Source organism: Ambystoma mexicanum, chromosome 10, assembly GCF_040938575.1.
Source record: "Ambystoma mexicanum isolate Mex_15411 chromosome 10, UKY_AmexF1_1, whole genome shotgun sequence".
NCBI classification, from domain to species: Eukaryota; Metazoa; Chordata; class Amphibia; order Caudata; family Ambystomatidae; genus Ambystoma; species Ambystoma mexicanum.
This window is the reverse complement of record NC_090932.1, coordinates 1,327,763,608-1,327,835,696: the sequence shown is the minus strand read 5'-3', so window position 1 is coordinate 1,327,835,696 and position 72,089 is coordinate 1,327,763,608.

Below are 72,089 nucleotides of genomic sequence, written 5' to 3'. Positions count from 1 at the left end.
AGAGTTGCTGACCTCGCACTTTGCAATACCAGTGATCTTAATTAACCATCAAAAGTCGTCAAGAATGCATGCCATTGAAGCATACATCGATAGCAGAGCAGTTGGAAATTATATTGATCAAGAACTGGCAGCAGAGATGGAGCCACCTTTGTGTTCTAAGCCAACTATGGACAAGGCAACCACTGTGGATGGGACAGAAATCACTTCTGGACCAGTAACCCAGTGCACAGGCAGGGTTACCTTGCTGTGCCAGGACAGACAACGGGAGTCTATTTCATTCGATCTCATCAAGGCACCTCAGTTCAGGCTAATACTAGGGATGCCATGGTTGGTTGCTCACAACCCTTTGATAGACTGGCGGGCACGAAAATGAACCTTCCCCGGTGACTGCTCCCCTGCTTGCTATTACCAAGAGGAGAAACCCCACGTCTGTATCCCCATGACTCCCGGAGCGACAGTATCAACCCTGGGAGCAACTAATACCTTGCCAAGTGAATACCATGATTTCCAGGATGTTTTCCGAAAGGACCAAGCCAATACATTGCCGTCACACAGGCCCTATGACTGTCAGATCTACCTTGTTCCTGGTGCACAAATCCCTTGCGACAGGATCTATGCTCTCACAGAACCAGAAAACCTTCATTTGAAATCCTATCCAGACCAGTACCTTGCAAACGGATTTATCCGTCCTTCGAAGTCCCCCACAGCCAGTCCTTTGTTCTTCGTACCGAAAAAGGAAGGAGACTTGAGAACCTGTATTGACTACTGTGCATTGAACCAGATCACCGTGAAGAACTGCTACCCCTTGCCACTTATCCCTGAGATGCTAGACCAAGTAAAAGATGCCAAGATTTATACCAAATTGGACCTTCGAGGAGCGTACCACCTGGTCTGAGTCAGAAGAGGAGATGAATGGAAAACCGGCTTCCGTACTAAGTACGGCTTGTTTGAAAATCAAGTCATGCCCTTTGGGTTATGCAATGCTCCTGCGGCATTCCAGTGTTTCATGGCTGACGTCTTAAGTGAGTTAATTGATGTGTGTGTCTTAGTGTACATAGACGACATCTTAATATACTCAACCTCGGAACAAGATCATGTCAGACACGTTCGTTCAGTCCTCACCAAGCTCTGTCAACATCGCTTGTTTGCAAAGCTTGAAAAATGCTTTTTTCACGTCACCGAAGTAGAATTTCTTGGTTTTATCCTTACTCCAGGAGGCATTAGAATGGACGTGCACAAGGTAGATGCCATTCTGAAATGGCCTTCACCGACATCTCTGAAAGGGGTACAAAGCATGCTGGGCTTTGCGAACTTCTACCACCGGTTCATCCCAGACTTCTCTCAGGTTGTGCACCCAATCACAGTACTATTACGAAAAAACAATAAAAAGTTTGCTTGGACCGAAGAAGCAAAAGAAGCCTTTCAGGAACTTAAACAAAGGTTTACCTCTGCTCAAATCCTGCGACATCCTCGTCCAGACCTCCCTTATGTCGTTGAAAGTGATGCGTCCAGTCTCGCAATGGGGGCTGTCCTTTCACAGAGAGACCAGAAACCGGCCAGCTACATCCTGTGGCCTTCTGGTCAAAAACGTTCTCACCTCCAGAGATTAATTATGCCATCACGGACAAGGAACTCCTGGCTATCAAATCTGCCTTTAAAGCCTGGAGGCACTACCTTCTGGGGGCCAGACACACCATTACAGTCATCACAGACCTCCGAAACCTGCAATATCTCAAAACAGCCAAGGCCCAGTCCTCCCGCCAATTACGGTATGCCCTTTTCTTCACCGAATATGATTATGTAATCACATTTCGACCAGGAGTCAGAAACGGAAAGGCGGATGCCTTATCTCGCATGGGCATAGATGAAATAGTATATACAACTCCAGACCCAGTACCTATTATACCTGAAGACAAACTCTTGGGTATCATGACAGCCTTAACACAAGCAGAACTACAAAAAGAAATCCAACCGACAATGAATCCTGATGTCTACCTCGCATGGCAAATTCAAGGAGAACAATATACCATAAAGGACCATCTATCCTTTTTTAGGGATCGCCTATATGTACCCAAGAAGGAATTGCAACAGCATATTATTTCAAACTATCATGATTCATTGATCGAAGGGCATCCTGGGATCGCCAAAACCCTAGCTAAGGTGAAAGAGAACTTTTGGTGCCCTACCTGGCGTAAGGACATCATTCAGTATATTCAGTCCTGTGGTGTCTGCGCACAAAATAAATCACAGAAACAAAAACCATCTGGTCTCCTACAACCATTGGACATTCCTCCAGTTGCATGGCACACTCTTTCCCTTGACTTCATCACTGATCTACCTCAATGCCAAGGGTTCAACACCATCCTTGTAGTTGTGGACTTATTCTCTAAAATGGCCCATTTTATTCCTCTCAAATGCCTCCCAGATGCAGCCACTTTAGCAAAAGTGTTCCTGAAGGGCGTGGTTAAGCTACATGGCTTCCCTTCCGTTCTGGTCTCTGATCGAGGCAGCCAGTTTGTTTCCAACGTCTGGAAAAAATGTTGTGCAATGGCGCAGATCGACGTTCGGCTATCTACCAGTCACCATCCCCAAACGGACGGCCAAACCGAGAGAACCAATCAGACACTCGAGCAATATTTACGGTGCATGCTGCACCACAAACAAAGGAATTGGGAAGACCTACTATGGATAGCCGAATATGCATTTAACAATTCTTTGCATTCAAGCACGGGACAAACACCTTCTATACCCTTTGTGGCAGAAATCCATGCACCTCTGAATTAGACCTTCCAGCCAGCTTGGAAATGCCAGCGGTAAAGACGACACACAACCATTACTCAGGCTTTCAAAAGGCTTACAAAAGGGCAAATGAACACCTTATTCATGACAAAGAAAAACAAAAGAGATTCGCCGACTAACACCGGAAAAAAGCCCCTGATTATCAAGTAGGAGACAAAGTTTGGTTAGCCGCTAAATTCGTACCCATCAAGGGAACCCGGACCTTTCATCCCAGATTCTTAGGACCCTATACCATTAAGGCAATTATCAACCCAGCAGCTGTGAAACTGGATTTACCACCTAATCTACACATCCACCCGGTATTCCATGTGTCCCTCCTGAAACCAATGCAACCCGACACACAGATTGGGACACCACCTAAGCCCATACTTGTTGACAGAGAAGCAGAATTCGAAGTCAAAGATATCTTGGACTCTAAATACTCAAGGACCAAGCTATATTATCTCGTCGATTGGAAAGGATTTGGACCACAAGATAGATCCTGGGAGCCCAGTGAGAATATCCATGCACCACGTCTAATCAGGAAATTCCATCGGAACTTCCCAACCAAACCTGGGCCAGACAGAAGGAACACCATGGGAGGGGCCTTAGGGGGGAGTGCTGTCATGACCCTCGCCCAAAACCCCCTCTGGCAAACCCATTGGCCAGGTGGAGTCAGGACTCGGGCCTCTAGAGCCTGGCATCCTCTTCAAAAGCCCTCATGGGGCCAGTTCTGGCACCTATGGCACCAGGCTCCTACACCATGAAAAAGAATGTGTTTGGGTACTACTTATTTGTATTGTCACCCAATATGGAGGCATCCACATAGCTTGGTTCCTAAGAACCAAGCTATGCGGTCTAGTGTTTTGGGTGTGATAGCCTAGGGACTACTTTACCTGGACTATTTTGTTGGGGCTATTTAAACCACACACGAGCAAGACAACTCACTTTGCGTTACTTTGCAGCTTGCAATGTGACGCTCACTGTGTCCAGCTATTCCCTCGAACCTCGGAGAAGCTGAACCTGCAAGGAGACAAAAGGAACATCATTAGCAGCAGCATCTTACCTGCAGTCTTCATCTTGAAACACTTGCAGCTACTGAGAACAGCTTCCTCGAATCTGAACGCCTCCCGGACAGAACAACCTGAAAGAGGAAGATAGAGGCAACATTAAAGAAAGCAGTAGAGACATTTACAAATTACGAACTGCTCAAAAAGCTTACCTGGCTGGTCGCCTCTCGGCTGGCACCACTCCGAACATTCCACTCACGCTGAAGAACACCGCAACCTAGAAGGAAGGAAAACGCAGGTTAGCAAAGGCAATCGCTTACTTACCACATCATAGCGCTCTTTATGCGCCATCATTTACCAGCGGGGCTCAACCAAGCCAGTTTGCCGTGCTTAAGCTCTGCATACCCAAGGGAGAAAAAAGAGACATTTTAAACAAAGAAAGGCATGCAGGATAGCAACAAAACTAAAGAACAGCAATAAGACCTTCCTGAACAATATCAAACGGGCCGGCGTCAGTGAAGTAACTGGACCACACTCGCCCATGAAAGACAACACGCCCTGCAAAGAAGGCAGGATGGAGAGCACGCCTAATTCTACCACAAGGTGTGGAGAGGGCGTCAGAGGGACTGAAATCATACTGGGGTGGAGGGAGGACACTTACCCCAGTCGGTCAGTCTTCAACACAGTCCTCCTGTATTTTCAGGCAGAACCTTCCCCGCAGACCACATCAGGGCAAAGCTGAGAAGCATACCAGCGAGTAACCTGGCTGGGTGGCATCCCTGTGGATACCAGGTGAGCGTAACACCCCCTTCGATTTCGTCAACGGATAAATAGCTGTGTTACAATGCGAGTTAGATGGCACTATGATACATTGATGCAACAGGTCCATAATAGTGTCATAAATCCCTTCCTCTGCTGTCTTTGACAGGGGATATTGCTTCACTTGTGGCAACACAGTGCCAGGTTTAAAGGTGATACATATTGATGCAACACTCCGTAAGAGTCCTACATCATGCGGACAAGTCATCCAAAATATATTAGTTACCTGGGACAAGTCTTCTGAAGCAAAGGAGTGAGTGGTCCCTACCAACAACATGGCACAAGGCACATGTCTGTATATGTTTCTTAATCTCACAAGGGACACATACTTCCAATATTATTCCCCCTCATTTTCCTTATTCTTGATAAGATCCTCATCTGAAATAGTGTTCATTGATATTGTAGGATATATGCACAAAACTGTATGCCACTACCCTTTGTAATAATTAACTGCTATTAATACAATCCTGTCCTCTGATAATAGCACTCCCTATATATCAAATTCAATCATCGTTCCTGCAACTACTTCCTGGGGTTGGGCAGGCCTGAACAGGTCACTGGTACTCCTCCTGCTGCAGATTCAATGCCCAGCGCATGTAAGATCAAAATTGCCCTTATGGTGCACCTATCAGGTGTTGAACATAAAACACCTCTTTCAGTGAATGTGATGGTCATGTTAACGTTACTCAAAATGTCCCTCCCCAGTAATTTTATCGGGGTTGCAGTGGAGTAAAACAAGGGGGCCCACACCTCTCTAACCCCCAACTTAATGGGCAATTTCTTCATAAAGGGAACTGATTGAATTGCTCTACAGGAGCCCTGCATATCCATGACCTCGCCTGATAAAGGGATTTCTCCCTAACTAATGCATGATTCGGTTGCACCGGTGTCCACCATGAAAATAAATGTTTTATTTCCAATCTCCATGCCCACCAAGGGGCCCTCTGCTGTGTCAGCAGTCACCAATCGTACTCGGCACACTAAGGCTCTCTTTGGGCTGTACTAGTCTGGGTAAGTAAGTGTTTGTACCGTGGAAGACAAATGGGTTCCCTTCCACCACTGTGGCCCCATGATAATGTGTCACTGTGCCATTCGGCACAGCATTGTTGTTTAGCACTTGGGGACCCTGCTGTTGCCCTTGATGCACTACATATGGTGGAACATTGCTAGAGCCTGGTGCTGGCAACTGTGCGAAGGAAGGTGGGGGAGCAGATACGGCTAAGGTAATGATGCACCATAAGGAATTGCCAGGGGTGGCTGTCCATACGACTATGGGTATGAGGCCGGGCCTCCTGGGGGGTACAAATAAATCTGCTGTTGAGGGTAGGCAAAGGATTGCCTGCTTCTGCATTCCCTTGAAAAAAAACGCATTCGCCCATACATCCAACACTGACCCGCTCATCCTCCCAGAGGCCCAATTCCTTTAAACCCCCCTCGTCCCCCTCGGGGTCCCAAAAATAATTCTCTGCCCTGCTGCAATCCATCAGAAACCCCTGTTAGTATTGGGGTTGATACCCACCTGCTCATTCGTTTTCACCTAACTACACAGGTGCCACTTGCACATCTGCCTGAGTCGTCCTTAACTCTACCAACCCCTCGGTCTGCACTATTGCTGCAAACCACTCCAATGCAATCTTTACTAGTTTCTTCTGAACCGATTTTGCTTCTTCTTCTTGTGCTTGCTGTGTTACTTTGCTCCTCTTTACTTTCAATTGTTTACAATGATGAATAATAATAGAAGCCCACGCCTCAATCCCCACTGTCTTGTCAAGCCCCTCTGTACCTTCTTCGGGAGACCTCTTTTAACTAGGAAATAGAAAAGAATCTCCTGTTTCTGCCCTCCACATCACTTGTATAGTTAATATATATAGGGTGGGGTCCTCATTTTCTTGCATCGTCCTCTACATTATTGACTAAAGATCTGGCAAATTTGGAAATGTTTGCAGTAGTACCGCCCACACTGGTTGCCTAATTTCATTAAAATGTGCTCCATTGTGAATGTCATAACCCACTTCACACCCGGATACCCAGCTCTAACCCATAGCTCATCAGCCTGATCTCCCAGTATCGACATGAACAAGCTTGCAGAAGTAATAGCTCTTTGCTTCTCAAAGGCGTACATACACTTTTGCGCTCCAGCGGTGAGATGTGGGAGCGCCTTTATGAGATTATATTTATCCATATATGCCAAAAGTATATACTGCGCTCTCCCCAGGCCCTTTTGTAATAGAAGGAATTGTGTTCCTATCCCTTTCCCCACCTTCCTTCTACCTGTCATCGACCTTTGAGCTACTGCCATAGGCCCCTACTTGTTCCACAAACTAGGTCCCCAAAAACTTTCTACACATTGGGAAATCACAGGTGGTTGCTCCTCCTCTTCCAAATGATCTACAGTATCCCACTCCTCTTCTCTTCTGTGTGCATAGTCATATTCATCACACAACCATGCTGTACCATACTCCATACTCTCCTCTTGCCTCCTCCTTTCCTCTTTTTCATTTTCTATGTGCACATCCTTAATGGCTGTACTATCGATCCCAAACAAGATATCCTCCTTTCTCCACTCACCTGTCCCTGCAGAAGTCTGTTGTCTGTCCCTCCTTTCTATCTTTAATTGTGCCAATTCGTCTTCCACCTTTCTTAGAGCATCTACCAACTCCTTCTGTGGTTTTGTATCATCTCCCTCTGATGGCTTACCCCTTGCAGCAGCAGAAGATGTGGTGTTAGGGAGATTATGATATTAATCTGGCGTTGGTGGTGGGGGAGCTGTGGCAGGCAAGAGGAAATACGTAGAATTTGTATATTGCGTTGCAGCACGCATAGGGAAATACCCTAACAGGGGACAATGGGCTGTGTCGGTAGGGTCTACCAGGGCACTTGGAACAGTAAGCGCTGTAGTGTTTGGGATGCACAGGGTGGTGACAAGTTCACTCATCTGCTTCAAAGAATCTGTAGACCCATCTTCCAAATCTTCTACCATCTTCCATAATTATAATACTTCCTTTCTGTATTACAATCTTTTCCCTTTATACGTGGCTGCCAGAAATGTATACATGTGACTTAATATTTCTCTACTATTTTCCTCCTGTTCTGGTCATGGCTTAAATATCCCTCCCTTTGTTTCTGCTAGCCAATCTTTATGATACTTGAAAATTGTGTCTCGGTACAAAGGAAGAGCCTTACACATATATTGCAATGGGATTACCAACTCCATCATAGTCTCCCCTGTGTTGTTATTTTACAATGCACTCACCACCCTTGTCCCAATTCTCCAACCTGTACCCCTTTCTAGCACCCCTGTTGTATACCTCCTACACCATTGACACCCCCTCACACTCGCTCACTTCTCACAAACGTCCTATTGCACACCAGAATAGGCCGTCTCTCGGCCCCTACAAATCACCAAACAAATTACCAATGATAAAAATAACAATAAAAATCTGCTGTTCGTTCCAACACCCCTCATACATCGGGTGATGAGACCCCAGGCCACCAACTGCCTCTACCACAACTACTTCTCATTCTGACGGCCCCCTTAAACTTGGTGGAGAGATCCCACACCCACTATATATATGGGGTCTCTATCTGTGTCCTTTTTCCATCGTTGTACAGCACTGTCTTCTTCCCTGGTACCATAGGAAACGGTCCTTTTACACCAAAATCCTCTACATATAAAAAAAATGCTTAATGTTTGCACAACACCACATACATTTCCAATCTATCAAACTAATCCTCTCATACCACTTACTCAAACACATTCCCCATTGCTTACTCAAACACTCATACTCCCTTCCTAAACCCCACTTGTTTTTCTGTAAAGAAGTTGCACTTAGGTCTGCGTGCTCACCCGGAATCCTCCATCACAGGGTTCCATTAACGGCCTGCACAATCTAGGCACATCACCCATTCCAAAGAATAGACAGGAATTCTAATAACACAGCTCCGGTAAACCTCTCAATGGTTGTGCACAAAAAGGGACTGGTCCCTGCAGGTGTGTGTGGCCCCTCCTGATGTCTGGCTAGGAATCCTCCATCCTCGCTGGGGAGTATGGGATCACGTCAGGGTCACCAATAATGTAGGGCAACTCTCTGGCAACCAGACCAAGAAATTACAACCCACTAGGGATAAAGGCCAAGTGCACCCTTTCTCAAGAAGAACAAGAGCTTTATTGTGTATACACAAAGGAATGGGCGACAGGGCATTACAGTTCCACAGCCACAGAGATCTGATCTCATCCAAAATGTTAGCTATCTTATAAATGTACAACTCGTCACTCACGCACCTGATATAGAGTGTTTATCCACCACCCTCAGTGTCTGCCGCCTATATAAATGCAAATAGTTTCATATGGCCTATTGTCTAATTGGTAGTGTTGTCTTCCCTCTATCTTCATCCCACATGGGCAACAACCTCTTCCTTCTTGAAGCGCTACAAAGCAATTTGTTAGACTCAAATGGCACCACCCTACCTTTGCGCCTAACCATGTGATGTGCACCTGGTTTTCAACATGCACGCAGCAGATAACTTGGAGGCTAGCCTGTTGCTTGCAAACAAAACAACCCTTTTCACATCCCAGACACACCGGTGCCCCCATCATGCCTCCCCACTGTGTGGGTATCACTCTTGGCTATTCCTGGTACAAATCACAGATCATGTTCTTCTCTGCTCACCCCTGTATCAGTTCTCCTCCCAAGGGATACGCCTAGTGTACCGCTAATCAATCCAGTTTGCAAAGGATTTTAGACCTATTTTCCTGCACACCTGTTAGTTCAAATAGAATGACCATCATTCTTGTGGGTACTAGTGTCTTAAATCTTATTTCATGTTTTGGCAACCAAAGACCTCTACCTTCACTTCCAAGTAAATGACATTTGTGCTGGGCCGCAGTCCTTTGCTTATTCAGCTGCACACATTCCTGCCTAATTGTTCAAAGACCTATCTGAATACATGTATATATGGTGTGCACATATGTTCCTTGCCTCACCTGGGATTCGAAATGTTATAATCAGGCAAACGATGGGACCTCGTTGTTCTGTGTCTCCAACACAGCCTGTGAGGATTCAGGCCTACTCCTAAATGCAATTCTAGTTCATGTTGTACCAACCGTGCATGTGTAATATATTTCTATAAACCTCTATCGCAAAGCAGATTGTTAATTCCCCCCTATAAAACTTCCCACTCCCACCAGGTACTGCCATCCTTAAAGCGCCATCTCCTCCCTACACCGTCCTTTCCACATCATCCTTTCCTCAATCTAAATTGTCTAGGAAGGGCAGTAACCTGAACATGCATCCTAACATTGTATTTGACTTTATGTGGTTGTTTCTGGTCCTAGTCACATGACTTTAAACCTCCTCCCATGTTTACTTTATTTTGCATTTCCAAAGTATTTACTATACTTAATCACTAATGTACCTCCACTTTGAATGACTTCCCCCTCACCAGTTTCATATAAGACCCTGCTGCCTGGCACACTGTGTTATTAAATGGATATATTTGATGAGAATATCTGCCATGATTTGGTAATATTTGCACATTGTATCACTGTACCAAGACATTGTAACAATTTCTGACCCATAACGAGAGTACTTCCTCATGTAATATCAACAAACGAATGAACAAGGTCAGGTCGATCTCTGCTGAAGAGTAACCACTGCTACACCCTGAGTGGGTAACCCCTTCTGTGGGTGGTCACAGAATTCTCATGAAACTGTTCTTCTGCACAAAAGGGTTTTATTTTGAAGTGCAGTGGTGTAGTAATACACTGGTATTTTTCAAAAACATAGGACATTCACATTTGAGGACATACAAATTGTAGTACCTAAGTACGAACGAGTCAATGTTTGAGACATCTACTTGTACAGTTTGTTCATTCTCTATAGGTTCCATCAGAAGGAAGCTTAGAGAATTCATTCGAATCATAGACAGGTAGAGGGCCTGTCATTTATGATGCCATATAAATGGAAATAAGGCTTTATCTAGGCTTATGATTTCAGTACATTTCCATTTGATGCCACCCCAATTTGAAGTAATTTGTGAATTGAAGATTAGGTTCACCCGGAAAAGTCATCTTTGTTTTAGGAGCCATGTAGATTTAAGATTCAATAATGTACACATAGGGAACATATTAAGAATTAAGGGAAGACAAGGAAAAATAACACACAACATTTTTAAAGTTGATATTATTAAAGAATGGTATAGTCAAGTCTAGTCTGTAGAGTATGGTACAACCAATACTTCTAGGCCAGAGATTATGAAGTGCAAACGGAACGGATACATTAATTAACTTATCAGTTATGATATGATATTTGTAACGTGCAAATACACAAGTGTTTCAAGGTGCAAATGAAGCAAGGAACGGGGAACAGATGGAGGACAGGGACAACAATCTTACTAGGCCAACTGACATTGAGATCGCGCAAGTGCAGGGGAAGGACGAGGGGAAAAGTGCCAGGGGGAAGGAGAGGGGCATTGCTGTACGTGGGGTCAAAACAATAACTAGAAGTGCGGCCTGCATGCAGCAGGTGCAAGGGTAATTTCAGAAAACAGGTGTCCAAAAGTGCAGCTAGGGCGACTGCAGGGTTACAGATACCAAGGGTTGCCGGGAGGCAGTGCGGGTGTGCAACTGGGCTGGCAGGAACCTGGGCCCGAAATCAGAGGGTAGCCAGGTGAACAGTGCAGTATCAGACAGGAAATCATCAGGTGAGAGGAAGAGAGAATGCAGAAACAAAGAGTAAGTTCTTGGAGTGCTTCCTGAACAGGAGATGGTTCTCCCCAAGTTTCAGAGAGGCAGGGAGGATGTTGCAGAGGGAGGCCCCAGCCGAAGAAAGAGATCTGCCACGAACTTGTTGCTTGGAGAAGAGACTGACCCTGAGGGAGTTGGAGGTAGAGGAGCGAAGAGCTCGAGTAGCAATGTATTTACGAAGAGAGAGTTGGAGGTATTGAGGACCCAGGCCTTCAGTACATTCAACCCTCAGATGGATACTCTACAAGTTCATATGGATTGCCTAGCTGACCAAGTATTGAATCTCAGTCTTCTCAAAGGTTGCCAAGCATTCTTCTGCATACCAGAAAAAATGACCTCCAGTGAAGTGGCAGGCTCCTTAGAGTTACCCAAATGAAAGAACAGCAGCAATAGAGCCATCAATCAACGTACCATTCCATTGGATGTCTAGCACCATGTTTAACTTTAACAAGAGCAGCAAACTTTTACCCAAGTAATATCATGGTACATTACTTCACGGGGTGGGACATCACATGAAATGAAACCACATAGAGGTACCTGTGTGTTAGGAACTAGTTAGGTCTCATTCTTCTAATGATAATACACGTTTCACCATAACTAAAAAGTAATGTAAGGACGGTTTCAAATATACTAAAATGTGCCCAAAGCAATACCTGTGGTTGGAATTAAGGTGAGTCTGCATACTACAGAAGTGTATCAGACATGCACGAAAGACTTGTGGTTCTTAAACCAATGAATACAGTCCAGCCATAAATGTTAGGCCACATCCCCTTCCTGTGCACGGGAACACAAGTAACCCAGGGCATGTTTCTGGCTTGTTGAGTCTAATAAGTGAGGTGCTTAATTTCTTCAGCATAGCAAGCAAGCTCCATGGCCCTCATTAGGACCCAGGCGTTAAGGGGTTTACGGCGCCGTAAACGGCGCCGACCCTTAACGCCTGATTACAAGGTCCCTTTGCGGTATGGTGATTTTAACGCCTGCTTTTTGCAGGCGTTTAAAACCATGCCGCAAAGGGACCTTGGTGCTAAGTACGGTGCCGCAATTTGCGGCACCGTACTTAGCGCCTTCCCCATTCCCATTATGCCCTAGGGGGCAAAAATGGGAATGGGGAAGGGCCATGGCGGAAGGGGGAATTACCACTCCGCCAACCTCGGAATGGGGTGGCGGAATGGGGAATTAGCACCTTGGTCCATCCGCCAGGGTCGTAATGAGGCCCCATGTCTAAACATACACTCGCTCACTCAGTGAGGCATAATAAAAACACAAAGTTGCGGATGGAAATATTTCTTATGAATTATAACCACTGGCATTGCTCTGAGAAGTCTTTTATATTATATCATATGTAAAACACAGTTAGACTTGTCACCAATGTGAGCAATCCACCCACAACAGCTAGTAAACAAGTGCAAACATGCTTGGCGTTTCTTAGTTGCTCAAGAGTTTTTGACCATGCTGCTTCTTTTGGTTCAGGACCAAGACTACATTGGATTTGGCTAGTTTCCTTCCTTCATTCTGCAATACCACATGTGGGCTTGATAATGATGGTATGCAAGGTTGGACAAAGCAATGACAGTGGTTAAGCTTGATTAAAAGCCTGACATCCATCACGTTTTGGTTTTACTCTGATTTCTCCACCAGAATTACTTTTCCAATGCATCTACAATGTGTTCATCTCTCTTTAAGTGTGCAGACGAAGAGGAAAGCTAATTGAGATCAAATGGGCAGAGTACCTCGGTTGTTTGATGCACCGTCTAGGAATTGCAGGTACCCTGGCCCACACTGTGTTGATGCCAAAATGTGATCCAATGTCGACAGACGATTGATATTTTAAGGTTCAAAGTGCTTTTGTATTTAGCTCCCTGACGCTTTAAAAAAAAAAAAAGAACAAAGGAAATAACGCGCACACCACTCTCTTCAAGAAAGGTCTATTCACGTTTGTATTCCAGTCCTAGTTTAATCTTTATATAATATAAGAAGCTTATTTCTCACATGAGTTGCTGCGTTTGTACTGTAATGCGTATAATCCGAGCTATTTAAAAATGAAAAATAAAAAATTAAGAACGTTAACATAAAACAGTGCAACATCGGAGCCACAATGCCAGGACTACCTAAATATGTTTAACTTGACATCGGACACCTACAGAGGTTTTTAATCTATCGCTTGGTTTGTGCTCGTCATAATTATTTGTTCTTGTCATGCATCGTATTGTTATGCATGCTGTGAAAAGAAGTTGTATTTCCGCCCAAAAATCGAAACCGGTAATAAATTACGGAAGTTTTAAGGAAATGGGTTCTTAGCACCTGCACATTTATTGAACACAGCGTTAGAAAGACAAACAGTGCAGCTTGTTATTTCAGAAAAGAAAAAAAAAACACAGAAGTGTCTTGCACAGTTACACCTTTAATACACCGGAAAGAAACCACTTCAGCAAAACAGCAGGTTAAGGAGAACGCGACTTCCCTCACTTCGCAGTACTCTACTGGTTACACACTTAATTCCTCCTCCCTTTTTCTACTGGTTGTTCCTTGCCCTCCCTTTGCTCAGTCCCGCTTCCACTCATTTTCAGTTGTGGGTCTGAAAATGTTGCTCTACGTCTTCCCTTATGTTATGTTCCTCTGATTGCATACGTTTTGTCCTCTATCGAAATGTCACCTTTTTCTATTCCTTCACAAAATAAATGTATCCTTATGTTAATTGTCCTTTGTTCATCATGTTACATTGTGTTATTGTTTAATTTTAATGTACAATGTTTTGTTGAATGTGTTAATAAATCCAAATGAATACATAAATGGCCCTACTGTCCCACGTCCAATAATATGATCATTCCTGGCTAGGTTTGCTGCAGATTGAAATAGATCACTAAAATAAGGAAACAAATTATAGGAAAAAATACCCATCCACTGAGGGTGCAGACCCTGTCATGTCGTCAATGGCTCTGGGATAGCAGTCACGAATGGGTCATTGAACCCCTGCATTTTTCCAGCAGGCGATGGAATCCTCTCACCCACATCCACTCTGTGCCAGTCTGGCAACATGCCATGCGAGGACATTGTCCACAGATGCACACATATGTCTCTCATTCATATTCCTCAACACCAGCATTACCATCTGACTGCACATTCTGTGAAATGTTAGAAAAGCAACCAGAGAGCAGCTGACTTGCACATGGCACATCAGTAGCCGCCCAGAAACCAAGCTGCCACATCCAAGTGCCCCGTTGTCCAGCTTCCGTAGGGCCAGGTAGCACTGGTTGCAGTGATATTGTGCACAATGTCTCACAATCTTTGAGCGGACAAGTATCACCTTTCACAACAACGTGCTTTGGAAATTAAAGGCAATTACATTAGGAATGGGAGAGGCTTGAAATGGTAAGAAACTTTCATACCGGAATTCATGCTGCTCACACAGATATGAGTATTTGATTGCTTGGCTCAGATCAAATTCAGCTCGTTAGTAATGCTAGGATATTGGACTACTTTCCTAGAATCCCTAAAATTCAATACTGCTGGTGGCTAAGGGAATAACACATTAGGGACATAAAAATTGACACAAATGAAAAAAGAACATTCATTTGCGTTCATTGTAGAAATGCACGTCACGTTTTATTCACAACTAGATGGGTTACCTGGCATTGCCCGTGACCTAATCAAGTGGTGTCTCATGTGCCCTGGAGGATGTTGCTCTTGTCCTCTTTTCAGCAAGTCTTTCTTCAGTTTGCGCTGTTGTTTCATATGCCCTGGAGGAAGTTGCTCTTGTCCTCTGGTCAGAAAGTCCTGCTGCTGTTTCTTGTTGTGTTTCAGAAGCTCTTGATATTGATTGCGCTTTGCATCAGATGGAGATTTTCCAAGTGATGTTGCTTTTTTTGTGCAGCATCTTGCAGTCACTCAATGGCTTCAGCACATTTGAGAACATGTCCAAGAAGGACTGATTGATTGTGCTCTCTTCTCATGAATGAACTTAAGTAAACTGTAACCTTGCCATTTCCCATATTTGGAGTGATGTGATGAAAAATATATATTTTTTTAATTCCCTCTAAAAATATTTTAATAAACACTTTCGAACTGTATACACTAGCAATACATTTCAAAGGAATAACCAACACATCAAACGTTTTGCTTCAGGCACTTTTCCAAATGTTGCCTCCTTCTAGTACCTACTGTGATAAATCGGGTTGAGCATCAGTAAATGAGGGTGTCTACAGAGTTGATATTTTGCACCCAAACATAGACTACAATATTACCCCAGACAAATGAGGAATCCATGCAAAATTTGGTAGCAGTGGATTCAACAGTGTGGATTTGTATAGCTGGATAAACATATACCCACACACACATGCAAATGTTTTTGTGGTAAGATTTTTGCATCCAAACATAGTCTACGATCTTGCCCCAGACAAAAGAGGAATCCATGCAACATTTGGTAGACATGAGTTCAACTGTGTGTTTTTTTATACCTGGACATACAAAAACATGTACATACATTCAGCTTTATATATCAGAAGGTGACCTCTGAATTTCAAAGGGGATGAGCGGTAGAGATAATGTTGCACTGGCTAGCCCTCTTGCATACATTAGTTTCGGGAGCAGACTCCTGACACTAATGTATAAAAGGCTCCCAGCACCCAAATAGATGCTAGGAGCATATTTCAGAATTACTCTTTTGAGGGATATACATGCAAGGGAGATAGCATTTAATTTCCCCTTGCCCCTTTTACAAGTAGAGACAGGGGAATGTGACTATTTTCTGCACATTTCAGAGAGCACTCTGTTTGTGGATTCAGGATGTGCTTTGAAATGCACAAAATGACCTGCTAATTGCACAAATAATGTAAAAAAAAAAAAGCACCTGAATGTCTACATCTGTGATGCGCCATTTGATGCCATTTGAGAATTGGATGCAAGGTTTGTTTACCACAAATGATGCGCATTGGACAGTCCAGATGAAGTGCTGGGTTGTATAACACTCTGGATATGACAGGCTCCCCACATCCGCATGGGTGCTTGTAGCACATGTCACACATTATCAAAAGAGAAAAAAGCATCCTTGTTTGAGAGATAGAAATGCAAATGAGACAGCAGAGGGAACTGCTCCTTTTGTAAGTAAATAATTGAAAGGGTTGGAAGTTACTCTATCATGCACTGTATATCCCCTTGTGCCTGGTAATATCAGAATACCATATCAGAACACGACAATAAAAGCAGAACCCTATTCAAAGGGGTCAAGTAGTGAGTCAACCTGCTACCGAACCCTGCCATACCACACTCATTGGAAAATCCAGCACCATCAACACATGCTTCACTGAAAAAATCTGCAAGATTCCCCAGTATATAGATGCCAGCTCTGCATCCACAGACCCACCTCACGTCCCTCCTTGCAAAAGCTCCACACCCTGGACAACATTCAAGACACTCTCGACAGAAAACCTGGTAGAAACTCTGGCTTTCCTCAAAGCCACATTGTATACAGATGACATCCTCCCAGCATCCATCCTCAAGACCCTCCCCGCAGAATATCTCCTTCCCTACCTGGAGCTCACCAATATATCCCTAACTCAAGGCACCTTGCCAGCGATGCTACAAACAGGACAAATCCTCCCTCTACTAAACAAGCCCACTCTGAATCCCCAAGAACCTAGCTAATTATCACCCCCTTGAGCTTAGGGCCCTTGTTAGGAAGCGTATCATGCAGGTGGATGGGAAACAGAATAACACTTTACACTAATAATCAAACCAACTCAGGAAGATGGCAAAGTCCTTTTACTGTTTTATTATCAATTTTCTTAAACAGGGAGGTACAACGGACATCAACGGATGTTGCACATCGTTTTCTCAAAGCATTTCATAAAAAACAACATTTTATAGTAAAAATACATCATAGGTGACATCATAATATGTGGCAAATAAGAAAAATCTATGGGGGGTTGTGGTTGGCTCAAGGGGAACATCTAAATATACTTTCTATAAGGGGTTGGGTTGTGATTGGGTCTCTACAGTCAGGTGGACAACTCATGCCCACCCCTAGTGCAAGTCCTCTTCATCAGTTATTAGAAACATGGTACTGCATTGGCTCTCAAACTATAAGGCCCTTCATTATATGACCCTCTACAATTGGTTGGCACGCTTGTGACCTTCTGGAACATTTGGTTCACTTAGCAGCATGTGAACTCAGACCCAGGTGTCAGGAGGTGGACTTGACTTTACCCGCCCCCCACCCATGCAGACTGTCTTTGAACTTGGCCTTGCAATCTATGCTCATCTCTGGGAATATATGGGAGTGTGCGCACAAGCTTATCAAGGTTCTGGAACTGCATGCCCAACTCTGTTTTCACCCTTGGCTCATGTGACAGGAGAACGCAATTCAGGCCATTTTGCAGCATTTAATTGTCTTGAGTTAATAAACTTGGCACTCATGGTGTTCTTTCTTTGTACCTTAACAAGGAATGATTCCGATTCTTACGTTCTCTGCCTTCAAGAATAGATAACCGGTCTTGACTGCCTTCAATCTTGACACCAGGCCAGACAGCTCTTCTGGATTTTTCCATGCTCACAGCTAATTCTCTGTTGCGACACAGCTTTCAGTCCTTCTCTTCATGGGTTTGAACTTACTAAAATTGTGACACTGATGTCCAGCTTCTATGTATAATGGTGGCTTTGCCTGCAGTCTATTCACTACATATAGCCAGCTTCTAAGATCACTTGATCTACTTGTGTTGCTGCATTTGTACAGTTATCAAATAATTTGCATTTTCTACAGTGCTTTTCACACGTGCACACTTCGTTTTGCACATGAAAGTTTACTCGATTCTTTACTTTGACATCAGTTTCTATAAGGTCCATACATTCTCTTCTTTGGCCAGTCTTCTCTGTGCATCACGCTTGTTTCTTGGGACATCACCAACTTCTTTTTCTCTCTTTTTCATAATCCTTCGGGATCTCCTCCAAAGATTGTCATCTCTTCGGGAATACATCTCAAAGGGTTTTCTTAGTGCATACCTTTTCTTGAAGAGTCGACGCGGAATAGTCACAACTGCTGTTGTCAAGCATGGCACTATTTCAGGCTTCCAGCATACAGGTAGTAGGCGGGTGGGGCATCATGCAGGGGCAGTTGGCTGCTCCTCTACACCATCACCCATCTTCCCTTCCTAGGTAAGATCATTGAGAAAGCGGTAGCCACACAACTGCAGCAAAACATGGATACCAACTGTCTCCTGCAAACCTACTAATCCGGATTCAAACACCTCTGCAGCACAGAGACAGCAACCATACAGGTGGTCGGTGGCACCCTTAACATCGTTGATGGTGGCCTCCCCTGCCTCCTGCTTCTACTGTACTGTGGGATGTTTTTACCCATGCATCCGAGCCCTACCTCAAAAACTGTGCAGTACTGGCATTGAAAACATCATGATGGCCAGAGCTTCCCAGAAAATGCCCAGGGAAATGCATGAAGAATAGGCTGCCACCCATTTTTGCCGATGTTATGGGCACAGAAGGGCACTGCCTAAAACCCCATTGGACTACCCACACAGTAGCCTGAAACCATTGGGAATGGCAATGCTGATTGCCAAGAGCAACCTAGAATTGTGGGGAATTCATTTTCTTAAATCCCAAAAATGGGTGCATTACCAGTACTCACCACTATCAGAAAGCCGGCGTTTTAAAACAACACCAGACTTTTTTTTGTGTAAAACTGAATAAATGAACCCAAAGCAGGCCAAAGAAAGACTTACTGAGAGGTGGATCCAATGTAAAGTTATATTCTGAAGTGACTTGAAGGTTTATAACAAGACTGGCTGAGCTGTGGATTTCAGCAGTTTAAGTAAATTTGGACTGAAAGACACTAAAAATCTAAATGTTTAAAAGAAATGAGTGACCTACTTTTGAGTGTCACATAGGTTTCAATTGTTTAAATGTCATAGTTTTAAACTTAGAATCAGCATTCTAGCTGCATATGTACAAATGGTTAGTTTTATTTGAATGCAGAAAACTGGGTAACTAGAAGTGACATTAGCTGGGGCCTGGCTTAAGGAACTGAATTCTGCCCACCAGCTACCCCCGACAGGAGTTGAGACTTGCACAACAGCTGTGTTCCCAGGCCTAGCTGCCTTTTGCTGTTCCCACCAAAAGGGATATGACACTTCTCTGATTGAATTACCTGGGCTCTGCAGGAAATTGAACAAAGCCCTGTCCTGACTCAGGCAAATGTTTTATTGGTGGGAGTCGTAAATGTGGCTTCCTCCTGGAAGGAAAGGGGAGGAGCACTGCCTGTGAGAGCAAGCTGGCTTGGCAGAACTGGAAAAACCAGAAATTCAACCTTGTGCTGGGGGGAAACCACACCCCTTTGGGGCCAGAACATAACTCTAAAAAGATGGATCATTCATAGAGCAGACTTGTGAAAATTATTTAAATGATACCATAATTCTTGTGATTTTTCTGCCCACATTTTAAGAGGTTTTTACAACCAGTGGTATGATCTGGGGGCAAGCTAGCAGTTAAGAGGGTATTACTTAAAATGTATGCATGTTAAAAATCTGACACTTCATCAATTAATGTCCATACTCCTTGCGCACATGTGTGTAAATTTGGGTTAATGTCCGATATTGCAAAACCAGTTAAAAAGTGCTAATGTTGCCATTTCTCAATGCAAGCTCTCAGGAAGAGCAGATTTGGACAGGGTATACCTCCTGTGATATGTGATGGGTGCATGTAATTTTAAACAAATGTGTACCTGTGCAAATATGTCTTTTGGGTCAAACTATAGATTGTGTGTAATTTGACAGGGGTGGGTTCTCTGTATCATAAACAGACCTCATCATGATGACACTTCATTTCATTCCCCCAATCAAGGGGAAGAGGATGAAGTGGCCAATGACAAGTGGAGAGGGGTAGGGTCTAGAAAGCTAGCCTCTCCACCCACTTTCAAAACACAGAAAAGCAGACAGTCAGGACAGATAGGGACATTCAATTAAATTTGCTGCAACGCGCTCTGCCGGACCACACAACATCCAGAAGATACTAGATTCAACACTTAGACTTTAAAACTCCAAAGAACTTGATTCAGAACTCAAAGCAAGGGCCTAAACCCACACACTGAGAACTCTTCTCAGTGGGCCTCAGCATCCAGCAAACCTAACAGCGATAGCAGCATCCAGGAGCCATGCAGATCAGTGCTGGGTCCAGAGAAAGCTGTGCAGAAAGATCCAGAAGCAGTGCTGTACCCAGACAAAGCAGAGCAGTATCCAGAACCAGAGGCAGAGCAGAGCTGACCCAGACCGCTGTTCGCAGAACTAGAGAGCTGACCCAGACGCTGTGCGCAGAGACCGTCCGTGGCGAGTGAAGAAAACCTGACCAGATCCGTGGCGAGGCCCATTCTATTTCTAAATATATTGTGAGTACCTAGCAGAACTGTGCAGAACCAATCTCTTACTTAAAATAATATAATTCAATCTATTTTAATCTAACCAGAACTGTCTCCTAACTGTCACCTGTCATTTGCAAAGCTGTCACCTGTCATTTCTAGTTGCTAGCTGTAACTTGTCACTTTGAACTTTTAAAATTTCAAATCTGAAAAACGACCTTTACCATATCGCTCATATCTCCGTGACAGTTTGTCTTAGAGACTTGCAGTAACTTTCCTCTGAAAGCTGGGAATCTTGGCTTTTCGATGAACCTAGACCCGCATTCTTATTCCCTATACTTTTGCCGCAATCGTGAAAAACGCACTAGCGAATTTTACCGCGATTTGCAAATTTCTCCACGTGTGAAAACAGCAGCTTCCTTGCTTTCATTTGGCAAAAATTTTTTAACCTGCCAATCATTCCTAGAACATTGCTAAAGTAAACCTGAACTTATTTAAACCAACTAATCCTCAACCTGAACCTCCAGAGGGAATTAAAATCATTTTAGCACATTTTCCAATATATTGCTATCACATTTTAAAGCATTTTGAGCCTGTGTAAAACTCATATCTATTCTCCTCTAAGCTTGCTGGGAAACTGGAACTCTGTATTACATTGTGATTGTATACCTGAACTGTGTGCTCTTCCTTCCATCTCCTTACATTGTATAGGGGGGGTGAATTGCCACAAAGGGAAAGTGATTACCTTGTCTTTTGTGAAACCATATCAGTTTATTTTCTATACTGCATTTCATTCATTCAACCTTGCATTTCCTTGAACCCTATAAAGCATTCTCTACCACATTATTCTTCTGTCCCTATTTACCAGTGTGCTACCTTATCCATTTCATGTCAACTCCTTAGTGATTATAAAGAAGTGGGCTAGTGCCAGATTCTCCGTTGTTAATATTTATCATATCAGATTAAGTGTGATATTCAATTATTAATTTATTATAAAGTGTGATATATATATATATATTGTTTAAATTCTCAAATAAACCTTTTAACTTGCAAAACAGAAATACTTCTTGGCTCAGTGCAGTCAGGGGGATTCCAAGAGAGGGGTGTTATATAGGGGTAGTCATCCAGAACGCATGAACTGGACATAAAGATATATCAATAAGGGTTTCCATTCAGTATCCCAGACTAGGCATTGACTTAGCTGTAGTGTTGAATTGAATCCTCTTACAAATTGGGGGCTCGTCCGGGATTTCCGGATTAGATCTATCACTTGTGCAGATTAATACAGTGTGCCAGCTGACCAGATACACATATCCGGTCGGATCACCACGCTGTGTTACGCTGTAAAGCACTCCTCAAAGGAACGCTCTAAGGAAAAGGTCTGTTTTGCAAAAATAAAATACAAACTTCTGTAAGTCAGGAAGGAACTCAAATTCCAGAATGACGACCTTGGTAGATATGAAAATAGCCAGAGAGCACTTCTTACATAAGCTATTTGTGAGAGGTGAGTGGACTCATCAGGACCAGACGGTCTGGTTGCAAGCAATCGCACCCCAGATCACGGAAACAGGGTCAGATACATGGAGAGACCAGGGTCCCTTACATGTGGCCCTGAGTGAACTATATATGTCCTCTAAGGCCAAGGATGAGCACAACAAGATTGCCAGGGTAGCGGCATATTTATATTTACATATGGGAGCCATGCAGGACAAATGTGCTGAAGGCCAAGATCTGGCGAGTAGGCAACTGCTGGCATTACAGAAGGCCCAATCTGATCTGGACTCTTCTGAGCAGAGGCTGCAGAGGAGCCAGGAGTCAGAAAATGATAGTAGGCAGTATATCATTAAAATAAAAGAGGACATGGATATACTGCAACAGGAAAAGGCTGACCAGGATACTAGATTTCTGGCCCTGCAGAAGGAGCACCAAGACAGTTTGGACTCCTTACTTCAGATCCAGAAAAAGCTGGAGCAACAATTAGACTTTAACAGGGCATGCACGGAGCAGGTAGCCACCCTGCAAAGTCATCTAGATAGAGTGAAGGCAGAGAGCAACAAGCTGATTTTGAAAGACCTGGATACCCAGGCAGAGTTTGATGAAGAACGCCAGAAAGCTGGTGCCTTTCAAAGGCAGAGGGACGACCTGGCAGCACAAATGCAGGCTCTTAGTCAGGAAAGAGACGCCTTAGGCCAGGAAGTCTGCCATTTAAAAAGAAAAACAGAAGAAAATCACTTGGCCCTCCAGGGGCTGGGTGACCTCCAAAATGAACACCAGAACTTGTTAGAACACACCAGGAGGGTGGAGGATGCTCTGGCAAGAAAGGAGCAGGCCAATAGGCACACAGCTCAGGAGGTAACCCTCCTGCAGCAAAAAACTGGCCCAGTGCTCCAGGACCAATCAGGAGGCACAGAGATAGAATGAGGCTCTCTGCCAGCACAATGATAGACTCCAACAACAGGTAGCGATGCAGGAGAGACTGATAGAGTCTAGTAAGGCCTTAACTGAGGAACTGAAGGCGCAGGCTCTTGCATTGCATCAGGGAGCAGGGGCGGATAGAGATGAGGTTCGCTGGGAAAGAGAAACTCCTGAGCATAACCCCAGGAGCCCTAGTACCAGAGGCCTTTATCTCTCTCAGTCCCTGGACTCTGCCACCCCCATGTCCCCTGGCGCACATGAGCACAGGGCCACAGGGATGGCAGATTACTATCCAGCCAGAAGCATGGGGCTCATAGGCCAGTACCACCCAGGAATGGAGGGGCGGGCATCCGGGTATAGGCACCCAAGCACAGTGCAATTTAATGGGGAACCGAGGGAGTGTAGGCCCATTAAGGGCATCCTGAAAACCTCTGCCCAGTTAGGTCAGTGGGGGGGGGGTTACCCATCAAATCCTGGCAGCAAGGAGGGATCTGAAGACTCCTCTGAGCGGTACAGGACACAGGAGACCAGGTCCCCACATTCTGCCAGCCATTCCCAGGCTCGCAGAATCCGGGAAAACCTGGAAGAACAGACGGGAACTTCTGGGAGCAGTGCCTCTGAGTCAGAAGATGAATGGACCAGGGTTACCCGGACCAAAAGGGCCAATAAGACAAAAAGGGCCTTGCTTAAGGACCCCTTAAAGCAGATGAAGGCAATCAGGAGCGTCATCACGCCTTATCATAAGAACGCCAAGTATTCTGTTTGGGAGCACTTAGAGTTGTTTGAGCAAATGATGGAGACTTTCCATTTGAAGGACAGCCAAAGCTGTATTCAATATGTAAAGTGGACCTTCTCCCCGGAATACTCCAGTTTCTTTGCGGGGCTGGAGGACCAAAATCATTTAAGATGGTCCACCTATAAGGCGGCCATCTTGAAACATTTTTCTACTCATAGAAATCCTCAAGAGGCTCGCAAGGCAGCCTACAATTTACAATGTGGGGAGGATCAGGCCCCACAAGAATTTGTGCAGGAGTTAAAGCGTGCTTTTGCACAGACCACAAGAAGGGTGCGCACGGATAGCAGAAAATTTATTAATACATTTTTCCATGCCTTGCCCAAATACATAATGACCCAGCTCGTGAGGGATTTTCACGAGAAAAGATCTTTAGACTGGGTCATTGAACAGGCGACCCGGATCTATGAGGTGCAGAAGCCAATAGAAAATAAAAATAATGCGCCCAAAAACCCCAAAGCCAACAACACCCCTGCTGCTGCCAAGGTGGCAGAGGTAAAGGTCACCCCCATTTTAGATTTGGAGATGGGGGAGCCTAAAAACCTACCTGCACCTGATAATGCTAGGCCCAGAAGGTCCTCGGGCCAGTCACAGACGGGGAGCCAGGGAGGCAGCCCCACAAATGGGGTCCCTCGCTCTCCTGATTATGTAAGCCCCCGTTACAAGGGAAACAGACCCATCCTGGGTTATGTGTGGACTCCTCCAGCCCAAGGGGGGGGATCCAGCCAAGCACCTAACCTAGAGAACTTCCCTCCCAACTTCTCACAGGAGGGCAGAAACTCACCAAACCCTGGCCAGAACTTCTTCCCCAGGTATCCACCCAACTTCCAGCCCCAAAATCCTCCACCCTTCTTTCCCCAATTCCCTGAGCCCAGACAACCGAATCCGGGAGAGTGGAGGCCAAGGGTGGAGGGGTATCCAAATCTTCCCAACCAGGGGTACTACCAAAGAAGGGATAGCTACCCTTCCCGGGATCAGCCCAGGGGAGAAAACAGGGCCCTGTATCAGCCTGAGCGGGTTTCCCATTTAGAGCGCCAGGTTCAAAACATGGCGCGGGATCTGGGTCACATACTGAGGGCTCAGCAGAACCCTCAGATCGGCATGCCGGCGCAGAACGCACCCAACTCTGGACCTGGTGCTCCAGAACAAAGACGGGGGCAGCACCCCGATAACTCACCGGTTCCCAGGGAGGAGGCACAAAGGGAAGGGGGGTGTAAAGCCTTGGAGGAAGCTTCCTTATTCACTTGTAAACAGCCCCTGGAAACCCAGGAACCGGAAACAAAATCTCTTGCCCCTGAAAGTCTGCCTCCTAAGGAGCAGAGGGGGGTAGGAGAAACAAAAGACCCAAACAGAATCAGTTTGAGGAGGAGGTACAGATCTTCCAATTTGAGGGAGAGGGATCCTCAGAGGATCCTGGGAAAACGATGTTCTCCTTCAGAGAGGGTGGAACTCCTCCCAAAGAAAAATGGGTCCCTAGGGATGTAAATCCAGACTGGGGAGATGTGGTGACTGAGCTACCGCCGCCCACCATCTCATCCCAGAACCAACAGCAAGAAAATCCCCTGGTTCAAACCCATACTGGTGACTGCCTCCAAAAAGGGGGGGCGGCCCGGAACCGGAGCCAGGGGAACCCACAATGGCTCTGATCTCCAGTTGCCAATTTTTTCTTTCAGATTCCCAAGGTTCTCCACAGAATGCTGCCCAAATCTCTTTGCTAGCGATGTCCAAAACCAGAAAGTTAGCCCACCAGTTGTCCAGAAATGTGCATTATCTGTGCCCCCTTGAGGAGAAGGAGGGAAGATACTATGCCCCGGTACAAGTACAGGGGCAGGGTACAATTTTGGCACTGGTGGACACTGGATCTCAAGCTACCCTTCTGTCCAGAAGGGCCTTTGACGAACTGAATGCAGGAAGGGGAGAGAATTACCAAATTCCTCTCACCTCTCTTCCTGGACAACTGCAGAACTTTGATGGGAAGGAAATTCCTGTTGAGGGGACTGCAGACTTGGACATTAAGATCGGGCGACACAAGGTGAAACACCCGGTCATAGTAGTGACTCCAAAGGGCACCCCTTGTTTACTGGGGAATGACCCCCTGAGGTGGTTGTCACCCTTAATAGATTGCGTAAACAAGGTCCTCTGGACCCAGACTAGCCGACCAATAAAATTAAAACAGAGTGTCAACCATGTTAGTTTAAACGGCACCTGCCACATGGTTGAAAAAAAATATGACCAAGTAGAATTTCACTTTCAGAACAACCAAATTCCAGACGTGACAGTAATAGCAGTAGGACAACAGACTGGTGATGGGGGGTCCTCTCTATTTCTGAAAATCAACCTTCCTTCCAGTTTAAGGTGGTATTTCACACTGGAAGGAAACACCCTGAAATTCTTTACTAATCCACAATCAGAAACTCCCACTCCTATAGTCCAGAAAGATGTGAAATCAGCTCAGAGCCTGGCTGATATTCAGCAAATTGAAGAGCAGTTGTTCATCCCTGTTCAGTTAAATGATGGGAAGGACTCTGTTCTCGCTCGAGTGTGCGTGAACAATGGTAAGAGCTTCATCAGCGAAGCCATGTTTCGCCAACTCCCAAAAGATCCAGCCATTCCCACCTTCAAACTGATAGACAAATGGGAAATGGACCTGGAAGCACCTAATTCCAAACATCTCCTGCCAAGCAGGTGTATGCTCAAAATCTCCATTGGCAACAAGAGCATAGTCCACAATTGTTGGGTCGTGCGAGACGTCCCTGCCGCCTTTTACTTAGGCAGTGACATTCTCAATCGCTTTGCCATTAGTTTGGACCTAATAAACTTCAAAGCTTGGTCCCGATTAGCGGATAATCCCATGGGCTTTGATGATCCAGAAAAAGCATTTAGGTCAGCTCAATTGCTACCTTATGCAGTTGAAATTCTGATCAAAGAGGAAGTCACCATCCCAGAAAGGACCCGACAATTCTCCCTGGAAGTGAAAGCTAAAAGAGGACAATATTTGCAAAACCCTGATGCTTACATACATCTAAATGCTTCTCTCCAACAGCAAGGGTTAGGGGTAAACCCAACACCTGTAGTCAACATAGAACATGACACCATTCTAATAGAGGTGGATAACAGCGACTTAAAGAGTATTACTCTAGCCGCAGGCACCATTATTGGAATGGTGGTTGATGACCGACATTTTTACATTGATTTAGGTAATGAACTGTTAGGGCCAATCCCCAAGGACTGCGTTGACAGTGACAGTGAGGACAATACAACACCAGACAGGATTTTTACCCGGCATGGGGGGAACTTCCTGGTGTACACTTCCTGCCCCTATGGTAAGGAAGATGTGACTTGTGACTTCAGGAGGGATGAGGTGATTTTCCAGGTCCATGAGGGCTGCCTTTCCCACCTGAAGCCTCCGGTCCAAATCAGCACTCTGACCAGGGACTTCTCCACCCAGCTGGAGGAGGCCGCGGAGATAGCCAAACCAGAAGTCTTTCCAGGCTTCAGGCAGATGGTGGAAGAGAGAGTCAACCTAGCTGATGCCTGTGTGACTCTGGAACAAAAGCAAAAGTTGAAACAAGTTTTCTTGGATTTCCAAGATCTCTTTGCGGTAGACTCATATGACTGTGGTCGCACTGACATCCACACAACAACAATCCCCACGGACCCTGGCATGACTCCTGTGTTTGTGAAGCAATATTGCTTGCCTCTCGCATCAATGGAGTCCCTTACTGAAATAATTAAGAACCTTGAGTCCCGGGGAATAATCCGTCCAGTCCACAGCACCTTCAATAATCCGGTGCTGGGAATATTGAAGCCAAACGGCCAGTGGAGACTCTGCGCCGACCTCAGGGAGCTCAACAAACGGGTCCATACTTCCCGATGGCCTCTTCCCTACATTGACCAAGGGCTGGCCCAGATTCAGGGGTCACAGGTATTCACTGCAATAGACCTGACCAATGGATACTGGACCATGCTTGTCAGCAGGGAGGACCAATACAAACTGGCTTTTACCTTTGGGGGCCAGCAGTACACATGGACCCAGACTCCCTTCGGATACCTTAACTCCGGTAATGAGTTCAATATTTTCCTACATAAGGCCATGCCCGACCTGGGTGCGAGGGGTAACCTGGCTTATGTGGATGATGTCCTCATCAAAAGCTCAACTGTTGAGGAACACATAGCGGAGATCCGTTATGTTCTGACACAGTTGAGGGCCGCCGGAGCAAAACTTTCCTTTCAAAAAGCACAGTGGTGCAGAACCCGTGTTAATTTCTTGGGGCATGAGATTACTCCTCAGGGTCTCTGTCCCCAGGAAAAGAAAGTGGAAGCACTTCAGAAACTGAAAGACCCCACAACTCTGCGGGAACTAAGGAGCCTCCTTGGACTGACTAATTACAGCAGAAAGTTCATTGAGGGCTACGCAGAGATCACCAGACCCCTGATTCATCTCCTGAAGGGGGGGGTCAAGTGGGAATGGGGTCCAGAACAAGCCGAGGCAGTAAAACAACTCAAAAGAAGCCTCTCAAAAGCGCCTTGCCTAGCTTACCCTGTCAGAAACAAGGAGTTCTTCCTGGAGACGGGTTTCTCTAATACGTGCTTGACGGCAGTATTATACCAAAAGCATGACAAGGTCAATAAAGTAATCTCCTATGTGAGCAAAACTTTATCCTCTGTGGAGGAAAAATTCAACGATTGTGAGAAGGCACTCCTGGCAACGGTGTGGGCATTGAAGAATTACCGCCCGTTTATCCAGGGGGAACACATCATAGTGGAGACTCCACACCAGCCTCTGCAATATCTCCAAAGTGACAGAATCCGGGCCGGAAATGTGAGTAATTCCCGAATTACTTCCTGGATTCTGTCAATGCAAGGCTTTCCTGTGGAGGTCAGATATGGCCAAAACAAGAAGAGTCCCCTCGCGCAAGGTCTGGCTGACTTGCATGATTGTGCCAGAGAAAACTGTCTCGAGGACGAAAGTCTAAAAATAAAGGACAACATGGAGGCATACCTTAATTCCCCCCACAAAGTCTTTGAAGAAGACAAGTGTGAGGGAATGCCCACTGTATATGTGGATGGATGCTCTTACCATGTTGACAACGACGGGGAGAAAGAACTGGTGGCCGGCGTAGGGAATGCATGGGTGAATGAGTCCCCAGAACCCTCCGCTGGATACAAAATTGGTCCCCGAAGTAGTCAGGTGGAAGAATTGATGGCTGTGCATCAGGCCATCCTCACTGCTGTCCAGCATCAACTCCACAAACTGGTCATAATCACAGATTCGGATTATGTACGGAACGGGTTCGTGGAGCACCTGGTTAATTGGAAAACCAGAGGCATGTTATGTGCTAACAACAAACCCTTGAAACATGGGAAGTTGATCCAAAACATTGATGATCTGGTCACCTCGAATGAGATGACCATCTATTGGAAAAAGATCAAAGTCATTCCAAAGTAGAGGGACCAGACAAAACTGGAAATGACTTAGCTGATCAGCTGGCCAAAACTGGGGCCATCCAAGGGGATCTAATTGAGATTGAGTCCCTGTTGGGGGAAATCCAGGTCACTGCTATCACTAGGTCCCAGACAAATGCTCACAACGACCTTTCAATTGCACAATGGAGTAAGGAGACCCCTGATGCTGATTTGATTACAGCTCAGAAGGGGATCCAATTATTGGTAAGTTTTACCAACACCTTGAGGACCCTGAGAACTTTCCCCTGACGGATACTGATTTCATTGGGAAAGAGGACCTAAGAGTGTTGATGAAATGTCCAAAAATGTTCCGAATCCAAGACGGTTTGCTGGTAAGGAAATCCCAAGCTGGCCACGACAGTGGGTGGTTCCTACCTCATTCCGAAGCCTGATGTTAAATCACGCCCATGATGCGGCCACCGCCGGTCATAGGGGGTTTCACACAACACTGGAAATCTTAAGAGAGGTTGCATACTGGCAACACATGGGGCAGGACCTTGACCAATACTTGAAGGGGTGTCTTGTGTGTGCGCAATTTCAGCCGACGTCCCTCACACACCGCGCGCCTCTCCAAAAGCGGGGGATGACACTGCCATGGTCAGATTTGCAAATCGACTTTGTAGGCCCTGTGATTCGCTCGTCTAGAGGAAACAAGTACATGTTGACCGCTACATGCTTGTTTACCAAGTGGGTGGAATGTCTCCCAGCCCCAAATTTCAAGGCAGAAACTGCAGCTGCCCTGATGATTAACCACATCTTTTCCCGTTTCGGTCTACCTCAAAGGATTGAGTCAGACAGGGGTAGCCACTTCACCAGTGAAGTAATGACAAAGATGTGGGAGATACTGGGGGTCAAAAGGAAGTTGCATATTGCTTACCGGCCAGCTTCTTCTGGGGCAGTAGAGAGATATAACCGAACCATTGTGAGCATATTAAAGAAGTTTGTGGCAGATTCTGGGCCAAGTTGGGATATCCAATTACCTCTGGTCCTAATGGCCATCAGATCTACCCCTTCACCTGCAACCAAAATGTCACCATTTGAGTTGATGACTGGGCGCAAGATGGTGCTTCCTCAGCATTTGCTCTACAGGACCCAAGAGCAGACACTGATAAATGCCTCCACAACTCATGAGTATGTGGAGAATTTAAGGAAACACCTTCAACATGCTTATGCTCAGCGGAATCTAGAAAGATCAGCTGATAGCATGAAGACCCACTATGACCTGAAGACTTCCAGGAAGGAATATCAGGTGGAGGACCGGGTCTATCTATACAATTTCCAAAGGAACCAGGCCAAACAGCGGAAATTTTTGCCTACATGGAAGGGACCCTTTGAGATTATAGACAAGATCTCCCCTGTGGCCTACAAGATCCACAACCCCAAAGGCGGTTTGGCAGAGGGGGAAGACAAGTGGGTCCACATTAACCAGTTGAAGTGTTGCCATCCCAGGCACACTCTGCAACAACTGGAGGAATCCTCTGGAATCCTAGAGGGTACTGTCTCAGATTAATTCAGTTCTAACTTAAAATATCCTACATATCGCCTATCAAATTCTGAGTTTCTCAATGTGGGTGTTTTTGTTTTTGAATGCAAAAAGAAATGTGCATGTTCATATGTTTTGACTATAAATTTATATGCCACCCCACTATATCAATGGTGGGGGAGAAATGTCCATGAATAGGTATTGCCGCTCTTCCTTTGTCGTCCTAGGAGAAGGAAAACCTGCAGGCTGGCCAAGGAGGACGATCCAGAGACCGGGAGCAGAGACGCAAGGGGCCCAGTGTACCGCCCAATATTCCCATCAGGACCGGCGAGGAGAACCGAGCGATCAGTACCGGATGGAGGAAAAGATGCTGAACTGTGCCATCTATTGGAAGAAGATGAGGAAACATCCCAGGTCTTGCGAGTCTCATCAGTGAAACAGAATGGCCATCGCAAGAGGGGGGCTTGTGGGATGTTTTTACCCATGCATCCGAGCCCTACCTCAAAAACTGTGCAGTACTGGCATTGAAATCATCATGATGGCCAGAGCTTCCCAGAAAATGCCCAGGGAAATGCATGAAGAATAGGCTGCCACCCATTTTTGCCGATGTTATGGGCACAGAAGGGCACTGCCTAAAACCCCATTGGACTACCCACACAGCAGCCTGAAACCATTGGCAATGGCAATGCTGATTGCCAAGAGCAACCTAGAATTGTGGGGAATTCATTTTCTTAAATCCCAAAAATGGGTGCATTACCAGTAATCACCACTATCAGAAAGCCGGCGTTTTAAAACAACACCAGACTTTTTTTTTGCGTAAAACTGAATAAATGAACCCAAAGCAGGCCAAAGAAAGACTTACTGAGAGGTGGATCCAATGTAAAGTTATATTCTGAAGTGAGTTGAAGGTTTATAACAAGACTGGCTGAGCTGTGGATTTCAGCAGTTTAAGTAAATTTGGACTGAAAGACACTAAAAATCTAAATGTTTAAAAGAAATGGGTGACCTACTTTTGAGTGTCATATAGGTTTCAATTGTTTAAATGTCATAGTTTTAAACTTAGAATCAGCATTCTAGCTGCATATGTAAAAATGGTTAGTTTTATTTGAATGCAGAAAACTGGGTAACTAAAAGTGACATTAGCTGGGGCCTGGCTTAAGGAACTGAATTCTGCCCACCAGCTACCCCCGACAGGAGTTGAGACTTGCACAACAGCTGTGTTCCCAGGCCTAGCTGCCTTTTGCTGTTCCCACCAAAAGGGATATGACACTTCTCTGATTGAATTACCTGGGCTCTGCAGGAAATTGAACAAAGCCCTGTCCTGACTCAGGCAAATGTTTTATTGGTGGGAGTCGTAAATGTGGCTTGCTCCTGGAAGGAAAGGGGAGGAGCACTGCCTGTGAGAGCAAGCTGGCTTGGCAGAACTGGAAAAACCAGAAATTCAACCTTGTGCTGGGGGGAAACCACACCCCTTTGGGGCCAGAACATAACTCTAAAAAGATGGATCATTCATAGAGCGGACTTGTGAAAATTATTTAAATGATACCATAATTCTTGTGATTTTTCTGCCCACATTTTAAGAGGTTTTTACAACCGGTGGTATGATCTGGGGGCAAGCTAGCAGTTAAGAGGGTATTACTTAAAATGTATGCATGTTAAAAATCTGACACTTCATCAATTAATGTCCATACTCCTTGCGCACATGTGTGTAAATTTGGGTTAATGTCCGATATTGCAAAACCAGTTAAAAAGTGCAAATGTTGCCATTTCTTAATGCAAGCTCTCAGGAAGAGCAGATTTGGACAGGGTATACCTCCTGTGATATGTGATGGGTGCATGTAATTTTAAACAAATGTGTACCTGTGCAAATATGCCTTTTGGGTCAAAATATAGATTGTGTGTAATTTGACAGGGGTGGGTTCTCTGTATCATAAACAGACCTCATCATGATGACACTTCATTTCATTCCCCCAATCAAGGGGAAGAGGATGAAGTGGCCAATGACAAGTGGAGAGGGGTAGGGTCTAGAAAGCTAGCCTCTCCACCCACTTTCAAAACACATAAAAGCAGACAGTCAGGACAGATAGGGACATTCAATTCCATTTGCTGCAATGCGCTCTGCCGGACCACACAACATCCAGAAGATACTAGATTCAACACTTAGACTTTAAAACTCCAAAGAACTTGATTCAGAACTCAAAGCAAGGGCCTAAACCCACAAACTGAGAACTCTTCTCAGTGGGCCTCAGAATCCAGCAAACCTAACAGCGATAGCAGCATCCAGGAGCCGTGCAGATCAGCGCTGGGTCCAGAGAAAGCTGTGCAGAAAGATCCAGAAGCAGTGCTGTACCCAGAGAAAGCAGAGCAGTATCCAGAACCAGAGGCAGAGCAGAGCTGACCCAGACCGCTGTTCGCAGAACTAGAGAGCTGACCCAGACGCTGTGCGCAGAGACCGTCCGTGGCGAGTGAAGAAAACCTGACCAGATCCGTGGCGAGGCCCATTCTATTTCTAAATATATTGTGAGTACCTAGCAGAACTGTGCAGAACCAATCTCTTACTTAAAATAATATAATTCAATCTATTTTAATCTAACCAGAACTGTCTCCTAACTGTCACCTGTCATTTGCAAAGCTGTCACCTGTCATTTCTAGTTGCTAGCTGTAACTTGTCACTTTGAACTTTTAAAATTTCAAATCTGAAAAACGACCTTTACCATATCGCTCATATCTCCGTGACCGTTTGTCTTAGAGACTTGCAGTAACTTTCCTCTGAAAGCTGGGAATCTTGGCTTTTCGACGAACCTAGAATCGCATTCCTATTCCCTATACTTTTGCCACAATCGCGAAAAACGCACTCGCGAATTTTACCGCGATTTGCAAATTTCTCCACGTGTGAAAACAGCAGCTTCCTTGCTTTCATTTGCCAAAAATTCGTTTAACCTGCCAATCATTCCTAGAACATTGCTAAAGTAAGCCTGAACTTATTTAAACCAACTAATCCTCAACCTGAACCTCCAGAGGGAATTAAAATCATTTTAGCACATTTTCCAATATATTGCTATCACATTTTAAAGCATTTTGAGCCTGTGTAAAACTCATATCTATTCTCCTCTAAGCTTGCTGGGAAACTGGAACTCTGTATTACATTGTGATTGTATACCTGAACTGTGTGCTCTTCCTTCCATCTCCTTACATTGTATAGGGGGGGGGGTGAATTGCCACAAAGGGAAAGTGATTACCTTGTCTTTTGTGAAACCATATCAGTTTATTTTCTATACTGCATTTCATTCATTCAACCTTGCATTTCCTTGAACCCTATAAAGCATTCTCTACCACATTATTCTTCTGTCCCTATTTACCAGTGTGCTACCTTATCCATTTCATGTCAACTCCTTAGTGATTATAAAGAAGTGGGCTAGTGCCAGATTCTCCGTTGTTAATCTTTATCATATCAGATTAAGTGTTATATTCAATTATTAATTTATTATAAAGTGTGATATATATATATATATATTGTTTAAATTCTCAAATAAACCTTTTAACTTGCAAAACAGAACTACTTCTTGGCTCAGTGGAGTCAGGGGGATTCCACGAGAGGGGTGTTATATAGGGGTAGTCACCCAGAACGCATGAACTGGACATAAAGATATATCAATAAGGGTTTCCATTCAGTATCCCAGACTAGGCATTGACTTAGCTGTAGTGTTGAATTGAATCCTCTTACAGTACTTCTCGGCCGCTTTCGACACAGTAGACCACCAGGCACTTGCAGACATCCCACATCTGCACATGGGGATCAGAAACCTTGTCCTACGCTGGTTCAAGTCCTACTTTGCCAACTGTGAGCAGTTTGTTCAGATGGACTCCACTTGTTCACCAATGCTACCCATCACCTGTGGAGTACTGCAGGGATCCATCCTCTCCACAGTGATCTTCAATCTATACATGGAGCCACCGGGAGAACACCTAACCACACACAACATCCACATCCAACAATACACCATTGACTCACAGTTATACCTCAAGATCGACTTCTTCAAGGACATTCATAGGCTCAAAACCTGCCTCTCGCTGATCCAGTCTTAGATGTCCATTGCATACTTGGAAGTCAACAGCTCCAAGACCGAATTCCTACTCCTCAACAACAACACTGAACACCAAGATATATAGACCTGGCTATCAACCATGATCTCTGAGGGTTTCATACCCGAGCTCACCTCCTGCATCCAGTCCCTCAGGTTCCATATCAACAAACACCTCTCCTTCAAGACAAACATAGCTATGAAAACAGCTCTACATCAACTCTCCCTCCTGTGAAATGTCAAACCCTTCCTCCCTCCAGACAGCTTTTGATCCACCATTCAAGCACTGGTCCTATCCCACCTGGATGGGGGCAAAGTACTCCTCGAAGGCCTCCTGTCATCCTCCTTTGTACCCCTGAGAAGTGTCCTACAAGAGGCCATACGCCTCTTCAAGGGTTTATGCAGACAGAACCACATCACCCTGGCCCTCATCGACCTTCACTGGCTCCCACTGCATTCATGAATAGCTTTCAAATCTTCCTGCATCATCAGTATGGTAGTCACCCTCAAGTCACCCAGCTATCTCATTGAGAAACTCAGCATCTCCTGCAGACAGCACACCACAGGAAGCCAGGACACATGCAGAATTGAAATCCACTGCTGCAAAAAGGAAAGGATCAGAAAACAAGCCTTATCTACCTACGTCCCAGCACTTTGGAACCTCCTCCCTGTCAGCATCAAACTTGCACCCACACTCATACAATTCAGAAAATAACTGAAGACCCACCTCTTCAAGTAGACTCTCCTCCTCAACGCCCAGACCGTTACGTCGCCCCTCATGCCACGTAGCTAGCTAGACTCCACTCGCCCCTCTCATCCCCGCAACCCAGTGCAGCTGTACCCCTCCTCTGTGCCCCTCTGTATATCTGTACTGTTGTTACCACTGAAAAATGCTCCATTATGCATCTGTAATGTTGTACACCTCTGTAAAGCACTCTGTTATGTATCCGTATTGGTATACCTCTGTAAAGCTCTCCATTGCTTCTTGAAGCTAGGTCTGCGCTCAATAAATACCATAATAATTACAATAATAATAATAACATGCTCCCAAGATCCACATGGGTGCTTGGAGCACATGTCACACATTATTAAATGGTAAAAAGAAAAAAACAATTATATCCTTGTTTGAGGCAAAGCAATGCAAATGAGACAGCAGAGGTAAGTGCTTCATTTGTAAGTAAATACTTGACAGGGTCGGAAATTACTCTGCCATGCACTGCGCATCCCCTTTTGCCTGTTACAAAGAGAAGGAGGAGAATGTGACTATTTTATGCACATTCAAAGAGTATTCCTTTTATGCATTCTGTTTGCACTTTGTAATGGACAGAAATGCCTGATTATTTGCGGAAATGCTCAAAGAGGGTGAAACACAGAATCTGAATGTCAACATCTGTGATAAATGGCTTGAAGAACTTAGCTAAATAGTGGCTGTTGTTTTTCGGCTATTATGTGTTCATTGTCTGCTGTATTTCATTTCAGTGTGAATATTGATGAATCCCTGAACAGTGGTACATTACAATTATGATGCTGTACGCTTAACTCCAATGAAAAGAAAGTTTATTGAACTGTGATTGTCAAATTTAAAAATTGAGTTGTTTTATCAAAACAATCTCAGCTGTGCGATTTTGTTAATATCATAAGAACTGTAAAACATCAAATGTCACTCTTAGGGACTGTTTATTAGTTCATTGTCTAAGGTCTGTTCTGTGCCGACACGTGTGTTGACCACTTTGGTCCTTATCAAGGTGGGCTCTGTTTACACAAACTAATATTTCAATCCAGTAAAGGTTGATCGGTCAAGATTTCCATTGCTAAAACAAACATTGTTTGTTAGCTGAAGAGACGAGTGGTTCATGAAGTAATAGCAGAAGTATAAGTGCTGGGTGACAATGTCTAGAAACATATTTCCTTAGGACGGGAAACAGCGTACATCAGCTTTCAGTAGTTAATTGGGGCAAAATACCATAACGTGCAGTAAATCCTTGTGGGCATTCAAAGTGCAAGTGCATATTGTATATTAGAGATATGTCAATTAACAGTATTGGACGGTAACACATTGTTGTACAGTATCCTTTTTGTTGGTAGAACACACTAGTGCTGTAGCTGAGAATGTTGAGCCATGCACCGGCTCCTGGGGTTGTCAGCAGGAGAACAATTAGGGACTTATGCAAAACACATTATTTTGTGTTATGCCAATTATCCCCTATAGCTTGGAGTCAGTTAACAGACCAGAACGGATTACTTTTTTGAGAATGTTTGAAACTGAGTGTTTTGGCTCATTCAAAATCAGCCTCCATCAGTGACATATTTGCTGATAAATCAGTGTCTTTGTTGGTGTTGCATATGATTGGCAAGTCCATTGGAAGTGTCTTCAGAGCTCCATTAAAGAAAATGGGATAGTGTATGTGCCAGTGAAGAAAAGAAAGAAGTGCATTCAGTCACTTTCCCAATTTTGCTGATGATTTTTCCCTTCCTGTATTTAAGGCTGAATGCTTTGTTATTGTTTTATTTTTTTATTTATTTAGTGTGATTTAGTTTAACATAAACTTTTCACACAACTTTAGTTAAAAAAAAATGTTGTACATATGCATTTGTTTGTCCCTAGCAAGTAAACAAAAAAGTTATCTAATCTAAAGATCGCTTTGGATTAAGCCGCTATATAATGAACACATCATTATCATTATCATTAAAACATACTATTATACTAGACTATTTCATTTGTCCATAAATCTAAAATCAACTTTAAAACGTTCCTTTGTCCCATCATTAACATACTAATTGGTTTGCCTCTGGAATACATTTGACCATCCGATTTCTATGTACTTGAATCTAGACAAAAACAACTGGTACAAGGCTTTGTTAATGGGAATTGCAGTCTTTGTAGAGTGGTTCTTGTTTACTATGCTGGAAATGTTAGGCAGACAAACTTAGATTTCAGTTCTTTATTTAATTTGTAGAAGCCTTGTCGTTGACTCTTGCCCTTGCGGTTCAAAATGGGAAACATGATAGAGTTCATTCTTGCAAACCCCTGTGCAGACACACTTTACAGTTCCTGTTTACAGTGCTGGGATGTCATATGGAAGTGTGTGGTTTTCAGTCTGGTATAGGAGAAACCATTCCATGTGTCTTTGTTTATGGTACCTATATTGTAACAGGCTCTTTCTAAATCTGCCTGCTTCTACTCTCTGCCCCCTGTAACTTATCCAGAACAGGACTGCGAGACTTGTCCCTGGCCTCAAGCCCAGGGATCGTATCTCTCCAGGACTGAAATCTCTGCACTGGCTCCCGGTGGCTGCGAGGATTAAGTTCAAAATCCTCTGCATCGTTCACAAGGCCTTCTGGGGCCTGGGGCCTCAATACCTTCATCTCTCTCTTCCTAAATATCATCCTTCTCGAGCTCTTCGCTCATCCGCCTCCAGCTCCCTCAGCGTCAGTTGCTTCTCCAAGCAACAAGTTGGTGGTAGATCTCTCTCTTCGGCTGGTACTTCCCTCTGCAACAGCCTCCCTGCCTCCCTTAAACTTGATGAGAACCATCTCCAGTTCCAGAAGCACCTCAAAACCTTTCGCTTTGCTTCTGCCTTTTCTCCTCCTCTCCTCTGCTGACCTCCTGGCTGTAACTGGAACTGCAAAGGCTACCTGGACACTCTCTGATCTCGGGCCCAGGTCCTTCCCCCGCCAAGCATCACACACCTGCACTGCCCACCTGGCAACCCCCGCACTTGGGGACTATTTCTGTATCCCTACAGCCCCCCTACCAGCACTTGACACCTGATGCCTGCACGTACCCATGCACTTGCCACATTCTTGCCGTTTGTTTATTTACTTATTATTATCATCTTTCCCACGTGCTGCACTGTCTCTGCCCCCTTCCCACGCACTTGCGCAATCAGAATGACACTTGGCCTAGTAGGATCGTTGTCCGTCCTCCCTCTGTCCCCCCCTTGCCTCGTCACGCCTTGAAACACTTGTGTATAGACGCGTTATAAATGCCATATCATATCACAGCTATAGGTTCAAACTCCTGCACAACCATAAGGAAAGAGAAAGTTAATTTGTATTTTGCAACTAATCAACAGTGAGCTATGACCAAGAGAGGGTTATATGTGATGTAATAATTCCTAAATTATCAAAATCACAAAACAGTGGTGAAATAACAGGTATCATTTTCAGAGAGTCCCTATGTAAACAATGTGATAGGCAATTTCATTGTTGAAAAAATAAATACTGTAGAGAGCAAGGAAGGATCATAAATCATGCTAACCAATGCTAATGTATTTCACAGCACATAGCACAACCATTTGCAAGAGGCATCTAAAATTGAAATGAAATTAATAGTACCGTAATTTAAAGCTCAGTGAGAAAGGAATCATCAATTGGAATTGTATTTAAACTAATATGCCTAAAAATACCATTTTACATTGCAGAGTATTACGTTTATCATAAAAAATGTTAAAGCGTTTGTTATTAGTTCTTACCAAATTCAGCAACCACAGTTGTTAAGGAATATTGGAAAAATGTATTGAACTTACCACATTGTTCCGAGAATAATTATATCAATCCAAGCACCATATCCCGAGAAAAATGGATCCAATATCCAGTATAATTGGACTTCCAAGTATACCAAAGTAATCCAGTGATCCAAACACAGAATCCAGAGCAATCATTCCAAAATCTAAAGAATCCAGCCAATAAACCACACGAAAGTTCAAAAAAGCAATCCAGAAAAAATCCAGCAATCCAAACACAGTGTCCTGAAAAAATATTACTAAAAAACAAAGAATCGTGAAAATAAAGCCATCCAAAACAGTGAAAAATACAAGTTCCCACCAAGAAATGCAAGGCCTTGACGAACGCGGGAGCGTCTTCCCCTAAAGCCTTTGCCGGAAACATAGAAACATGAAAATGGCACGCACGGGTAACCAGAAACAAAAATAAAAGGAACTCATTTGAATACAATTGTGCAGCGGCCTGCGGTGGAGAAAAATGGGAACTACAGGACATGCATACGGTAATATAACAACATTATACATTAGAAGTGTTACATATTTTACATTGTACATTATACATATATGATAACATTGTTGATGAAAATGTTTTTAGATATTAATGAATATTCACCTCTGATTAATACATCTTTATTTTTTTCTGTCAATATTATCACTGGATACCCCCAGAGAGATGCAAGGATTTTTCTTAGCATGGAAAATGGAGTCTAAAACACTTCTGATATAAACTTATGATTAAAGAGTCAGTAATCTAACAACCAGTATGAATTCCAAGCCTTATGTCTTGGTATGTTGATAGGCTTCTGTATTGGTCTAATGTTAAAAGAAAGTGTAGTCTAAATTGTTAACTGCACCTAGGGTGGAATTGAAGATTGTTATGTTTTCTGACATTGGTATCAGGTCTTCTCATCATAGCTTACTCTATCCATTGGGCCTCATTATGACCCCCGCGGTAGCCATGCCGGTAAAAACGGCAGGTCTGCCGCCGGAGTCGTGTTTTTTTTCCAGCGCCTGACAATGCGGAATCACCTGGGCATTACAGCCCCGGTGGTCCCTGAAGTCAGGCGCTGGAAAAAGGAACTCCCCATTCCCATTCAAGTCCCATTGGACTCAATGGGAATGGGGAGGATGGTAGCACCGGCAACATTAATATTGGTGCCAGTGTTACCGTCAAAGTCTGTGAGCAAGTGCCGTTCCGCCTGCCAGGCCAGTCCTGCTGGGGGGAAAGGCACCCAGCACGTAAACTTGTACTCGCCGGTCTGGTAACAACAGTACCGGTAAGCCTACCAGCACCATTGTTACCGGACCAGCAGGGTTGTAATGAGGCCCATTGTGTTTTGGTTAAAGAAACACAAGCTTCCGGTCCATTTCCAAATGTAAGGAAATTAGCACTATTATAAGTGAGATTGTGTGTATATTGCACAACGTGTTTCTGAGTCTCTTCTTTGGGGTAGAAAAAAAGGTTTATGTTCTTTTTAGATACTGCATACGTGACAATTACTACTTTGGTGACAACTGGCATTGTCTAGAAAAGTGAGGAATGGCTTTTTGGTATGTTGGCATCAGCGCTTGCTATTGCAAAGCACATTGGTGTCAGGTCTTCTCATCTTAGCTTACTGTATCCATTGGGCCTCATTACGACCCCGGCAGTAGCCATGCCGGTAAAAACGGCACGGCTGTCGCCGGAGTCGTGTTTTTTTCTGGCACCTGCCAATGGGTAATCACCGGGGCATTACAGCCCCAGTGGTCCCTGAAGTCAGGCACCGGAAAAAGGAACTCCCAATTACCATTCAGGTCCCATTGGATTCAATGGGAATGGGGAGAACGGTAGCACCGCAACCATTCGCACCATTCATAATGGTGCCGGTACTACCGTCAAATTCTGCGAGCGAGTGCCGTTCTGCCCGCTAGGTCAAACCTGGCGGGGGGAAAGGCACCCGCCCCGCAAACATGTACTCTGCCGGTCGGGTAACAATGGTGCTGGTAAACCTAGCGGCACCGTTGTTACCGGACTGGCAGGGTTGTAATGAGTCCCATTGTGTTTTGGTTAAAGAAACACAAGCTTCCGGTCCATTTCCAAATGTAAGGAAATTAGCACTATTATATGTGAGATTGTGTGTATTTTGCTCAAAGTGTTACTGACTCTCATCTTTGGGGTAGAAAAAAATGTTCACGTTCGTTTTAGATACTGCATACATGACAATTATTACTTTGGTGACAACTGGCATAGTCTAGAAAAGCGAGCAATGAATTTTTGGTATGTTGGTATCATCACGTTCGCTATTGCAAAGCGCACGGCGTCGTGCAGCTACAGTTCATAAAGAATGTGCATTTTTTAGGGTTAACCCATTTTGTGAACGTTATCCAAGGCCAGGTACTGCAATCACCATTTATTCATTCATATTTAAAGTCAAAATATTCAGTTGTGGACTGTGACTTTAAATTGCTATTGATGTTTCCATACATTGCGGCAGAGTAATCAAAGAAACTGACAGCAGTGATCAATCTCTCGGGCTGCTTTCTAGAAAGAGAAAATCTTATCAATGGACTCTGCTTTGCTTAGTCTTAGAATCATATTTTAGAAAGCCTGGCATTGCATACTGCAGCCCGATTGAGTGCCTTACGTACACAGTACAATTAGGTTAAAACATAATGCTCCCTTCCACAAGAAAAAATGGCATTAAGATTTAAAAAAAAGACACGTTTGTGCCAAAATATATTTCAAGCGGGCAGCCCAGAACTGGGAACTGCTAAAGAGATTTGCACTATGAACGAATCAGCAATTTTGGAAGACTGTCACGCAGCATGAGTGTCATGCCACCATGCCAAGGAGACAAAGCAAATGTCAATTTCATCCGAAAAGAAGTCATGTTTAACGTGAATGACTCGCAGAACCGGCTACATTGAGAGGATGAAATACAAAAGGCAAATAATGCCTTATGATTATTACTGCCATGGCTCACTGTGACGAGGATCACCAAAAAAGGCATGCACTCAGAAAGATATGACTTACGTCAATGTGTTGTCGCAGTTTACTACTGGATCTGGTAATTGCCCAGAGCAACGCCGAGAACAGATGCAACTAATGGGAAACAACTGGTAAAAGACCACATGTGTGTAAGGGTGAAAATGTGAGCTTATATCTTCATATGGCGATGCAATTCAAACATCACAGAAAAAAAACACCGTTCCACAAATCATTTTGAAAGTACTAACTTTTGAAGTTGTTTTGGTTTCTGCAAACATCTTTACTGTGACTTTTGTTACTTGGTAGACAAACGGTCCCATTATTATCCAAACTACAGCACTCCACTAAGCATTTTCCTCACTAAAACGACGTCACTCACATTTAAGTGAAATGCGTAAACCTGTAGAAAAGACAGTTGGAATTATTGTTGAATAGCCATTATGTTTCGTCGCGATTCATTCATCAACATTTGTAGTGCCCTCTGCCAAGCACTTCGCTGCCCAGATGTGTTTCTATTTACCAGTGTGCAGGTGAAAACGCAAGTGCCTGCGACCTCTGTGTGTTCTGCAGGAACATGTTTTTAGTGAATTGTGAGCTATTTTTTAATTTGGTTGTCACTTAAAAAAGGCGTACGTTACAACTTGTCGCAAAAAAATCTTTGTGAAACACGTCCTGAAGCTTTTCCCCATATTGTGATGCTGTTTAAATTATTGCACTTGAATTCCAGTGCGGCAGCGCTAGCGATATAACATTTAGAAAGATATGAAATGTGTCTCACAGGGCTAAACACATCCTGTTAGTATTGGTAATGAGCAATGCTTTTTCCTAAGGGTATTTGTTTTCTAATGATAGTGACTTGGAGAGCAATATATAACATTTCAGATTAAAACTGAATGGCATTTAAGAAAAAGCTGTTTTGAGGTGACGTCTAGAATGGGCTTTCCCAAGAACATAAAAGGGTGCATTTTTTAAGCAATAAGCCCCGAGAAGGGTGGGGGGTGCATTACTGCGTCAGCTAATGCCCTGGAGACCATAGTACAGGCCAAAGTGAAGCAGGGGTCTTGCTAAAGACCCAGAGGCATTACCAGACGTGGTACTGCGCCCCCGGCAAAGGAGCTTATTGCTATTAGTACCCCACCATTGGACCTAGGTACTAATAGTGTGTTTATTTGGTTGCGAGACACTCTGGCGTTTTGCAACAGAAAAAAAAATTAAAATAATAGCCGCCATGGAACGTGTGGCTACATGTTGTCTATTATCCATTTTCATAGTGGCCACTCACGGTAAGGACGCAACGTCGAGCAGACCCTTGTCGGGTTTGTAAGGACACTTTGAGGGCCAATGAAATTGTTTGAACAATCTTATTGTCCCTCTCCGGGTACCAATATAGAATAGTAAGAGGAGAAGATGCTAACTGGGAATTACGCTACTGCGAAAAGTGGGCTGCAAAGTTTGGAGAGTAAATTCAGGAAAAGGGAGAGAAGGGCCTAAATAAGCCATAATTGTGCTTTATGCAGGCCATAATGGGTGGTACGAACTCCCCCCAGGTTAGTAGGCCCAAAAGAAGTGATGCAGGAGGAAGGGTTTTATAGTGCCTCCGAATGATCTATCTGGGTTAGCTTACTAAAGTGATCAGGGCTAGTATGTTGGGTACAATGATGACTCACTGCAAGAAAACCCTTAGTTTTACATACAAATAAAAAATACACCCAAGATGGCATCCATGAAAATGGAGGGGGGGGGCCCACTGGTCAGCCCTTCTTTCACTTCCATGCATTGACATGGCAGAGCAGGCATGTAGCAAAAATCCAGAGTGGAGCCACAACAATGCCGAACGTACTGTGGGGATCCATTTGGGAATGAAACAGGTGGAGCGTCGGGCAAGGGGTGAGGAAGGAGATAATGAGAACTGCAGGAGTTAGACACGTGGGAGAAAATGGACAAATGTGAGTAGCATGCAGCTTTCGCAGAACACAGGTTTTGATCATTATATACAGCATGAGTAGGACCAACCTTATTGGTTGCCTCACCCACCCTTGGTGGTAATTAAAAATATTCATATATTGTCAGGATTGCATCTTTCTTATATAATCAATACTACACAATGTGTGGGTTAAATTGCAGGCTTACAAAAATTGACAACTTTATTCATTTTCAACAGGCAAGGGTCAGGGTGCCACGATACTACCAGGTCACAATTATGTTGCCACGTTTCTTCTGCTTAAAAGGTCAAGGGAAATATATCAGTATAGGATGAGGATTATTTTTCACAGGGGGTTTGAGCTTTTTACAAAGATGATCTGTCTGGCCCCAAGCACTGAGGAATGTGGACTCACCCCACACAAGTTGCAAAACACATCACCTTTTCTTTTTCGTATACTAGGTAAAACTGCTAGTGTACAGCATTTGAAGGCAAAGGGTCAACTGTCATTGATGAACGGTCAGGAAAAGCTGTAAATGCTGCTGCATTTGAGAACGTTATCAATAACAAATGATGATACTTGGCAAATAGGGTGGCCTTGTTTAAAGTTTGCCTGTGAATGAGGAAACTTCACTTTGCTTTTCTCTGCCTTTAAATATAAGTAAAAGGTAGATTCCAGGAACGTTAACTTGTATAAAAAGTCATTCGAGTTTAATTAATAAACAAAAAGAAGATTTTGAAGGTTGAAATAAATTTGGTTTAACCTTCAAAATGGTATATCGGAGCGGGCACTGGACTGGCTGACCTCCTTCCTCACTGATCAGGTTATCCTGGGTACTTTCTCCTCACCCCCTCTATCTCCACCTGTGCCATTTCGCCCTGGTTCTTTAACATCTATCTCACTCTTCTTGCTCACGTTATATCCACTTTTTCACCACACTTCCAATGTTATGCAGATGACACCCAACTCTTCTTCAGACTACCCTCTGCATCTCCTTTAACCTCCTCTGTCAATCCAGATTGCCTGTCTGCTATCCAGTCTTGGTGTACCTCCAACAACCTCTGTCTCAATGCCAGAAAAACTGAGATTCTCTCTATCAGGACTCCTGTTCCCTCTTTTCTCCCTCACTCTGGCCACCCTCAATGCCCCCCCCTCCTTCCTCTGAGACTAGTAACCTGCGAGTTATCTTTGACTCAACTCCTCTCTCTCTTTCATTGCTCACATCTTTGACCTTGCCAAGAAGGCCAATTTCCAACTCTACTTCCTCAGGGGCCTCCTCCCTTTCCCCCAGAAGCTCAATGGGCCTCATTACGACCCCGGCGCTAAACCATGGTGCTATTAGCACCATGGTCGATGCCGGGGTCCACCATGGTGAATGGCGGAATTACCGCCCCATTCCAAGGTTGGCGGGGCGGTAATTCCCCATTCACCATGGGCCCTTCCCCATTCCCATTTTTGCCCCATAGGGCTCAATGGGAATGGGGAAGGTGCTGAGTACCGTGCTGCAAATTGCTGCACCGTACTTAGCACCAAGGTCCCTTTGCGGCACCCTACTTTAACGCCTGCTAAAAGCAGGCGTTAAGGTCGGGTCCCTCAAAGGGAACTCGTAATGAGGCGTTAAGGGTTTAACGGCGCCAACACCTTTTACGGCGCCGTTAAACCCTTAACGCCAGGGTCGTAATGAGGCCCAATGTCTCCAGAGCTCTGGCACTCTCTATGGAATACTGCAACAGAGACTTTCTTAATCCACTGTCTTCTTCTCTCTGCCCCCTTCAGCTAATCGAGAACACAGCTGGCAGACTTATCCTTGGCCTTAAACCCAGGTACCGTATCTCTCCAGCCCTATAATCTCTCCACTGGCTCTCAGTTTCTGCAAGGATCACATTTAAATCCCTTTGCATCATTGATAAGGCGGCCTGGGGCCATGGGACCACGTTATCTGCAACTTGCTCTCACCAAATGCTATTCTTCCAGATCACTTCGATCCTCCGGCTCCAACTCTCTCCTTGTCAAGCGCTTCTCTAAGCAGAGAGTTGGCAGCCGTTCCCTTTCCTCAGTTGGCTCCCTCCTCCGGAACAACCTCCCCCTTTCTCTCCATCTTGAGCCAGATCTCCTCAAGTTCCGCAAACACCTCAAGGCTTTCCTCTTCTCCTCCTCCTCCTTCCCTCTCTCCCTCCTGTGCTAAACCCCACAGCAGCAGTGATTGGGTGCCTGGGCCCTTATTTATCCTTCTGGGTCCTGGCCTTCTGTCTGATTGCCCGCAGCATCCACCCTCCCCGGCACTTGCCTTCGGGCACCACATGGCTTGTGATGCCTCACAGGCCTGCACTTATTGTGTGGGCGGCCAACCCTCTTCCTTCTAGTGGTCGCAGCCTGGCATGTAACTGTTGCCTTCACAACTGGCCCTTGCACTTACTTGTTGCTTTGCAACTGTCTCCCTGGCACTTCACCCTTCTGTGGATCGTCCAGCACTTAACCCCTTCCCCTGTCCCTCTTTGCACGTGCATGATCCAAATGTTCACAAGGCCTGGTAGGACCGCTTTTCTTTGTACTTTGCTTATTCCAATGTCTTGCTGTTTTCCCTTTTTCCCTTCCCTTTGCCCTGTGGGCACTTTGAAACATAATGTTATTGATGCATAAGCATATTACGAATGCCCAAAAAATAAATAAAGAATTTCAAAGATCTCTTTGAAATCTGAGTCGGATTTAGCCTCCACAGATATTCCACAAACCTTTTTAACGAGGCTGCTAAAATGTTAGTTCCAATCGATGATGAACACAAAAGAGACTTTGTCAACACTTCCTTCTTATGTGTAAGGAATGTGATGAACTAGCCCTCCTTAACACGTACACCAACAACGGTTTTGAGAATAAGCCATGTTCTGTAGATATGTCACTTGTTTTACCCAGCTACAGATCTCAAAACATTTAAATCCTACCAGAGGAAAATGTATTCCTTTAAGGAACGTCAGAGTCTATGAATGCTTGACAAGTGATTGTCTCTGCTTCAGTCCTACTGCCCTTTCTGAGATATTTTACCTGCATCCATAGACTCTCCCTATTATTAAAAACCTCAACCTCAAAGCTCAAACCTGCCTGAACTTCTCACAAATATCCCTAAAAATGAATGGCTTTTAAAGAAGATTTGGGGTTGAAGAAAAATATGCAGGAGAACGAACACCTTCCATGTATCCCACCAGGTGAATCGTGGGAGCGTATGGATCCCTTCAGAGAAAGTTCACCCAGGCTTGTGCCCCACAAAAGTATTCCTGTGAACCTACACAATTTCCTGTGAACCTACACAATTATTACAGCATTCATATGCCATAACGTAATTCACTGCTGGGGATTTTTTATTTATTTTATGCAGTATACTTTTTAAGTGCAAACCAAGCCTCAAAAGCATCATAATCTTGTGCATCAAAAAGGGTAATTGGGCACATTGCAACTAGGTGGTTCAGGGTCAGATGGTTGAAGTACTACATTGTAAGAAATTCCAGTGCAATGCTCTACACATACAGGAGGGCAACATTACGTCACTTATCTTCTGATATATACATTGAATTCCAAGAAGCAAGTGCAGGGGTAACCATGAAAAGCCCCACTTTTGGAGAATAATGACATGAAGGTTATCCATGAAGAGCTCTACCCACACAGAAAATGTTACAAACAAGAGGGGGTTAATCCACACCAATGGCCATAACAGAAGGCAGAAAGATGGCTCAGAAACGGGAGAGAACAACCCGAGTTGCCCCCTCCCTTGCTGCTCTTCAGGTGTGCGATGTGGATGCTGCCTACCCCAACTTGCTCATTCAATAGCGAGAACATGTGATGAGCACATCCATGCTGCACTTCATTAGCATAACATGGTTGGGGTGCCACACCAAATGCATATTGATGGCAAGTCTCTGATTTTGTACTAAAGGTTTCACAAGCCAACCACACTGTCCTAAAATATATGCTTGCATCCCATTTCACAAAGTTAATTAGCATTTCATATATATGGTCTCTACATTTACCCAACAAGTAGCTTTCAAAAAGTGTCAAGAGTGTCCCTGCATGGCATGTGAATGGGAAGCTAGACATGATTGAGGAAGTGCATGCAACAGTATGACCACTTAAACTTTATTTATGATTGCATAGATGAGGAGACATGGAGGAGATGCAGTGACGTATGTTTTGATATGATATGGCATTTATAATGCACCTGTACACAGGTGTTTCTAGGTGCCACAAGACAAGGGATGGAAGACATAGGGAGGTCAAAAAAAAAAACTCTTTTATTAGGCCTTGTGTCATTCGGATCTTGCAAGTGCGACAGTTGGAGTACAAGGGGAAGGAGAGTGGGAAGTGTAAGGGAGAGGATGGGGGAAGTGCAAACAGGGCAGCATGGTTCTGAGTAGGTGAAGCCAGTGCAGCGCGCCTCTGTGTAAGAGCAAGAGGCTTGGGGGCTGTAGGGGTTACAGTTGCAGCTCCTAGGTGCGCGGTAGGCCAGGAGGTATTGCAAAGGAAGACTGGTCGTGGAGGAGCCTGGTACCCAGTGGGACTCTAAGGGGACCAAGCAAACCAGTCGGTGCAGCAGACAGGTGGTTAGTAAGGGAATGAGAGAGAGAAGGCAGAGGAGAAAAAGGAGGGCCTTGAGCTGTTTCCGGAACTTCAGATGATCCGGCTGAAGACTGAGAGGGACAGGGAGGCTGTTCCAGTGGGAGACACCTGCAGATGAGAGAGATCTACCCCAGCTCTCTTCAGAGAGAAGCACCTGACCCTCAGAGAGTTGGTGGTAGCAGAGCGAAGGGCTTTAGAAGGAAGGCATTTCAGAAAAGAGAGTTGGATGTAGAGCAGGCCCCGGCACCAGCAAGCCTTGATCAATGCAGCTACCGGGAGCCAATGGAGGGATTTCAAGGCTGGAGAGATACTGTCCCTGGGCTTGAGGCCATGAAAACGTCTTGCAGTTCTGTTCTGGATTAGTTGCAGGGTTCAAAGAGTAGTGGTAGGCAGATTGAGAAAGAGGCTGTTGCAGTAGTGCAGCCTTGAAAGAACCAGGGCAATGGGGGAAAGTGAAAAAAGGTAGAATACCTCTGAGGAGGTGCAGTTGGAAGTGGCCATTTTTAATAAGGTCCGAGATGTGAAAAATGAAGGAAAGAGTGGAGTCCACAATGATACCAAGGTTTTTTGCCTCACAGTAAGGCGAGAGTAATGGGCCCAAGGAGGGCAGCTAGAGTGAGAAAGGGAAAGCGGGAGCAGGGGTCCCAATGACAAGGATCTCTGTCTTACTGGCATTAAGGCAAAGATTGCTGGAGGTGTAATCATAGAAAGTCAGGAATGAGTGAGGGAGGAGAGGAGGCTGATGGAAGCCTGAAAGATAGCTCAGTGTCATCCGCATAACACTCAAAGTTGGAAGAGAATGTGGAGATCAGGTGGGCCAGAGGGGCTAGATAGACATTAAAGAGCTAGGGTGAGAGGATAGAGCCCTGGGGTACCCCACATGTGGAGAGAGAGAGAGAGAGAGAGAGGTGGTGGAGTGAAAGGACCAATGTTAGACCAGGTTGGAGGCCTCCATGTCAATGGGTGGGGGAGCCCTATCACTTCAAAAATAAACAGTTTCTTTCTGAAGTCCTTCTGCCTTCATAAAGACATAATGTCTGATATGGTATCGAAATAATTTCTTTATGAAAGCAGAGTGACTTCAAAAATAAATAATTTATTGTTGAAGTCATAGGGCTCCCTCGCACACCGTGACATGGAAGCTTCCAGCTCCATGACAGGAACAAGCGTTCCTGCTGCATAGAGCTGGTGGTCTTGTTCCCTATCATCGATCAACAGATTGAAAGGTACGAAAATGTATTTTCTGTAAGTGTGTGTGCATGCATGTAAGTGATAATGTAATGTGTGTTAGTGAGGGCATGATGTATGAATGGCTGCCTGGGTGTGCGTGTGTGAGTGTATAGAGAAAAAATGCACATGTTATTGTATGGGTGACTGGGTGTATGTGTGTGTGTGAGAGAGAGAGAGAGAGAGGGAGAGTGTATGGTGAATGCTCTGATTACTTACTGGTAATCTGCATTACTCCTAATCATACTATTCCTCATCACCGTACTTGTGTATGATGCGTATTGCTTCACACAAATCGTACTGGGACAAGGTAATATAGAACACAGGATTTGATCATTATATAGATAGAGGTATATGGATGTAATGCCTTGCTTAGTTACCTATAATCTTCATTACTCCTAATCCCAGTCTTCCTCATCCCAGTATTTACCTAAGAGTCAAGATGCCTCATAGGTAAATAATGAGACGAGGAAGATGTATGTGGATGTAATTATGGGCTGGGGAGCTGATTTTGGCAGTTGGGGTGGTAGTCTAGGCCAGCCCAGAGTGTGGTGCGACCCATGATTTTTTGCCGGGATGTGAGGAGATGGGCGCCCCTCAGCAAGGCTTGCACAACAAGTTTACCACAAGTAGTCCAAAAAGGAAAGCACACCGGGCAAGCAGTAATGCTGTTTATTACAGCTGGGAGAGCACAAATAAAACAGAACAGTGGAACAGAACAGGTTGATTAGAGCTGAAAAACTAGCATACAGTGAACCTAGTTTTTATACTGCTAATACAATGTTCATTGTAGTGGAAACAGTTGTACTTTAAATTTTGCGTCTTTGTGGTTCTCGCAAAGCCTACCGGTTCAAATACGTCATACCACTATAGCTAGACACATGTTAGTAAAACATGATTGGCAGCAAACATATCTGCCCTCTCTTAGCTCATCTCCTCCCCATGTGGTGCCACATTAATTCCCACTCCTCCAGTTTTCAATTAGTGAATACATCCGTGCTGACCTCTGTTTTTTTAGTAATTTGCCATTGGTCACCACCATAGCGGAAGGAACAGGAGACACCCTGACCTTGTGGGAATGGAGACATTCATACGTCATCTGCAAGATAGCGATCTTCACAAACATTGTAGTGGGCACACAGAGGGCTGGTTACCTCCCAGGGATATGCAAACTTACAGTCTGATTGGTTCATCGAGGAGCACAGCTGCCTTCTACCTCCCCTTTCCCATAATCACAGGCCAAAGAGCAATTAAAACTGCCTTGTTGTTATGAACGTTTTCTCTGGCTTAGGTCAACTTCTCCAGCCCCCACAAGCAGTCGTGGGACTGGCTTGCTGACCTCGATTACATAGCCCTGTGCTGTTTCAGCAATTTTGGTCTGCTGAAGACAAGCAGCTTGTATTCAGCTTCCCCCCTCCCTCGACCAAGGTGCACAGGTTATGTGTTTGGAGCAGGCCTTCAAGAGAAAACCCAACCTATGGCATCCCTGTAGTGTGAGATTAACTGTGGTTATACTTCCACATACATGTGCCTCATGGCCTGAGGGGTAGAGAACAAGAGAGATGGGAGGAAAGGAGAAAGTGATCACTCCAGGAGAGAGGAGTGATGAGGTGGGATAGAGAGGGGAGGTCTGAATATCCAGAGTGTGCCCTGCAGAGCGAGTCGGACCAGAGGGGAGAATAGAACAAGAGAGAGGGTCACAGAGGTTACAAAAGATTCCAGAGGAGGGACAGGAAGCATCCAGGTTGATGTTAAAGTCTCCAAGAAGGAGGAATTAAGTGGTCATGGCCAGGAGGGAGGACGAGAGGTCCGCCCACTCAGAGAAGAAGGAGGTGATCTGACCAGGTGGCGGCTAGATAGTGACCATGGTAAGAGAATGGCCAGGAGAGAGAGAGAGCCTGCAGACAAGGCATTTGAAAGAGGAGTAGACCTGCATAGGAATGACAGAGGCAGGAATCCAAGGCTACACCCCCTCTGGAACGGTTGGATCTGGGCGCATAGAGGATCTTGTAGCCATCAGGGAGGAGAGTGTCAAAGCTTGTGACAGAGCTGGCCGTGAACCATGTCTCAGTGAGACCGAGGACATTGAAATCTAGTTCTTCCAGGAGGCAGCAGATGTCAGAGAAGTTTTTGACAGCTGATTAATAGTTGAGAATGGCAATATGGAGAAGGTTGCCAACCTTGAAAGTTTTCTAGGGAGGAGTACACATCCGAGGTACACCCTGCAGAGGTGTAGAAGGAGCCTGGGCAATGCCATGGCATGACACTGCCAAATCACAAAAATATCTTTTTCCAAACATCTCCACCCTTCTACCCAATGAGAAGTTCCCTAAAAATATTTGCTCAAATCAGCAGCTTTTAAAGATTCAAGTCAAGTGCTGGGCTTTGCATTTCTGAGCTCTGCTGACATTTCATATTGAGTTATTTTTTGCTCCATTTTGCAGTCATGTGGGCTGTGTTTGTCAGCAGATCTGTTTGTTTTTTCTTATTGATACTGCCTTTCTACCTCCACCTACCAACCCATGTCCACTCTCTCTACTCCTCACCCCCACCCCATCTGCCCCCACCCACCCATCCCACTTCCATTAGGTGTGTTTTTTGGGTTTTGTTTGGGATATGTTGGCCTACTTTTGACGAGTCCTCCCAAAGGTGATTTCTTCTACATTTTTCTTGCCCCAAACCAACTAACATCAGCCACCCACCCCATCACCCACAAACCCAGACTCTCTCTAAACCCATACAATCACCCACCTTCTCTCCTTACCCCCTCTGTCTCTATGCCCACCCACCCAATCACCACCTTCTGTACATTCACCCATGCAATCTCCATTCTCTCTACCACCACCCACCCACCATAACCCCACCTTGTTGACCACCACCCAGCCTACCCCCACACACCTGACCTATCCCACTCTCTCTAGCCCCACCTACACTACCCCCACATTTTCTAGACACCCCCACCCACTCACCACCCTACCCCCACTCTTTCTATTCCCACCCTACCCCGACTATTGATATCCCAACCGACCCACCCTACCCCTGCTGTCTATACCCTACTCAACCCACCCTACCACTGCCCACATTCACCTGCCTTTTATCCATGTGGGGAAATGCAATGGAAGTCAGGCATGAGTGATTGTTAATAATTGCCTGACCTCGCCTGACCATAGCATAGTATTGGTACATGTCGGGTACATGGCTCGGGTGTGAGTCTGTTTTCTCCCAGAATAGGCTGTCCATGTAAAAGTGTTTGTGTGGAAAAGGGGGGATAGGTTAGGTTAGGGGGTTTGAGTTTCTAAATATCCCATTGGGTAGGATGGGGTAAAGGTGTTACATGCAACAGAGGGATACCGCATCTGACCACCCGGTGTCCCACTCCCACTCCCCGAGGACGCCTCACCCAGGTAATCCTCTCGCACTGGTCCTCCCCCAGGGCCTGGTTCCAAGGCGATGGCCATGCCCTGGACACCTGAGAGAGAGATCTGCAGGTACTAGCTGGTGAGACGCCTTTGGGTTTCTTACAGTACAGGTGAAGTGCTGAATGGGATTGCAGCAAATATGCAAAAGGAGGATCAGCTAGAACTTGAAAGCATGGTTTTGCAAATATGTCTTTTGTTTTATTTTTTGGAAAGTGTGAAAATGTAAGTACACAACACAATCATATAACATTGGTGTCTGGGCAATGGGCCTTGCCGTCAGCAAGGAGAAATGTGTAGTGTCATTTGCTTATTAAGGCATGCGGCATGGCCGAAGAAGTAGGTTTGAATAGGAAAAAATGTTCTGCTTGCGGTTAGAGCCTGAAGTGGTGGAATAGATTACAACAAACTTGTGCCACGAGCATTAGCAAGACCTGAAAGCATGTTTTTGGCAATATGGGCCTCATTACGAGGCCAGCGGTAGCCGTGTCCTTATTGAGGGCACGGCTGCCGCAGGTAATGATTTTTTACCGGACCCATGGAATGGGCAATTACCGGGTCATGCCGACCTTGGCAGACTCGGTAATTCTGGGCCCGTTGTTAGCTCCCTGGTCCCCTCTGGTTTTACCAGATGTCTTTTCCGGGTCCCGCGAGGGATCCTCGTAATAGGGCGGAGTGGGTTTAACGGCACCGGCACCATTAACGGTGCCGTTAAACCCATTCTGCTCACCTCGTAATGAGGCCCTATGTCTTGTGTTTTATTTTTCTAAAGTGTAAGAATGTAAGTAGAACAACAAGGGATATACATTTGGTGTCTAGTTAGTGGACCTGGCACGCAGCAAATGTGTACTTTGACCTGCTTATAGGGGAATGAAGCATGGCCGAAGCACATGCCCCATGGATTTGGAGACTGGCCATGGCTGCAAACCATGATCACTGGTCCTTGGTACCATTATTAGGGTATAGTGGACACTGAGCTAGGATGTACGGTAGGTGCAGTGAATAATAGCGGTGGTTTGGTTGGGCTGGGTTGATGATTTTGCCTTCTGCTGTCAGCAATTGAATAATAATTTGCATCCCCAGCATGCACTGCTGATAACAACAGAAATAAATATGTGTTGAAAATAATATGTTTCTTGAAGGAGGCATATAGTTCTTTCATATATATGAAAAGCAGAATTATTAATAACTTATATACAGTGATGTAACACCATGAAAAATGTTCACTTATAAACCTATTAAATTGACAGAAAACCCTTTTTTTAAAGGGATGTTACGGTTAACATGTCTCCCACCCTTGGGAATCCTCTGCTCCAGTAGTTAGCTAGTGGCGTCCCACCTTGGCATCCCTTGTCATTTCCCTCCTGGGTTCTCATGAGCACTTGCCCATCCATACTGCCCCTTCTCTTTATGCATTTCTCTCACTGTACAATGCATATGCGAATCTATAGGAGCACTGTGTACAATTTATTTGTACATGTAAGTGAAATGCAGATTCAAAAGATTTGTAGAAGATTGTTAAGTGGCAGTTGGTGTGTGGAAGCTTAATATGGTCATAGAGTTGTATGTACAGTTTTTGGAAGTGATTGGTGGATGGATGTGTGACAGTTTCAAAGCAAGCACTTTTTATTTCTATCTGGTTTATACAAAATAAATCTTTACAAAAATCAAAAAGAACATTAAAATAACATGCCAAGAAATGTTTTACCATTCTAAAACAATCTAAAATTTCATTATGAGTATTTAACAATTTCCTCTAAAAACCATAGAAAACAGATAACCTAAAAGACATAATTCATTTGGGTCAGTACACAGATCAAATGAAGCATCCGCTAAATTTGCATATATGCACAAGACAAGGAAGGCAAGAGAGTGGAAAAAATAGGAACTCTGTGCTATGCATTCATGTCGATACTGAGATCAAGTCATGATTCCTTACAGTACTAGTTTTGTTTTCGGTGGATGACAGGCCACACACTTCAGTTAGGAACTTTACCACAGCCAATTTTAGGGCATTTAACTTCCCATGAAGCATGTACCACCATAGAGTTTAGACAACACCCTTGATGTATCATGGACAAATTTGCCAAAGTAAATAAGTCGCTGAGGTGCAATTTTTTCACAATAAATGAGTAAGTGTTCAAGTGATTCCGCAGTGACAGAAACGGCAGGGTGATTTTTGTCCAGTGCGAGATCTAATTTCTAATATTTCCCCCGTTGGTAGTACATTAAAACAAAAGCGTAAATATAGAGCTCTCCTAGTTGGGTCTGGGAATTTTATCAGGTGGGATTCCAGCCTGCCTAATTCTTTCCCTTCTACAATTAGTTGTTTGTATATCTTAGATGCAACCACCCTATCCATAGTATTTGCCCAGCCCAGCCATTGTAACCGGTTCTTTACGCCCACCGGATTTTGAGTAAACATTGCATGAGTTGCATTAATGGACTCCAGAAGATCTACACAATCTTTCTGTAGCCTCAGCATCCATTTCGAGTCACTGGAGCCCATTTTCAGTTTACAGCCCAGTAAGGTGTATAGGGAATTGTTCTTAGACATCATCAAATTCTGGTACATTACCATTTGTTTCCATTGCACTCATTTCTAAAGACGTAAGGCCTAATTCATAACGAATTGCTGAAACGGGCACGCTTTGAGGTAGGTAAAAGATGATTTTCCGCCATATTTTGGATTCTATTTTCTGGACCAACCGTGATGTTTCGAGAGGTAAAATTTCGAAACCATATAATATTTTTGGTACAATTTTCAGGTTGTAAAACCTGATATGGGGAGTGACCGAAAATGTACAATATTTATTGGCGACCTTCCTCATTTGAAGGATACATTTATCCACCTTTTCAAAATAAAAATTCCAGTATAATTGCGTGGAAGCGGTTCCAAAGACTGGAAAGCCAGGGTAGCATAGAGATCTTACTTTTACAAGAGTGCATGCATTTATTCGCCAATTACATTTTATTTAGTTACCACCGATTTTTTTTCATTTATAACAAGGGCATTTTCCTGAATGTATGTTGCAAGGGCTGTAAATTTGCGTTGTAAACCCACCGGGGTATTGTCAACCAGGAAAAGGTCATCGGCATATGCGTTCCAGTATATTTTGATTCCCTCTATATTGGGGGAAACAAGTGAGAGGGTCGTAAGAGGTCCGTTTACATCGACCGTGTAGAGATTGAAAAGGGTAGGAGCGAACAGGCAACCTTGTCTAAGACCGTTATAGGTTTGGATTGTTTTAGAGAGGTCGCCGGACATATTTAATCTCACTTGAATAGCGGAGTCCTCGTGCAGATGGATCAAAATGGCCAGGAGTCCAGGGGAGATCCCCATTTGAGCTAATTTAGTCCAGAGTCTCACTCTATTCACCTTATCAAAGGTGAGCGAGAGATCAACTGACGCCAGATATGTGGGAGATGCAGTTTTTCTTGAGGACTTTTCTAGAAGTAGACAGATTACCAAGCCCCCTATCTCCGTTCCCATCCCTTTACGAAAGCCGAACTGTTGTGGGGGGAAGATCTTATTAGAGTCTGCCCACTCTTCAATTCTCTGTAGTACCAACCCTGCAAACATTTTCGAGTCTGCGTCCATGACCGAGATAGGGCAGTAATTTGTCGGGCAGGTTCTGTCCCCCTTTTTATATATCGGGACGACATAAGATGTTCTCCAGGAGTGAGGTGTAACCCTGGATTGTATGATGGAATGAAATAGAATGGATAATGACTTAGCTAATCTTCCGAAGACCTCTTTTGTGTATTGTTGGTCAGCGCGTTTGGACCAGCCGCCTTAGATTTGTTTGCCCTCTTAATCTGGGATTCGGTGTCTGCTACTGAGAAGTCGAAATTCCAGGTTCCTCTTTTTATGGTTAACAGTTTGTTTGTCATCTCCGTAGTTCCTTTATATAAGGCGGAGAAGTGTTTTTCCCAAGTTGCTTCCGGTACATTTACTGATTGGATAGTGACCTGACATTTTTCCAGTGTGTTTATCAGGCTCCAAAACTTGCGGGCCGATGAATCCCTGAGTGCCTCGAACATATTAATGTTGTCATTGTTTTGGAACACCATCTTGTGATTTTTCATCCAGTTTTTTTTTGCTTGTTTTATTTGCGAAATCTGTTTCCTTTTTTCAACTTATGTCAAATTTGCCTTCAGGGTTGCTCTGATTTCGCGATTTGTGAGATTTATTTTTTGCCTTACCAAAGGGTCGTAGGCGTGTACATAAGGAGGTTTCACAATGCCTTGTTTTCTCTCTTTTATCGACCTCCGTATCATGTCTTTAATATAATCCGTAAAGTTGGAAACTGAGAAACATTGAAGTCTTTTCGACAATGGCGTGTTATTGTATTCTTGAACAAAGACAATGGGCCTCATTACAAGTACTCCGGTCCGGAATTAACACTGCCGGTAAAACCATACCGGCACCGTTTCCATGTCCGCGCAATCATGACCCGCGGCCCCGGTAATAGCACCACCCTAAACCGCCACCGCGGAAATAGGGTTCCCGTTAAGTCCGTCTGCACGGAAACCCCTCCGTTACCGTCAACACGAAACACCGTGAGCATCACAACTAGCGCGGACACGGAAATACCGGCAAAAGAATGGCATAAATACTGTGATCACGGTGGCGGAACCGCCGCCACCGCGAACATGGCGTTATACACTGCCTGCTGAACTGAATCAGGGCACAGGTGCACCAAATCAGCCCAGCTGGACCTAGCAGGCCACTGGGAGCCTACAAAAGGGCCACACCCAGCCCAACACAACACAGAACCATGCAGGCAGCAGGTCTAGTAGCACTGGGACTGGGCCTACTCAACCAACAGGCAGCACTGCACATGGTGGCAGTAATGGCGCAGAGGAGGGGGCGTAGGCGCAGGAGGAGCAGGCGGCAACCAGCCAACCCTGCAGCTATGGCAAACCCCATTGCCCAGCCAGCCCGACCCCGCCGCCAGCCACCAATACCACGCATCAGGGCCTCACCCTGGAACCTCACCCCAGGACAGATCCACACCCTATACCGGCTGGACCGCGCAACAATCCTGGACATCACCGCCATGATTGTGGACAACATCAGCAGCCTAATTGACACCCCCACCGCCACCCCCCCCCTCTTGAAGGTTGTCTCAGTTCTGCATTTCCTTGGCACTGGCACCTATCAACACACGGTTGGTGAGCTGCACGGCATATCACAACCGTGTTTCTCAAAAATCCTGGTACAGGTACTGGATGCCCTGTTGCGCCATGTGTCGGAACACATAGCCCTACCCCGCACCCTCCCCGAGGTCATTGCCACCAAGTTGGCCTTCCATGCCATAGCAGGCATGCCAAATTGCATAGGCGCAGTTGACTGCACCCACGTCGAGCTGACAGTACCACATGCAATTGAGGCGGTGTTCCGCAATAGGAAACAGTATCACTCTTTGAATGTCCAGATGGTTTGTGATGCCATGCAACTGATTACACACTGCTGCGCACGTTTCCCAGGCTCATCACATGACTCAATGGTACTACGGAATTCCACGTTGCCACGGTACATGGAACGCTATGCCGGACAAAGCACATGGCTATTGGGTGAGTACAGCTGACGATGCTACAACCCTGTCGGAGTGGTGTGTGTGTGTGTCCAGGCCAATGAGCATTGTGAGTGTGCCGCTGTGACCGCACATGCATCACCCCCCTTCCATCTACCAAATACACAGCGGATGCCAAACATCATGAAGGAAGACATGACAGGGCACCACAATGTGCCCGTGCACACGCTGCCACAGCCAATCCCGTCACTGTCCCATGAACCCTGTGCCACTGCAGACACCCACCCTCAATTGAAACACTGCCCCAAAAAGCATGAGAGGCGTGTAAATGAGAAGACGTGTATTTACTACTTCCGTACAGTGGAGTCACTCTGCCATGTGTGGACAGCACTGCACCATGACATGCACACAATCAAACGTCACCCGCAGGGCACAGTAAACATGCAAGTTAATGTGTAGGCCCATATGCAGTCAGCGACATACCTCGTGATGCCCAAGACATACCTCCATACACTGCATGGTACATATGCATGAATGAATGATGATACACGAATGCACAGCAGCAGATGAGGACATGATGCCACAAACACTGACATGTTCCCCCATCTACATCCCATGTAGGTGATGCGGGATATGCACTCACGCCATGGATGATGACACCTGTACGGAGACCAAGGAACAGGCATGAAGAGGCATACAATAGGGCACATATCCGCACACGTGGAATGATTGAGAGGACATTTGGACTGCTGAAGGCCCGTTTCCGCTGTCTGAGCAGATCTGGCGGATCACTGCTGTACAGCCCAGTGAAGACGGGCAAAATCACGCTCGTATGTGCCATGCTGCACAATATATGCCTGCGCAGGAACATCCCAATGCCACCAGACGCAGATGAGGAAGATGGGGATGGGGATGGAGATGGGGATGGGGATGGGGATGGGGATGGGGATGGAGATGGGGATGGGATGGCACCGCCTCCCCCTGGGGGTCCACATGATGGCCAGAGAGCACGGGATGCCCTGATTCGCATTTACTTTTGAGTCACAGCACATTCACAGAAATGCACAAACATGGTGACGACAATGAATTAATAGTTGCACTGCAAAATAAATGATCAATGTCCACACATGTATGTCTTGATTTGAAATGGTGATGTATTGATGTGATAACAACAGGGAAGAAGGTGCTTTGGTTAGGGAAGCTGTACACCAGGGGCCACCCACCACCCAAACGTGCCCACCCCCACCCAAAGCCCTTTGTCCAAACCCCCAAAACTACCTACCCCACCACCCAAACGTGCCCACCCCCACCCAGAGCCCATTGTCCAAACCCCCAAAATTACCTACCCCACCACCCAAACGTGCCACGTGCCCACCCCCACCCAGAGCCCATTGTCCAAACCCCCAAAACTACCTACCCCACCACCCAAACGTGCCCACCCCTCTCACACCCTTGTAGTCCACATGTGTCCTGCACTGCCCCACACACATGCCATCACTTCCGTGTGCGCTTCTGTGCCTGTGCAACCTTGACCGAAGGACCCGTTAGCCTACTCGAGCGCCTCCTTGGACTGGCAGTAGTGGAGCTGGATGGGGTGGTAGTGTTTGATGGGCCTGAATCTGGGATTGAGGGCATCCGTGCCAGATTTGCCTGTTGGCCAACCAACATGGCCTCTACAAGCCTGGAGGTGTGGTTGTTGCCCTCCCGCACATGGCGTGCAAGGGTCACTATGGTGCTCGCAAAGCGTCCAATGGGCCTTGACAGGCGACGCACTGAGGCGCTGTAGCTCTCCCTCTGCAGCCTGGATTCCTCTAGCTGCCTCTCCACCAGCTGGGTGAGGGTAGCCTGCTGGTCCTCCATCCGCTGCATGCGGGCATTCAGTTCGGCCATGGATGGGGTGGGCGACCTCATGGGACTCCCCAGTGAAGTGGAAGGAGCCGAGGTCTTCCAATGTGGGCCTCTCCCCCTGTGGCCCCGTTTCCGAGTGCTCTTGCGGGGCACTGTTATCACTGCAGGCCGCCCCCTCTGCAGTGCTGCTGCCTTCGGTGTTGTGTTGGGTGTCCATGATAGGTTCCCGTGGCACCTGTCTAGAGTCCGCCAGTGTGGAGACGGTGGGGATGTCGGTGGTCGTGGTGTGCCGCACATCTGTAGTGGCTGGTAATGTGGCCAGAGGTGCAGAACTGCCGGCAGCATCCTCCTGTGTGGTGGCGGTGGCTAGTGTACTTGCCGATGCAGATTGGCTGGCCTATTGTGCAGTATCACTGTCACTTGAAACGGCTGTGGGGACACAAAGGGCATGCAATTAGTGTTGTTGTGGTGGCAGATGGGTGCATCACATGCGTCATTAAGATTGTACATTGAATAGTGTTTGTCACATGCATCTGATTGCTGGTGTCTGCATTCAGTGATGTTGGTTGCCATACGGATCATGATGGGTCCTTTGGCCCACACATGCACTGCCTGGGGGGGGGGGTTGTTAATGGGTCCTTTGGCCCACACATGCACTGCCTGGGGGGGGTTGTTAATGGGTCCTTTGGCCCACACACGCACTGCCTGGGGGGGGGGGGTTATTAATGGGTCCTTTGGCCCACACATGCACTGCCTGGGGGGGGGTTGTTAATGGGTCCTTTGGCCCAGTACTCACAACTGCATATTTACATGTGGCATTCATGTTTGGGCACTTACCGGCATCTGCAGGTGGGCTCACTCCTGCCTCAGCCTGCCCGATCCCATGGATTCCCTCTAGGTGGAGGACGCTGCTGCAACGCTCCTCCCATGCTTGCAGCCTCAGTGGGGAAGGGGGTCCTCCGCCTGTCCCACTGCTGCGTTGGCGGTGCGTGGAAATGAGGTTGCATACCCTCAGCCTCAGGTCGTCCCAACGCTTGTGGCAGTCCTTCACGCTCCTCACTGCCACGCCCACGGCGGTGCACTTGCGTGCAGCTTCGGCCCACACCTCCTTCCTCCGCTGCTGTGTGGCACGCCGTTGGTCGGCGCTGAACAGCATCTCAGCATTGTCCACAATGTGCTCCACCAAGACGGTTAGCTCCGCCTCGCTGAAGCGCTGTTTGCGCTGCCTCTGAGCAGGAATCCTGGCAGACATGCTGGTGGTCCCTTTTGGCTTCTCAGAGTTAGGATTGTGCTTGTGCTGGCTCTGGATGGCAATGGATTGTGCTTTTATATGATGGCCGCCTCTCTGTTTCCTGTTTTGGCGATCATGGTATTTCCGGTTCCGTGTCCGTGGTGGCGGAGGCGGAAACGGGTTTTGCGCCACTTGTGGCTTCGTTATTTCCATTTCCGTGGGGTTTTCCGTGACGGCGGTAACAACGTTTCCGAGTCCGTGTGGTGCGCGCGACCGACAGCGTGTAATCGGACGGTTTTTCCGCAACCTTGCGGACACGGAAACGTTTTTACCGCCGTCACGGATTTTGCACGGTCCCGGACTGGCAGGTTGTAATGAGGCCCAATGTTAAATTTATCAACATTTCCCTCTTGCCAGGTTATGCGATTTCCACCGCAAGACCCTATAGAGTGCTTTTGCATGGTACTTTGTTTAGGGGTTTTGATGTTGATTATCATTTTAATCTCCAAAAATCTGTGGTCACTCATTTTGGTATTGTTTATCAATAATTCTAAACATAAGGCAGATAAAGATTCAGACATAAAGATATGATCATCTGTGATTTAACAACCCCATTCGACCATGCATGCTCATGCAGAGAGGATGTAAAGAGACCATTAATATGGTTAAGACCCCAGTAATCAAATATATTCCTCCAAATCTCACCGTTAACTAGCTTTTGTTTAATTGCAAATGGGCCACCCTCCACGTTTTTCATAGGATGCATGGAGTATATTACTGACACATCCATCTTTTTTGCGATACCTTGTCCATATCTAATTTCTGAATTCAGATCCCCTGCGACTATGATGTCTATTCCTCTATACTTGAGAAACATGCAAGATATACAGTTGTTTAGGTGAGGTATAACGTTACCCAATGGAACAAGGGGATTCCAGTTAATATTTAGCACACAGATCAATTTGGGGTGTGGAATGAGCCCATATTCCAAAACAATAGCGAGTGCAAAGTTCAGTATTTCCATGGATTCCAGGACTTTTGTGTCTGATACAATTTTGACAGCTGTGAGTAGACCACCGGAAGGTCTCCCGCAAATCCCCGCTTTTGCTAAAAGATGTTTACAAGCAAAACCGTCCAAGTTTAAAGCACTGGTAAGCCATGTCTCTTGTATACAGAATAGGTCGAATGTTTTAAGTTTTGCACACAGAACCCCCGAATTCACCAAATTAGAGTTACCTCTTGAATTCCATGAGAGCAAATTCCAGTAGGATTTTCCATTTACCGTTCTAAAGTTTTTGCCTCATTTTTGGGATTTCGGAGATTGACTCTCTTAAGGACTGCGCTAACCAGCTGCAGTCCTGAGCCTTCTCCCCCTTATTGGCCATGTTAGTTTCCTTTCGTGTGTTAGCCTCCTCCTGTAGTGTGTTGAAATTGTTTTTTCTTGCATATGAGCATTTCCATTCTCCCAGCCATTACTAAAGATCAGGATATCATAACCCATTCGATTAAATTGTTCTGTCTACTGAGCTATCATATCAAATATCTTTTATGAGTTGGGAACGATCCGGACATGATCTAATCGTGAAGGATGTATGAAGTCCACTAAGCAGATATCCGCCGAAGCAATCAGCCTCAAACGTGTTACCTCATTAAAGAGCGACAAAATGGGCAGTCTGTTCAAGGAGGATGGTCCTCCAATGTCACACAAATTATACAGGAGGATGCTTGGGTATTCCGGATAGGAAACCTTCCGCCACCTTGTATTCCTCGGATCGCTGTCCTTTACGTGAAGCGTCCTAGCTGGTTCATATTGAGCAGGGTTAGAATCCTGTGTACCTGAGGTTTGGGGCATTGCATATTCATTACTGGATTCTATGGGTGCCCTCGCGTATTCCTCCCTCCCATTAGGCTGTGCTTTTCTGTCATTTCTCCCCTGAGATAGAATCGGTAGACAATTTACTTGAGTCCCAGCTATTGTTTTCTATCTCTGGGGTCCCTTCCCATCATGACCTTATTTCCAGATAATGCAATGTCTGGGAAGAAGTTCATCATAATCCTTTTTTTTGTTTCTGGTAGGCATGAATTAGGTCCCTCGTTCCCTATGAGGGACTGTTGGTCTTGGTTTGGGGCAATTTTGTATCCCTCATTCATGGATCTCTGAGAAAGGGGTTTCTCAATATTGGGCTTCATCATCCCCTCTCTGAGATCCATGCCCGAGGATTCTGTGGTCCCAGGAAAAGGAGGGATTAAGGTATGAACGGAGGGTAAGGAGGAAAAGCCCAATCTGTTTAATTCCGCTGAGGTCATAGGGCAATCAGCCAGCTGGTTACAGGCATCTTGGGGCAATATCTTTCTGGAAGTCGATTTCTCCAGAACCTTGTAGAAATTAGAGTTGTAGTTGTTTTACTTCCTTGTTTCCCCCCCGTTTGTTGCAACATAGCTTTTTTATTGTCCGAGCCCTCTGTCTTATCCTCTGCAATAAGTTTCCTTCCACCCTCCTGTTTTTTGTCAACTTTTTTTGTTTTTTTCAAAAAAAATGTATTTTTGTTTTTACTGTTTCCCTGCGTTTCTTCCAGGATGGATTTCAGGGTGTCATTGTTGTTTAATTGTAGGCCCTTCCTACTCTCCTCATTCAGTTGTGTAAGATCAGATAGGGCAACTTCACTACGGGACATCTTCAGTTCTTTTTTAGAGATGTTTGGCATAGTAGAGAGGGATCCCTTCTTCATTAGCCTTTTTTTTGCTTTTAGTGCCAAGCGTTTTTGCCGTTGCGAGAAGAAAAAAACATTTCCACTGACACTTTCATCCTCCTCTTCTTTTTCTTTAGCCTCTTCTTTTGGCCCTAAGCCCTCAACGGAGTCCTGTATTTTAACTAGAACGGATGGACTATTGGGTGTGTCAGTGGGATTGGAGTCCCCCTCTCGTGCTGGCAATAGGGTCCCCGAGGACTTTCCTATGACTGAGCACCCTATCAAAACTTGCATACCTTTTTCCAACATGGCCATTTTTACAGAGAGTTCCTTGAGAGCCTCCATGATCCTTTTTTCCCCTTCCATATCAGGCTTTGTGACATTATTTCCATTCTTTTCCTTGGCCGTATTCATCCCATTTCCCATAGTAATCATATTGGCGAAAATCGGGCCCTCCTTTCCATTAGCTAGGGTTTGGGATCCTTGCAAATTAGTTGTTTTTAGAGGTAATGGAAAATCTGTCTTTATTTTGGGTGCTTTTGCTTCCTCTCTGGCCATGAGCAAACCTTCCACTTTGCTGAGTTTTATTTGGGTATCAAGTACAATTCTTTTCATATCTCTCATCTCCCAGTGTGTAAGCTCGTGACCTTTGTCAAGGAGATTTAATATCCTTGAAATCACTGGGAGTGACTCCTCGAACTTATCGTTATTATCATTAATTGGGGAACTCGTAAGAGATACTCCTGAAATTGGAGGATTGTTAATATGAGGGGGCACCGCAGTGTTCATCAGATTCTCCAGCGGCAAGTGTCACTCTTGTGCCCCCTTAATGATTTTAGGTTCCCCACCCTTCTTGTATATCTGTAAATAAAGAGGCTGAGGGTAGGGGGAATTTCACATTTGCAGAGAAGACTCTATAAGGACTAAGGGTCCTCAACTGGGGAAGTGTATTAAACAAATGTACCTGGTCAATTCCATTTCGACCGGCATTAACTGGTGTAGAGGGACCCCTTGAGAGCCTAGCACGCTTACCCAGTTCTGTCCTCACTGTTTGACCCATCATAGAAACATATAAATTTATGTCCTTTAGCATGGTGTCTGTGCCCTCAATACATTTCTGCTCTGTTGATTCTCTTACACTAAGAAAACTCGATTGAGTAGGAATTTGAGACTCAAAGGACAGACTGGCTGGCACAAAGGATATGTCTTCCTCCCCCAACGATTGTGCACCCAATTTTGTGTGTAATTAAGAGTGCATGTAGGAGAATTCCACCTCCTGCTTGATAGCATACCTTTTTTCCCTTTCATCATCCTCTGCATTAACTAGCTCGGAGTTCTTTTCCTGAGCATTGGTTCCCAATAATGGGACCGCAGGCGTTTGTAGTTCCATCCCCTCTTCCAGTGGGGGCATTTCTTGTATAGTGAGAGATACCCCCATTTGCTTTATCTCTGTCCCCACACATTGCCATATCAAATTATTCTCCACGGTCTTTGGGTGCACCGGGGTCTTTAGTGCGCACATTTTACCATTTCGTAACACTGTGGACATTTTGCCCTAAATTTGTAATAGTTAATTGGACAGATAGGAGAGGAACAAAGTCAATGTGGGAATCTACTAACCACAAATTAGGGTTTCCAACCCGCCGCCCCGCGCTGCCGCACACCCAAACAGCCCAACAGCCCACTTGCGTGCCACTTCCGGGTGCGCTAGCACAGGGAGTAATAAGCATGTAGGAGCCGTGGGCAGGAGGCGGGAGGTGGGTCCAAGGAATAGAGACTGAAAATGGACTCTGCAAGATAATGGAGAAAGAGGAAGTCAGTGATACATATCACAGCCCCTCACGGTCACAAGCACAAGTTCTCAAGTACCCAAGTCCCCAAGTCCCAGAACAAATTACTGAACAGGTCCCCAAGTCCCCAAGTCCCAAGTCCCAAGTCCCAAGGCTCAGCTCTGAGCTACAGTGCTTTAGCAATGTCCGCTCAAAAGCAGCGTGTTGCACAGGAAAAAGGGCCCACTGTGCTTCCTCTTGCCGACTCACTCACTCGCTTGGGTGGAAGATCCAACGTCCTCAAGAGCAGCGAGTCCTCAGCATAGCACAGCACAAGAGTCTGAGCCCAACAGCCCAATTGCGTGCCACTTCCGGGTGCGCGTTACAAATATAACATTAAAAAAGGTAGAAGAGCTTCCCTGTGTGATGGTGTGCACACGCCATCTGGGTCTTTTAATGATCCATGGCCTGTACAGGGGACTGTGGAGACCGCAGATAGATATAAAGGTCCATCGATTATGGTCTTTATTGTATGCTATAGAAAAGTATGTGGGACACAACATTCTTTCTGTCCTTTCATATTTTTCTCTAGTATACAATTTTCTAGTATTTGCATTAGCTTAAATCTCTAACTTCTTTACTGAAAATGCAAAGTAGATGGGGTCTATAAGATTCTTTTTTAGTACTATTTTTTTGTAAGTGTGAAACGTGGTTCCTAAAGGAATCTTTTTTGGTGTTTTTTTATTTTTTTGTTGGTTATGTGTGTGTTACATGTAAGGTAGGGGGCAGTGTTTCTCTTCCTCCTTAATTACAGCGTCAAAAGCACTTTAAAATTGCTCCTCCCTTTAGAGTGCTGTGTTGCAGTATATACATAGTACTGTTGATATAGATCAAAATCCTCTTTTAAGCTTGCAGGGTAGGAAGTGCGATTTTGTGTCCTACAGAGGTATGGTGTGTGGTTACAGTATTGGTTGAGGAAGATGAGGTGGAAGAAGACAGCTTACTACTTGCTAAGAAAGGAACAACCTTTCTGGGAGCATTGTGGTGGTTGGATTTGGGGTGGCGGTGCATGGAGATGTTCCCATGGTCCTGTAGGAGTACTGTCCATGTAGTCAGCAAATTAGTACAAGTTTGCACTCAGTGCATTGGTAGCTTTAGCCTTTTGGTACATTCCCAACAGTGGTAAAGAACTGCCACACCTATGATTCTCTCTGGGTGCTAGAGGAAGGCACTTTATATTCTTGGTCTTCTTCATTATCGTTTGAAGTACTGCACTTTTTTGTTGTGTAGGTCCTCCAGCTGGTGGAGATGGTGGCTCTTGGGCAGGCTGCCATAAGATTAATAGCTGTTTTACTAATGTTCTTCTAAGTATGTGCTGTGTGTTAGATTGTTAATGGATAATGAATATGAATAGGTGTAGGAGCTCTACAAGGGAATATTTGGAGCTTCAAATTCCTAAATCAGCTGAAAACGCATTTCCAAACTGTTTGTGAAGCATGGACAGATTTGCGCGCTATCATCAAGTATAAAAACTGTGGAAAAATTAGCAAAACGTGTATAGAAGTGTGCAAAATGATGCTAGATGGTGGGGAACGGCAGAGTTTTAAGGTGAAACTTTGTACATTGGACAAAAATGCTGCTATATGTGGGTAAGAATACGTAAGCCAATTTTTCCCCTCTTCTGCGCTCTGCACTCCTTGTGAGAAAAAGAAAAAATATGAAACCATGAATGGAATTGGCTGAAAGCAGTGACCATTTTATTGGCATTAGTGCCAATTTGTTGTGTATAGTGACTTCACAAATTTATCAAAAACAAAGGGTTATACACAGATAGTCTGTTAAAGCGATCACCAATATTCAGAATGATCAAATTCAGAATTGTCCACTAATCAGATAGTGTGATATGGAAGTTTTCTCGGTACAGAAATGTCCAATTTCATAGTGTTTAGTATCCCCTGATGAGGACCCAGAGGGCCGAAACACGTGTTGGCATTTCTGTGTTTGGTAATCCTACACCTTGGCATTTTTTGTGTTTGATAATTTTGTACCAAGGAAACTTGCATAGGCATTTATGTGTTTGCCAATCTTGTACCTTGGCATTTTTGGTGTTTGACATTTATGTACTGAAGAAACTTCAATATCAGATTATCTGATTAGTGGACAATTCTGAGTATGATAATTCTGAAAATTGGTGATCTCTTTATCAGACTATCTATGTACTTGTAAAGCATATTTGTTGATAACTGTTGAAGAAAATTAACTTGTAGACTTCTATTGGTATCAAATTGTATCACCCTTTGTTTTTGATTAATTTGTGAAGTCACTATACACAGCAAATTGGCACTAATGCCAATGCCAATAAAATGTTCCCTGCTTTCAGCCAACTCCATTCATGGTTTCATACCTTTTCTTTTTCTCACGAGGAGTGCAGAGCGCGGAAGAGGGGAATAATTGGTTTGCGTATTCTTTATAGAGGGGGTTTGGGGTAACCCACCAATTCCACCTGTACCAAATCCACGCTCACTCCACTTGTCTCAAATCCAACTTTTGAGGTTATCCTTAGTGAAGGCCTTAAACACACTGCAACAATAGGTAGCCCACTTACATCTTACATGTATATTTGGGTAAGTATGATATTAGTAAGTTGTAGGAAGTTAGAGTGCACTCGTTAAAATCCCTGCAAATTCACTAAGAAAACGTTGTTAAAGGGATGTTATGGTTAAGTTGCACTAATAAAAACCTATGCAATTCACTGAAAGCACTTTGTTAAAGGGATGTTATGTTTAAGTGGCACTAATAACAATCTATGAAATTCAATGAAAAAACTTTGTAAGGGAACGTTAGGGTTACGAGTAAAACTGAAAAACTCCAGAAATTCACCAGTTATGGTAAGATAAGCAACCATAACTCGCTCCACCACCGTGCACTGCTATGACTAACACCCAAAACATGAAAGATGGCATCACAAATGGCATTGATTACATCACTGATGACATCATATACTAAATTAATTTTAATAAACAATCCCTATAAGGGGTTGGATTTATAATGTTTACAATGTTGGAAAAAAGATGTTAGGGGTGATTGGGAGAACTATCATGAACTACTTAATAGATTAAAGAATGTTCTCATGTAAACCAACCATTATATTCTAGTGGTGTTGTTAGTAGAGTAACCTAATCATGTATTTATTTATTTGTTTTATTTATAGTTCCGGGCCACACGCCCATGTGCTTTAGGGCACACAATACATACACACCGGCAATGGTTGCAGCATGCACCACAGAAAGACAATATTGTTTATCTGTTAATTTCCATTAGTAAAATAATAAATGCTACTTTGAGATTTTGAGTAATGTTAAACATAGAATAAATAGGTAACAATTGAAGATTTACCACACAAATTAGAGGCACATACAGGGAAACTAAAGTAAGGAAGAAAGAAACCACAGCACCAAAAAATGACAATAACATTAGAGTTAATCATTATGTTCACACATTGTGTGTTTAAGGTGTGTGTATTGCCCGATTCTGTGCACTATAAGCTCAGCTTACATTTAAGGAAAGTACTTTAAGAACATATAAAAAGGTTAGTGTGTAGGTATATAGCAACTTTAAAATTTGGGAAATTCTCATTGTCAGTAAAAACAAAAAAAAAGCCTAATCATGTCAGTAAACAAAAACAAGTGTCCCAGATATGTGATGCCATCAGTGATGTCATCAATGACATTTGTGAAGGCATCCTTCATGTTCTTGGTGTTGGTCTTAACAGTGCATGGTGGTGGCACGCGTTATGGTTGCTTCGCTAACAAAGTGATATATTTTGCATATTTGCAAGCTTTTGTGGAATGTCTCCACTTCCTTAGGCATAAATGAAATTAAGCATTTGAAACATAATACAGCATTACAGCTTTCACAGCCGCTCCATGTGTGCCTGTCTGTAATTGATTTGTTATTTTGATCAGAGAGGCACATACTGGATGTTCAACTCCACCACCCATTGCGATCTTGAGGGTGTAAATGATATCCCTTGATTCATTAGGATCTCCTTCAGGAAACCATCTCACAAAAAATGGGATTCGATGTTTCAAGATTTTCTGAGACGTATTGTTACATAGTGAGTAAGACTCTGGGTATTGAGTAGCATAAACTACAATTGCCAAAATGTTACGATTCCCCAACCTAGATGACTCAATGGGCCCAACTATGTCCATACCTATGCAGGAAAGGGGCACATCAATGATAGGCAATGGTTGGAGCAGAGCTGGAGGAGGTATTTCGGAACTAGTCTTTTGACATTGGGCATAGGTAAGTACAATGTTTTCACATCAGTATAGATCTCAGGCCAATGTAATCAGCATATTATCTGTGCCTGTGTCTTGGTGTCCCCAATTGGCCACCTGTTAAGTGGGAGGGACAATATCCAGCACCGCCCTATTGTGACTTTTAGGCACCATAAACTGAGATCTAGGGGTACCAGCTGGCTAAAATCACCTGTCGGGGGGAAATTCTGCCGGGGTCGGCCGGGCCGTCCGCAGACCTCCGGGCAGGGAGGCCCCAACTCCTCCTGTATATCCCAAAAGAGATAGAGTATGAGACACACGCAAGAAGCAAGGTGACTCTGCTGTTTATTAGACAAAACGGCAGGGATGGGTCAAGGATCGTACGCGTCCGTCCTGACACACACACAATCGCGGGGCTCGCAGGCCCTTTTTACCTTAGTATGACGCGCTACTTGCGTCACTTGGAAAGTTTTAGCAAAAACCTATCTGCACTCTGGATTGGTTACTCGAGTGGTAGGGTTAGTATAGCGCACATATAGAGAACGGTGTTATTGGCTGAGAGTTAGTCAGGTGGTATACCTGGGCTGTCCCTTCAATTTGATACATGAAAATTGTTACATGAAGACCTCTGAGGATTGGTCAATGTGAATGGTGTCAGTGATAAGAACCCCAAGTTCTAATTGGTCCGCTCGGGAGCCTCCCAGTCTGGGACTATCGCTGTTCCCATCTCGCGGTGCACCTGTCATTTGCAACAATGTTTTAATATGGGTAGGTGTAAACAATGTGAGGATTTATTCATATGTTGGGAGGTCGAATACTCCCACTGCTGCAGATGTCCAAATGAGTCTTTTAATTGTATCGGCCTGTGTCTCGAAACGTGGGATTCAGGCGTCTCCTTCCTCCTGGGCTTGGCATTTTGTCAGGTTTGACTTTGTCACGTGAGGTGGGACCGTGTTTGAGGCAAAATTCAACACAATTAATATTGTTTTTCCTACTGTGTGCCTGGTTTATCTTGCAGGTGCGACCTTGGCGTTGGCTTGCAGCGTGTGGGATTGCAACATCGTGCCCTTGGCGGTGTGCTTTCGCCGGGCTCATTTTGCAGGGTCAGCAACCCAGTTCTTGCTTATTCAATGTTCATG